The 71,918-nt window shown below is 41.4% G+C and overlaps 2 protein-coding genes across 5 annotated transcripts; both read right to left on the bottom strand.

The window, feature by feature from the left end:
• Positions 1-488: 488 nt before the first annotated feature.
• Positions 489-28,457, bottom strand: LOC118573795 (protein UXT). Of its 4 annotated transcripts, none has more exons than XM_036174192.1 (10): positions 28,393-28,453; positions 28,111-28,217; positions 26,334-26,415; positions 26,125-26,192; positions 25,742-25,849; positions 8,806-9,049; positions 3,759-4,205; positions 2,768-3,199; positions 1,966-2,067; positions 489-1,879 (listed from the first exon to the last, which is right to left on the bottom strand). In XM_036174192.1, the coding sequence occupies exons 2-10, from the start codon at positions 28,206-28,208 to the stop codon at positions 1,781-1,783; spliced, it is 1,680 nt and encodes a 559-aa protein (XP_036030085.1). In that variant the 5' UTR covers positions 28,209-28,217; positions 28,393-28,453; the 3' UTR covers positions 489-1,780. The 4 variants fall into 4 exon arrangements, with proteins under 4 accessions (XP_036030085.1, XP_036030083.1, XP_036030084.1 ...); XM_036174190.1 differs by having other exon boundaries at positions 28,153-28,217; positions 28,393-28,433; XM_036174193.1 differs by lacking the exons at positions 489-1,879; positions 1,966-2,067; positions 2,768-3,199; positions 3,759-4,205; positions 8,806-9,049 and adding exons at positions 17,955-18,414; positions 18,604-18,667 and having other exon boundaries at positions 28,393-28,457.
• Positions 28,458-40,594: 12,137 nt separating this feature from the next.
• LOC118573997 (zinc finger protein 120-like) lies at positions 40,595-40,996 on the bottom strand. Its single transcript, XM_036174600.1, has one exon. The coding sequence runs from the start codon at positions 40,994-40,996 to the stop codon at positions 40,595-40,597; it is 402 nt and encodes a 133-aa protein (XP_036030493.1).
• Positions 40,997-71,918: the final 30,922 nt, after the last annotated feature.

Consider the following 71,918-nt stretch of genomic DNA (forward strand, 5'->3'; position numbering starts at 1 on the left):
TTTACATGCATGAGAATATGCATTTGGCTCCCAGAATGCAGGTAAAAATTCCAGGGATAGAGAAGCACATGCTTGTAGTTCCAGAATTCGGAGGTGGAGACAGGTGGATCCTTGAGGCTTGATGGCCTGCCAGTGTATCCTAACTGGTAAAGTCTAGGCCAATGTGATACTCTGTCTCAAAGGAGGGGGACAGTGTTTCAAAAGACAACACCCAAGGTTGTTGCCCAGCTGCCACATACAATACCATGCACACATATGCACAAAAATGTTTGTGGTCACACTTCTGACCTGTAACACACAAACCTACCACCTTTCAGTTTCTCTCACCACATTGGTTATCAATCAGCAGTCTGTATCAGTGTTTCTGACATATGCCATCATTCTGCTTGTTTCACAGTTAATCTCCACCTCCCCCTTATTGTTCTTCACATACATTCATGACTGTTGCAGCTCATTCTGCTGACACCAGGAGAAAAAATACCAACAGCTTTCAGTAACACCTTTAAAAATATATATTTACAGGAACAATTCCCCATTCTCTGGGACTCTTAGAAAAAAAGGTCCATTTTGGGGAAGTAAAACAAACAGTGGAGACGAGTGTAGCACCGTCCCCCAAATCACCAACCCCCAGGTCTTCAGGCCTGGTCTGGGTCAGTGCTGACAGGAGGTGAGCCTAGGAGTTTTTTGAATCCAACCCCTCCAGCCTAGAATTGATACAAGACAGGCTTCATGTCCCCCATTCCTCCCTCCCAACTCCAGGGACACTTAAAAGGGTCCTTTGTACCCGCCCGCAGGAAATTGGGGGGCTGGGAGGGAGGGAGCTGAAAATACACGTTTGGTATCAAAAATAAACACTTGGGGTTGGCAGGAAGACTGCCTCCAAATCCCTTACTTCCCACCCACCCGCCTACCCACCCATCAGATATAGGAAGAGATGCTTCCCTCTCCCTTATTGAAAAGCCCCATTTAAAAATAGATTATACTATCAAAATGGAAGAGGATGGGAGACAGAGCCCTGGAGAACTGGCTGGAGGGGCCCCCCAGACGGGGACCACCACCCCAAAAAACCCTCCATTGGGAGGTAATAGGCAGGCCCCCAGGGATTTGGAGACAAAGGAATGGCTTCTCAGGGGGAAGAACAATAAAAGGAATATTCCTCCCTGGCCAAAAGGTTACTTGAGAAAAGAACAAGCTGACTGAGAGGGTTGGGGAGGTAGCAATTCCTATTTTAACAATGTGATTCTTCCCTCGCTACAACTCCCAAACCATTAAATCATACAAGTGTTCCCTGGACTCAGACATGGCCGGGAATAATAAAACAAAACAAACTAGCTCTTCAACCCATGTTCCAAAATGAAGACAGGGAACCCTTGACTTCCCAAGGGCAGGCTGAGAAATAAATAAAGGTCCTTATCAAGCCATACCCTGATTGTCTTGTTTTAGGGAAAAAATGGGGAGGAAATGGGGGAGATGTCTTACCCACTCTCCTAAAAGGGTTAGGCCAGAATCTTCCCAGTGGCCTTCAAAAAATAAATAAATAAACCGTCCCTACCATTGAAGTAGGAGACGTGTAAAGGCGGCCATTGGGAGGCTGGCAAAAAAGAAAGAAGTTGTCTGTTTTGGGTGGAAGTTAGTGAAAGATCCTCTTTCCCAGGAATATCCACCCCATCACAACCAGAGCATGAGTCTGTCAGTTGAATTATGTTTCTCCTTGAGATGGCTAGCTGGAGAGTTCAGGAGCATGAATGGAGAGATTCCAGAAAGGGGGTATTGGTGTAAGTCATGGCTTCTGGGGCCCTGGGGAGAGCACCACGGGGGTTGAGAGGCCATCCACACTGATGGAAGGGATGTGCACCTGTGCGCTGCCACTGGACGGAAACTGGGGGAAGAAACAAGGAGAGGTCATGGATGAGAACCATGCTAGTGACTCTCACCCTTTTCAACATAGGGAGGAGAGAATCCTACCTGGAAGGAGAGCTTGGCTGGACTACGGGGTGCAATTGGACTCAGAGTGCTCCAGAAATGAATGCTGGGGGGCAGCGAGCTGGGTGTCAGCAGCACCGGGGTCTATGGAGATGGAGTGGCAGGAACTCAATGACAAGTATGGCAAGATGGAAGGAACCTACTTTCAGCTCCTCTACACATATCCCCCTCAGACTTCCATGGTCACTCCTCAAAAGTTCACAGACCTAGAGTGTAAGTACTAAGACCATACCAATGACATCTCTCAACCTTTACAAAGACCACTCCTGCTAACCCCTAGGAGCCCACCTCCTGTTACTGACACTTCAATGGGCAAGACTATCCACCAGATTTTATCTGTGCACTGCTCTCAAACCTCGTAAGTGACCATCAGAAGAGCTCAACTTACCACTTTTAGATTCCATTCATATAACTCACTAGGAAACCCAATACGCAAACTTTAGGCCAAATAATCAGGCAGTTCTTCAGCTGTACCCTCTAAAAGCAAATCCAATGGAAAGGCCTAGGGAGTCAGGCCGACACAAAGTCTTTTTGAGACAGGGTTTCTCTGTGAAGCTCTGGCTGTCCTGGAACCCGTTCTGTGGACCAGGTTGACCTTGAACTCACACTGAGATCCACCTGCCTCTGCCTCTGCCTCCCTAGTGCTGAGATTAAAGGCATGAGCCACCAGTCTGGCTGCCCTGCCCTGTTTAATTAGCTCCACAGAGCAGCTAATTACACTTGTCACCTGTGCCAGTGTCACCCAGTCAGGCTGCCAGCCCTTGTTCCTTTGCAAGGCACTCACCAAGGTATGTGTGGGTAGCAGGGATGGCGTCAGTGCTGGCCCTGGTGCCTGCAGACCAGAGCTCGTTCCTGATCCTGGAGTTCGTTCGGGTCCTGGGCCACCCAGCAGGCTTGGGCTAAGTGGAAGTTCCAGGTCCCGGGGCTTCCGGCCTTTTTGGGGTTGGGCGATCTCATTGGCAGAGGCAGAGAGGCCACACACCTGTGCTGTATTCTCCATTAGGATGGCTGGGAGCCGAGCCAGCAGGCCTTCGGAGGGCGATACTTCTGGTTCAGCTTTGACAGTTTCTGAACCAAAGCCTGCAGCTCCTACAGCTTCCAATTCTTCCCTAGGCCCCTCCACTTTCACTTCTGGGGGCAGTGGATGCCCAAAACCTGGCTCCAGACTTAACTCTTCTGATTTCTGGTTTGGGACCTCGGGTGGGGTCAGGATAACCTGGGAGAGGAGTGGGCACAAAGGGAACACATAGGCTCTTGGTGTGTAGAATGTTTTCCTGTGAGTCATCCAAGGATATCTCTAGGAAGACATTGGATATTGGGGGCAAGGCTGTATATACAGCATGTACTCTAACTGGCCATGGGACTTAATGGAAGTAGAGATCCTCTGAGGCAGTGGCCCTGGGGTGAGACAACTTGACAGGGATGAGACTCTAGACTAGAGGTACCACTGTCATTCATTCTCATACCCTCATTAATCAGAAACTCTGGAAATGGGTCCAAACAATCTGTGCCTTAAGGCCATCCTGGTGATTCTGATGAGTGCTCAAGCATGGCAACCAGGTGCATTGGATGTGACCATGTAAGAGACTAATTGTACAAGAAATGCATAACTGTCCTCCCCATCCTTTTCTTGGTGGGAACTTGTATCCCCACTTCCACCATTACATCCTTTAGCAGGACACCTGTATCTATTCTACCAGTTCTGTACTTCATTTCAGAATTATGCATCCTTCCTCTCCAAGACCTTTACTAAATTTCCAAATTCTAGTACTCACCTGCAGGGGCAGACCAGCCTCTTCGGCTTCCAAACAGGCTTCTAAGGGGTTTGGACTGGTGCTCCTGCTCCCTGAGGGGGGTGCTGGTACTCCTGCAGGGGTAGTGTTGGGGAGCACTGAGGCAGGCCGAGGATGAAGGGGTGGCTGTGGCTGTGGCTGCAGAGACTGGATTGTGAAGGTAGAATAGAGGCCCGAGCGCATGTATTCATTCCGGCTGCTTCGTGCTAAACCACTTTGGCCTGTCATTCCTGTAACCTTGGGTGTTCCTGGCTTTCCAGTGGCAGTGTCCCCTGGGGCTGCATGGATAGCAGCTGGGGCCATTGCTACAGTTGAGGCTACAGATACCTCAGGCTGAGGTGGGCAGTCTTCAGTGGAGCACCCTGCAACCTCTGGGTAGGACACAAACTTGTAGACAAACTTCTGGCCGCTCACCTTTCGGATGATATTCTGAGAAGTGAAGAACAAGGTGGATGGAGGGTCTTGAGGGCTGTTTCTCTTCTCCTGATGTCTTTCTTCCCACTTGCTCCCATTTCACTCATCTCTTTTAGGCTTGTGGATTCTTCCTCTCTGTCTATACTTTCTTTTTTTCCCTCTCTGTGTCTCTCCCCAGTTTCAACTCCTTCTCTGGGCCCCCTCAACAATTCTTTAGTGTCTCTTCCCATCCATCTCCCTTCAAGTCTTCGTCTGTCACTCATCTTCATTCATCTAACTCACCTTCCCACTGGCTACATTTCACAAGGGACCAATTTAGGGGAGCAGGTGAGAACTATGGACCTGGGTTTAAGAGTCAGGAATTTAACAGGACTATTTTGGAAATTAACTACTTCAATAGGAAAATGAAATAACTGACATACATGTTGGAAGAGACTAAATTATTATAGATGAATAGGGAGATAAAAATGACTGCTATAGAGGGTTTTCATAACAATTTATTGATTGCATGTGGGAGGGAAAAGTGTGACTGACTCATGTGGTGGCATGAATATGCCATAGTACATGTAAAGGTCAGTGGACAACTTGCAGAAGATGATCTCTCCTTCCAGTATATAGCTCCTAGGGAATGAATTCAGGTTCTCAGGCTTGGCAACAAGAGCTAAGCCACCTCACTGGCCAGATATAGTGGATTTTTTAAAGCTAGTGATGCTGATATGGAGTAGGGAAAGTCTGTTGGCTATTTGTTTTTGTTAACTCTAGCTTAGAGTCATCTGGGAAGAGGGAACCTCAACTGAGAAAAAAAAATGCCTCTATCAGATTGTCTTTAGGCACTTTCTTGCTGTGGGTGGTGCCATCTCTACACAGGTTGTCCTGGGCTGCATTAAAGAGGTAGCTAAACAAGCTATGAAAGGCAAACCAGTAAGTAGTGTTCCTCCATGGACTTGGCTTCATTTCCTGCCTCCAGTTTTCTATCTTGACTTCCTTCATGAAGTCCCCAAGTAGTTCTTTGTCAGGGTATTTATCAAAGCAAGAGAAGGCATACCAAGATGCCTGTTGTGGTGGTGCATGCCTTTAGTCTCAGCACTTGGGAGGCAGAGGCAGGGGATCTCTGTGAATTTGAGGTCAGCCTGGTCTACAGAGTGAGTTCCAGGACAGCTGGGGCCACATAGAGAAACCCTGTTTCAAAAAACAAACAAAACCCCCTACAAACAAACAAACAAAGCATACAAGACAGAAATTGGTACCATAGAGGGCTATTGCTGTGATAGACCTGACCATGTTATTTGGAAAGGAGTACAGTAGCACCTGGAACTTTGGGCTGGAAGAGCTTACTGTTCAGAGCTTCAAATGAGCTATAGAGGGAACTTGGAAGGTAATACTGAGAGCAGTGCAGATGATGGAGGTCTGGGTTGTGAACTTTCAGAGGGAAGTTTGAGAGTCCCTTAAAGTCTCTATAGGGTCCACTTACATGATATTCTGTGGTTTCTGGTAAGCTGGAAGTGAAGAATTAGTTGTGATTAACAAGAGACCAGCACAACTGCAGTGAAACCTTTGCTTTAGTGGAACAAATTGATGCTGATTAACAGAGGCTGGAAAAATCAGCTGTGAATAAGAAGAGATCAGGAAGACCGAGGTGAAATATTTCAAGAAGTGTTTTCTTAGGGTCAGTGCACAGAAGCTGTGGTCCATAGTGGGCCAAGGATACATATTATGCTGGTAGCTGAACTTGGCAATGTGTAAGTCTTCCACATGGTATCTGGTTTAGTGGCATGAAAGCTGCGTTACTGAAGGGGTTATGGAGAGCAGCAGAGGCTTGGTACTGTGAGAGGCCAGGGGAGGTCATTGGTGAAGGCGCAGTTGCAGTTGCAATAGATGTTCCAGGATTGAAAAGATCATGGAGAGAAGCTGGGGCTTGGCACCATATAATAGGGTTTGAGTCCCCACAGAGAGGCTAAGAGGCTCGTGATGAAGGTGCATCCTCAGTTGCAGTGGAGACCCGAGCCTACTGGAGAAGCAAAGACTGTGGAACTACCAGTAAGGATGGTGACAAGTGTGATGTGGAGCTAGCCTCTGCCTAGGAGACAAGCTGTATATGATACAGCTGGTGCAGCTGGAGAAGTAGAGCTGCCCAAAAGAGCCTAAAAGATTATGAGTGAGTCCCAGATGCCAGATGTTGAGCTACAGGATTTAATTTAGACTGCTGGATTTTGGTCTTGTTTTGATTTGATTGTAACCAGTTCTCTTTTGGAGTAAAAGTAAGAAAATATTTAACTTGCTTTTTATTTTATAGGATCTCACAGTTGAGAAACATTGGATATTTTAAAACGATACTGAACCTTTAAAGTGTTTAAAAGACTCTGGGGCTTTTAAAGTTATATTATGTTTTATATTGTGATTTGATATTAACATGACATCTTGAGGATAAATAAGAAGTTAAAGATTATACTTTAATAGTGATGTGTTGGTGTGTCAAGTTGAAAAAAAAAAGGGTCAAATGTCCTGGTCAGTTTTTTGTCAACTTGATACAAACTAGAGTCATCTAGGAAGGACCCTCAATTGAGAAAGTACCTCCATCAGATTGCCCATAGGCAAGTCTGTGGGGGCATTTTCCTGATTAATGATTTGATGTAGTAGGGCCTAGCATACTCAGGGTGTTACCACCCCTGGGCAGGTGGTCATAGGTTGTATAAAAAAAGCATGCTAAGTGATCCATTGAGGAGCAAGCCAGTAAGCAGCCTTCCTCTATGGCCTCTGCTTTAGTTCCTGCCTCCAGGTTCTTGCCTTGAGTTCTTTTCCTGGCTTCCTACAATAATGGACTGTGACATGGAACTGTAAGGAAAACAAACCCTTTCCTCTCCAAGTTGCTTTAGGTCATTGTGTTTATCCTAACAAGAAAATAAACTAGGATAGAAATATCACTAAAGAGGATAGGAAATATCTCATTTTTAGTACCATTCTGGATATTTAAGCTAAAGCACTAAGAAAATGAAGTAACTGGCAGTATTTAGAGAAGAGCATGAGAAGCTGGTGTAATCATGAGGAGGAGGGTAGCAAGGTTTGCTTGGCTGGGTCAGAGAGCATGCTTTGTGGTATCTCAGGACACTGTGCAGGGTAGTTTTGTGTGTCAACTTGACACAAACTAGAGTCATCAGAGAAGAAGGAGCCTCAGTTAAGGGAATGCCTCCATGTAAGGAATGCCAGCTGTAAGGCATTTATTTTCTCATTTAGTGATCAATGGAGTAGAGTCCAGCTGTGGGCTGCTGATCCTGGGTTCTATAAGGTGGGTTTATCAAGCCAGGGGAAGCAAGCCAGCAAGCAGCTAGCCTCCATCGCCTCTGCATCAGCTCCTGCCTCCAGGATTCTGCCCTATTTGAGTTCCTGTCCTGACTTCCTTCAGGGATGAACAGCAATGCTGAACTGTAAGCCTAATAATAATAAACCCTTTCCTCCCCAACTTGCTCTTTGGTCATGAGGTTTTGTCACAGCAATAGAAACCCTAACTATGGTTTGGAGGATTCCAGGGATGTCCTGGTGGTCTCAGAAGACCAGAATAAGGAAGAGTAATTAATATTGCTTTAGAGGTTTGAGCTGAAAGAGTACTGTATGAAATTGGAATATATACCATAAACTATCAAGACACAAATCACAGGTGAGAATTATCTTTGGGGATAAAATGAGGAATCTGAGGACACTAGGTATTTTGGTGGAAGTCTTAATGCTGGTCAAGTATTTCACAGGGTATCCTTGTGTTTTTCAGAAGAGGAATGAAAATGGAAAATTATTAACATTATTTTGAAGATTTACACTGAGGGAATATGAAATAATTAAATATTGGGGGAAGGAAATATAATGCAGATCTGGGAGTCTGAGTGTAAGATGAGAAAATCTAAAAATTGAGCTGCAATATAGATATAGATATAGACACTGAGGTGCTTGCTGCTCTAGGAACCTAAGAGTAGTGGGCATGGAACTGGCACTACACATGTTGTTCTGGAGCATTTAGTTAAAGGCAAAGGCTTGTAATCCCAGCACTCAGGAGACTAAGACAAGAGAAATGGAAGTTTGAGGCCATCCTCAGAAATACCAAGAGACCTGCCTCAAAAATAAAAACAAAACAAAGAAAAAGGAGAAAACAAAACAATTGATAAAGATATTGGGGGTTCTAGAAAATGAAGTAAGGAACCTTAGTATTATAATGTCAGGATGATTTTGAGTCTAGGAATAAGAATATGGATTGTTTTATTGTGAGAGAAGATTATATATAAAGTAACCAAGGGAACACAACATTAGTCTGAGGGTTCCAGAAAACACATTATCTTAAAGCCAGCAGGGAACTAAAGGCTGAGTCAAAAACTGGTGAATTTTAATATGGTTTTTAAAGTTAGAGCTATAGTAATTGAGACAACAAAATGAAATTTCTAGGCCAGAAGTGTAATTCCAGGAATTAGGGAGTAGGAGACAGGACAGTAAATTTGAGGACAGTTTAGGCTACATAGTAAGTTTCAGACAAATTCAGACTACATTGTGAGACCCTGCCTCAAAAGGAAAAAACAGAGAGGAGTTTTCTGGTAGTAATTTCAAGGGTTTCCAGTCCTGGTCTCTGAGGCCATACCTTGTCATAGTAGTACCGCAAGGCCCGGCTGAGCTTGTCATAATTCATGTTGGTCTTGTTCTTGCGCAGCCCCCATAGACGGGCCACCTCCTCTGCATCCACCAACTTGAACTCACCACCATCCCGTGAGGTCCAAGAGATGATGTGGCCATTACCTTGTTCTCTCAAAAGCTGCAGCAGAAACTGCCACAGCGTCACAGATGGGTCCATCACTAGTGAAGTGCTCACGCCATTCCAGGGGTACCTGGAGGACAGCAAAAGTGATTTCTTTGTTACCTTGTCTACACCTCTGCTCCCAAATCCCACTACTATTCCTTAAACAGTCTCCTAAACTCCCTCATATAGCTTTGGATGTCCTTCGTACTTCACACATGGGACAAAAGTGGAATTAAAAGATATTTATGTATGTCTGTGTGTATGTGAACACGTGTGTGCCAAGGGAGACAAGAGGGCAATGGATCCCCTGTAACTAGAGTTATAGGCACTTATGAGCTGTCCAACATGGGTTTTGGGAACTGAACTTGGGTTCTCTGTAAGAGCAGCAAGCACTCTTTATCATTGAGCCATCAGTCCAACCCTGACAAATGTGTATCATTATGGGCTAGAGGGAAGACAGGATAATACAACCTGAGCCCCAAAGAGTTCCATATCCTAGTTGGAGTCTATGTTATGCTACATAGCAAAAAGGAATTCTGAGATGAAATTAAGATTACTGACCTTAAGATACAGCATTCACTCAAGCTTTGATTTCAACTGCACTCTTTAAAAATCAGACAAATAAGGCTGAAACAGAGATTACAGGCAGAACGACAGGATAGGCAGTAGATTCCAAACATCAGAGGGATTTTCCCTGCCATTCCTGACTCTGGAGAAGGATCTAAGACAAGAAGTTGGGCAGCTTCACAAACCTGGAATGACCCTCAGCCTACAGCCAGTAAGGAAACATCAGTATTACAACTCAAAGGGCAACCTGAATGAACAGGAAACAATTCTCCTCTAAAAAAGGACTAAAGTCCTGCCAAGACATTAATGTTAGCCTCGTGAGAACAATGTTGGATTTTTGAGCTACAGAACTATCAGATGATAAATGTTTAAGTTTTTTAAAAGACAGAGTCTTACTATGTAGCCTAGGCTGGTCTTGAACTCTCCTGTCTCAGCTTCATGAGTACCAGGATTACAGGTGTGCACCTATACAAATGTGTAGTTTTAAGGAGATTAAGTTATTTATATAGCAGTACTAGAAAACTAGTGAAATGTCTTTGACTTGACTCTTATAATCAGTATCTTCTACCCCATTAACTTTTCCAGAATGTGCCTTTAGCTAGCCCCTTGTAAACACTGTTCACTGAATATGGAGCTCACTCAAAGGTCCTTTGTTTTATGAAGCCTTCCAAATCTGAATACCTACACTTTCCTGTCCCTCAATCCCCCATTTTTCTAACCTGTGATTGTCCCTGTATGGTTTAGGCTTTTAAGAAATGTTTCCTTGATGAGCACAAATTATACATTATAATGGGATTCATTATAACATTTCCATTATAACAATTTTGATTATTCACCTCAATTACCCTATCCTGCTCCCCTCCCTTCCCACCAATCGCCTTCCTCTTCCCAACTAGGCCTCTTTGTATTTTGACTTTTTTTGGTGATCCAATGAGTTTCAGTAGAGTTGCTCACAGGGGCACGGGTGAGGGTTTGTTTCAGGAGCACAGACACCTTATCAGTGGCAATACCACTGAAGAAAATGTCTCTTGCTCTTCTAGTAAACATCAAAGGCCTAAAGACCCTCAGGAAATGGTGGGGCCATATGAGTCCTTCTAGTTTTTTCCCCCTTTTTTGTTTGCCATTGTTGCTGTTTTGTGACAGGGTCTTATGTAGTTCAAGCTGTCTTTAAATTCTTGATGCTATTGCCTCCATCTCCTGAGTGCTGAGATTATACCTATCCCACATAGCCCAGCATACACGGCAGCTGCTTCTTCCTGCGGTGCTGGAGATCAACTTCAGGGCCTTAGGCATGTGAATCACAGGTTTTTATCACAGAGCTTCACCACAAACCTATGTCTTTCTTTAAACAAACATGTAAACTATTATGTTAGGCACTGCTCTAAGCAGAAAGGCTGGCCTACTGGACAATCAACCTCGGTCTAATGCTAGACTTCTATGGTTTGAATCCTGGGTCTGCAAGTTATTAGCTGTGTGATCCTGGCCACATTCATTAACTTCTTTGTACCTGAAATTTTCTCATTTGTGAAATAGGGATAATGATACATCCATCTACAAAATAGGGACTATGTATCATTATTATTGTGTGAATTAAATATAACATGCTTGGGGTATAAGCTTTAAGTATTTTCATAAATCCTTTGCTATCTCCAAATCCAAAAAGCTCTAAGAATAAAAGGGTTTTTTTTTGTAATTCTTTTGGCAACAAAACATGATTTGAAAGAAAGCAAGCTCATTCTGGTTTTTATTGATCTTTGCTTAGTGTGAATGTTCATACATTCTGCTGCAGAGATCTGAAAGCAGCTGGTGACAGAGCTGGCTGAGGGTATTATGTAACATATCATATGTGCACCCTGCTACCTTTTTGAACTGAAAAATTCGAAATTCTTAAATACATCTGGTCTCTGGGGGTTTGGATAAAGGCATGGGCTGTTATTTTTATAGGCACTGACTCACTTATCTCTCATCCCAACTCTGGAAAGTAGGAACTTTTTTCCTTTTGGAAAGGAGATATTATTATAATATTACTAATTTATACACAAGGCAGCTAATTTATACATTGAGGCAAAAGATGTCCAACTGACTTTACTATGCTACATTGCTGTAAGTGACAGTTCCAGGGATCTAAGTGGTTCTGTTGTTCATTTTTAGAGACAGGGTCTTATATAGCCTAGGCTAGCCTAAAACTTGCCACACAGAGGATGATCTTGAACTCCTGATTTTCATGTCTCTACCTCCCTAGTACTGAAATTATAGGCATGGGTCACCATGACCAGCTTCAGGGGTCTGAGCATTTAACCACCTGCAGGAGTCTGTATCAGGTCCTTTGAGTATATATTACAGCATCCAGTTTAGTGTTTTTCTGGGATTCCTTAGTGTTTAAATGAATGGGTCCCTGTTTTTTGGGTCTTCTCTTGGGCTATTTTCTGATTGTTCTGTCCAGTTGCAATGTGTTAGTTTTTGTTTTATTTTATTATAATTTATTATTATCCTTTAGAAGCCTGTTTCTTCTCTTTTCTTCCCTTCCTCCCTTCCTCCCTCTCTCCCTTCCTTTCTTTTTTCAGACAGGGTTTCTCTGTGTAACATCCATGGCTGGAATTCGCTTTGTAGACCAGGCTGGCCTCCAACTCACAGACACCCTCCTGCCTCTGTCTCCAGAGTGCTGGGATTAAAGATGTGCACTACCATGCTCTGCCTGTTTGTTTTCTTATGAGAGACAGAAAGGGAGTGGATCTGGATGAGAGAGGAGGTGGGAAGGTCTGGGGTAAGAGGGAGGGGAAACCATAAGCAAAATATCTATTATGTGAGGGGAAAAAAATCTATTTTAAATAAAGGAAGTACAAAACAAAACAAAATATCACCTCAACTAATGACTCCCTTTAGGCCTGCCTTTTAGAGGAAGGGTGTTCCCTGTCATCCCATCACTGCCCTTTCCAATCTTCTAGTCCCTGTGAAGATGGGACTCCATCAACCAGCTGTCTACCAGGCTGGGAATGCCAGATTAAGAATAAACCTTCTAAGGTTTGGAAGAATTTGTGATTTATATTTATAGCCTTATTCTTTAATCTGCATGAAATTACAGTATGATCCTCATATGTCTGAGCTAGTTCAAGGTTCATTTAGGATAGTGTTACACAGCTGTCCAAATTACAGTGCCAAGAAACAGTGGATCAGAGTCCCCTCCTCAGAGCTCTAACAGACTAAATATACCCAAGACTGACTTCTTTCAGAGGCCCTAAGTCCAGTGTGACTCCTAGTGGTGAAGATAGGCAATTTCACTAACTCCTCTGAGTTATGCCAAAATCTAGCAGCTAAGTGAAATCTGCCCAATTAGGGTCCAGCCTATCAGACAGGGGGCTGAATTTGATTACTGCTTCTCTCACACAACTCCTAAACAAGAATCCTAGTCACCTGCCCTTTCCAGAAGGCTTTCCTTTCACTCCTCACCTCATGCACTGGGTGCCTCAAAACAGCTTGGACCACAACAGACAGGAGCCCCTGAATGCTAGTATAATTCACACATTTGTGGGGCAGTAAGAAATGTTTCAAAAAAGAAAAAAAAAACACAACACACAACACAACACAACCACCTTCCAAAAGGTGGATTGGATTATTGCCTACATTTTACAGACAAGTCAGTGAGGTGTGGAGAAAGTAGTTAAGTAACTTGCCTAAGATCTCACCATTGGACGAGATGCTGGATGATGGATGAATTCTGACTCAGAATTCCTAGCTATTCAAGAAATATGAAGAAAACATAGATGGGCAAGATCCCAGAGTGACAAGAATGTGAGTAGGACAGGCTTCCCTGAGGAAGTGACATTTGATGGAGGGGAGGTAGTAAGTCATACTGATGTCCATGGGAAGGATAATTTGGTAAAGGGAATAGCATATACAAAAGCTCAAAAGTGGCTATCTGAGGTATCATGGTTCCTAGGAATAATGCCCACTTTCTGAGGCACACGATGTTCTCTGCCAGGAGTGTCATTTCCTCCTAGGAATAATTCTATCATATCATCAAGTTTTAGCCCCTAGCAGGAAGAATTAGCTTTTTCTCTGCACAATCCAATGCATGGAATAACCTGTTTGTCCTTGCAAATTTGTTCTGTCCTGGTCTTCACAGTCTCACACTCTGCCCTGTTATGTCTGTGTGGCTTTGAGCAAGTTGCTCAACCTCTTTATGCCTGGTTAAATATCTGTAAAATAGGGTATTTTACTCTCAAACCAAAAAAGAATTAAAAAAATTATGCCTTCCCTCAAAGGCTTTTTATAAGGATTCAACATGCCAATATATGTAAGACTTAGAAAAGTGTCTCTAGCACATGGTAAACACTCAATAAATGTTAGCCCCTAGGCTGTGTGTCATCCTTCTCCCTCCCCCTCAACCTCTGTAGGACTCTACCATCTGGCTCTCATCATGTCTATGACCTTGTCTTCTACCCCTCCCCCTCAACTCTTTTCCATCCACACTGGCTTTTGAACATGGTAGGCACAATCTGACTGCAGGGTCTTTGTACTGAGTGTTCTTTCTGGTACACTCTTCCCTAATGCATTATGAGGTCTTCCTCTGTTTCCTTCAGGCCTTAATTCATGAGTCATACTTCCAAGTGTAGCCTGCCGTGTCACTAAGATTTCAAATACCTTGATACTCTAGTCCTATTTGCCCCACTTCATGTTTGTCCCTTAGCATTTGCATAATACACTGTCTAATTTTACCTATTTACATAGTCTGTCTCCCTCACTTTTAGTAATACCTGCTTCCTATGTGCAGGGATTTTTGCCTGTTTTGCTTCTCCATATATCATTAGCATCTAGAATGAATGCCTGGTACTCACTAGGTGCTTAGAAAATATCTGTTAACATTTAAACCGTCCCAACTAAAATCTTAATTTGCTTTTCTTCTTCTTTTTTTTTCTGCCCCATCCCCATACTGATATATGGGATACAATTTTCACATTAAGTTTTGTGATAGCATCTCATTCTGTAATCCAGGTTGATCTGAAACTCACTATGTAGCCCAGGCTAGCTTTTACTTCCTGAAAACACTCTCTTGGTCTTCCATGCTGGAAATATATAGTTGTAAGCCATCATGCACAGCCTAGATAACATCTCCCCCTCATTTATTTGTGAAACCAATTTTTCCAAGCATCTACTGTATAGAAGGTACATTTTTTTACATGAAGACAGAACACTGAATAAGCAGATAAAGCATATAAGTCCCCATAGGACCTCCATTCTGAGGAGAGACAGACAACATATGAACTGTATAGCATTTTTAACAGTGACAGAGTAGAAAGAGACCTGAACCCTGTTGGGTGTGCAAAATCAGATGGTCAAGGGGAGAGGTGGGTGTTGACTACTTTGTTTTCACACAAGAAGTATCCTTTGAAACATTTTTACACATGTGCCTTTATATAGTATATTCCAAGCACCAGTGTGACAAATACATGTTTTACTGAAAGAACACCACCCAGATGCAAAGAAATGAAAGCATTCTCTGAAACATCTTTTCTATTTGTGCCTTTTCATATCACCAACATCACATTTCTGTTAACAAATCCTTCTACACTCACCTTATTCACAAATCAAACGGCATTCTTAGAAACAATTTTAGTGTGTTCCCTGCACAGTGTGGTGAAAAAATTATTTTTACCATGCAGAAATGTGGGCGTAATGTTAAAGGAGAAAGAAGAGCTAATGCAAAGGCCCTGAGGCTGGCCTGTACCTGCTGTTTTCGAGAAGCAGTGAAGAGGAGGCTGTACCATGGGTCTGAAATGGGGAGGTGAAGGAGGTAAGGTCGGAGAGGTGACTTGTTTAACTAAACTCACATATTTTTTTCTTTGCACTGGAAAAGATTATAGTTCTCGACTCTTCTTTTTCAGCCCAGTACAGGGAGAAAGTAGTTAAGCTATTCATGTAAAGTCACAGCACTGGTGGGACTGGGAATTAATGGGTCTTGAGACCAGTGTGGAATGGGGATAGCTCTATTGGAAGAAGGAACAGCAGAAACAAAAGCCTGGTACTTGGAACTAATTTGGAATGTGCCCTCATGTAGGATGCAATGAGGTGAGAGAGGGGCACTTCAAAAATGTTCCTTGCTCTAAGTAATTATTTGACCATTTCTGAGTAAGGGTTTTAATCTCCATATGCTCTAGTTTTCTCAGTCGCTGGCTGTGATGAGGACTAAGCTGGAGACTCTGCCTGGTACATAGCAAGTGTAAAGTGTAAAGGTTAGCTCTGACTGTCATTAACATCAGTACCACTACTGTACGTGAGAACTATATCAAGGCAAAATGTCTAAGTGGTTAAGAGTGTCTATGTAAAGTATACAGGAAAAGTCCCTGGGTTTCACAAGTACACAGGATCGCCTAAGAGATGGGGGCAGGGAAGATTGATCCAACACATGGAGAGGAGGAGGGAAATAAAGTACAAGGCCTATTTTCCTTGGGGAAGGATTGCAAGCACTGGACTCAGAAGGATATGAGAGAATGCAAACACTGAGGTGGCAGGAGGCTACTGAACAGACAGATCCACTACAAAAGGAGGGAGATAAGGTTTAAGCTGACTCCTATACAACAGCAGCGAAGAGCCATCACATAAAGATTAAAATGAGGGACAGAACAAGGCCATAGACTGGGCTGTCAAAAATGAAAAAAAAAAAAAAAAAAAAGCACCAAACTGACCCATTGTTAAAAGGAAGCAGGTTAAAGGCTGGAATCTACAAATAAGGGAGAAAAGTTAGGGCAGTGATAACTAGAGGGATGTGAATGCAAGACTAATGCATGTAGACTAATCCACAATAAGATGGGGGCAGTGGAAGGAGGTGAGTAAAGTCATGGGTTTATGCACTGGGGATTCAAGGGAATGGAAACATAAACTCAGGTGGACTCACTGTTAAACAAACATGGGGTCTGGGGTGGGGAGTACAGCGCCAAGGGTTGATTCACTACAAAACATGAGGGGTTCAATAAACAAGGCCACAGAGGAGCCCCTTAAAGTTGAAGCTAGAAGAAATGCAAACACTTTAGAAGCATCTACTACCAAAGGAAGACTATACAATGCAACAGACTGGTTCCCAGTAAGTGGGGGTTGGGGAGGGCAAGACCACGGACGAGTCCATTAAGTTGGGGTGAAGAAAAACATAAGCTCGCAGACCGATCCATTATATAGAGACAGCAGGAGGTTAGGCCAAGCTCAGATCCACTATAAGGGGCAAAAGGAGCTGGCAATACACACATAGGGGAAATCAGTTGGTGGCAGTAGAGCCGAATACCGGCAGGCTGGGCCAAGCCACATCCCCTGCGCGGGGGCGAGGATACATGGGGTCATAGACTGGGCCCTTCACCTTGTGGGCTTGGGGCTCACCTGCGTGTGGCGCGGTGGTGGCAGCAGCAGCTCCGGGGGGCGGGGGCTCCATATGAGGCCCCACCGCCCCCCAGGCCTGAGTTCCAAGGCAAGGGCGGCGGTGGCGGCGGGAGCAGCAGTGGCGGCAGCACCCAGAAGCCGCCCCTGCGTTTCCCCACCGCTCACGTGGGCCATCAGGGGAGGAGCTGAGCGTCCTGCTGCTCGCTGATTGGCCAAAAAGCCAAGAATGTAGGCTCAGCTTTGCCTGGTGGTTGAATCCTAACAGAGCTGTGACACGATTGGCTTGAAGGATATTGATGGACTGCGGATGGCCAACTAGAGGCATTGGGCGGCACTGGTGCTTCACCCTGATTGGATCAAAGAGGACTGGTAGCCAAGTGGGCAAGTGCCAAGGTTGGGGCGGGGGGAGGTGGGGAGGGGAGGGCTCCTGGTTTACACCGATTGGCCTAAGTGAGATTGATGGCAGACAGACAGCCCCAGAGGATGGAGGGGGCAGTGGATGAGCTCTGTTTTCAGCTGATTGGTGGAGAGACTGAGACAGCTGCCAAAACACCAAAGTAGGTGGTGCTGCACACCATGTGGTTCAGCGGAAATAGGACTTATTTAGAATGGGGAATAGCGGCAGGGTAGGGCTTGACTCTATGTAGGAGGGTAGGGTAACGTTATGGTAATTAGCTAGGCAAGACAAATTTAGAATCCAGCAGAGGTAGGAGGACTGAATGGCTGCCAGATATACAGGGGAGTAGAGGGTGGAAATTAACTGTCTACAAGGGCAGGGTCAAGCTGCAGCCAGAGTGTGGAACTTGGTTCTTAGTTATCTAAGTCTGGACACTAGGTTACAGGGCCTGTAGCAGGAAGGGCAGGATCTGTGCCTATTGGTAGAAACTAGATCTATTTAGAACTATTGGAACCATTTAGGGAACAAATCAAGGTTGTGAAAGAGAGATAATAAACCTTAATATCTGAAGTAAAAGGCTAATGGCCACAGAAACAAATCACTTTGAATTAGCACTTTTAAAATTTGTTTCAGGGTCTCATGTAGCCCAGGATGACCTTGAACTTCTGATCTTCCTTTCTACTCCTGATCCAACTCAGGTAGACCTCCTATGAATTTAGGGCTTCATGTGTGATAGGCAAGCACTCTACCAACTGAACTTCATCCCCTGCCCATGAATTAGTCCATTCTTTATGGTAATACAAAGGGCACTGATACAAATATCTAGGAAAAGGAATTAAAGTGTGAGGAGGTGGGTCAAAGTTCACAAGGTGACAAAAAAGGGCAAAGCATAAAGTCAGGTGGAAAATACAAATTGGAGGCAAAACCTCTAGAGTGTTCTACAAAGTGGATGAGTCTTCTAGTAACTTTGGTCTCCAGGGCAGTTAGTCAATCAGTGAGAGTTAGGGGGAAAAGAAGGGCTTTGTGATTCCAAGACATTCAGATCTTTAATAATAGATGGAAAGAAGCAGTCAATGGGGAGATGGCTCTGGGAAATTCTGCAGGCCTTGTAGTTCTCTAAGTCCCTGTAAAAGAGGACAAAATAGACTGAACAGAGGCTGGGTCCAAGTCCTGTCCCAGGTTTGCTTTGTTTTTCACTCCCTTGGCTTCAGTTTAGAAGGAAAGATGACCCCTCCCTTCTTTGGCTTTCTCCTTCCCTTCAGGTTGTCACCCTAAAAATACTTGAAGGGTAGAGTGGAGTGAGCTGTTCTCACCTCTAGCATCATGTGGATATGGGCCTTGATATTCATGGAGTCCTTGGTGAGGCTGTCGCTGAGCCTAGAAAAAAGGAACAAGAAAGGGCAAAGTGGGCCCTACTTAGGCTTATGAGGATGACTCTTCCTTATCACTTCAAGAAATGCTTGCATCCTGGATGACTTCCACCTGTCCTGCTCCTATGCAGAGATATCTGGTTACTACTCAGAATCTCCCCATTTGAAAATTGAGGGGAACAGGGCCAGTGAGATGGCTCAGCAGGTAAAAGTGATTACTGCTAAGCTTGATAACTCGAGTTCAATCCCCAGGACCCACATAGTGGAGGAGAGAATTGACTTCCAAAAGGTGACCTCTTACCTTCACCTGTACTCACAAAAAATGTAGTAACAATTTTTTTAAGATTAAGGAGAAGAGGGAAGGGAGAATATGGGGTCTCTAAATATGATCAAACTATACCTGAAACAAACTATCTTTATGAAATCCATCACAATGACTATATGATAACAAAAAGTAAAGATTACTGAATGTTTTCTGTATGCTAGGTAGCTTTAAATATTGGGGAAATAGCAGCAGAAACAGCAATAAATGAAACAAAATTCTTGGTCTCCTGGAGCTCCTTAAAAAAACTTAGTTTTTAATTATCTGTCTATTGTATGTGGGGGAAATGTATCCCTGAATGTAAGTGCTCACAGAAGTCAGAAGAAGACATCAGATCCCCTGAAGCTGTTGTTACAGGTGGTTGTGAGCTGCCTGACATGGGTGCTGGGCACTGAACTTAGTACTCTGGAGAGCAGTATGTGCACTTAACCACCAAGCCATCTCTCTAGCTCTTCAAATACTAAGAGACAAAAATAAACCAAGCAACTATGATGTATTAGATCTAAGTATAAGGAAATAAATAACGATGAAGAAGAGGTAGGAAGTGGAGGCTTCAATTTTAAAAAGTGCTCAGGTTTGGGTTCACTGGGAGCTTTCCTTTTGAGACTATATAGCCTAGGCTGGCTTCCAATTCAAGATCCTCCTGCTGATATGCTAAGATTACAGATCAACCACACTCTACGACTGACCTAAAATGAAGAAATCCATATAGTGTGGGTGATATGAAAGATAAGTGTTCCAACCAAAGGAGTAGCCAATGCAAAGGTGCTAGCAGTGTGCTTGGTATGGTTCAGGCACAGCCAAGAAGCTACTGTGGCTGGAGAATATGTGAAGGAGGATTCTAAGAGGTGAAATCGAGAGATAAGGAAGGAGGCAGAGGGTGTAAAGTCTACAGGAGCATGGTAAAGACCTTAGCTTTTGTATTACATAAGGTGGGAAAAAGGGGATGGTTGAGAGTGGAGGACAGATGGAAAATGATCGGACAAATAAACTCAATAGGGTTTAAAAGAATCCACCTGGCTATAGGGCAGAGCACTTGACAGGACAAGAAACCCAAATGTGAAGTCAGTAAGTCCAGTGAGGAGGGTAATGCAATAGTCAAGGTAAAGAATGGAGGCTCAGACTACAGGGAGCAGTATAGCTGAAGTAAAAAGAAACAACTCAGTTTGGGATGTATTTTGAAGACAGGGCCAAAGGGTTGCAGTCAGGTGTGAGAGAAAGGACTCCAGGAAAAGGCCAAGGCACAAAAATACCTGAGCAAATGGATATGCCTAAAACTACCCTAGGCCTGGACTGTTGAGTTACATAAATCAGTCAACTCCTTCTGTCTATGTCTGCTTGAATCAGGTCTCATCTAAAAAGAATCCTCATGTATATAATGGGTCAAAAATGAATGCAGTGGGCCGTGGAGGAATTTTCTGAAGAATAAAGAAGCAGCACTGAAAATGGAGTAAGAGTTAAGCAGTAGGAAGGTCTTTTTCACAGAAGGACTAAGAGGCACAAAAGAGCTTTGTGAAAAGCAGTCAGTGTTAGTAATTAAGTGAATAGTTATAAGGGAGATGGTATAAGATAGTGTGGAAGTAGCAGAAGGAGCTAGATAGTGCAGGACCTTGATAGCATGATAGGAAATCTAGTTTAATTGTGCTGAGCTGGGTAAATGAAACTAAATACTTTGCAAAAAACAAAGCAATGTCATCTATATACTAGTATCTCCCAAGTTTATATGGCCAACTATCTTCAAAATCCCACTTCGGTGTCTAAGTCCTACACTGAGCCCCAGCTCTTCCCTCCTGGTCTGCTCTTCTATCTCAGATAGAAATCATGCCATCTTTCTGGTTGCTTAGCAAAAACCCAGATTCTCCTCTTTTTTTTGTTTTTTGTTTTTTTGAGACAGGGTTTCTCTGTAGCTTTGGAGCCTGTCCTGGACTAGCTCTGTAGACCAGGCTGGCCTTGAACTCACAGAGATCCACCTGCCTCTGCCTCCCGAGTGCTGGGATTACAGGCAGGCACCATCACCGACCGGCCTTCTCCTCTTTATGTGGGACTAGCATTGAATTCTGGGCCTCACACATCCCAGTTATGTACTCTATTACTGACAGACATGTACCCCAGCTTCATAAACAGTCAGCCATTCAACACAACTGCTTCATCCCAAGCAACACTTCCCATCTTCATTATGTACTGTCTGTACCACTATCAACATCTATTATACTACATCATGGCCTTATTTACTTATTGTCTCCTTTGATCAAAATGACAGCTGTGAGGGCAGACTGTGGTCTGTTTTGTTGCTTGCTGTATAACAAGGACCAGAAGAGTATGTGGCACAGAGTGGGGACCCAATGGACGTTGAATGAATTAAGACTGCGCTATTCAAAGGAACTCAAAATCCTTAGAAAAAAATACTTAAGTCTATGATTAGGACATGGTATAAAGCTTGGCATTACTGCTGGAGAGCAAGAATACCTTTTCTCAGCCATGTTCATAGCTGCTCTGTTCACTCACAATAGCTAGGAAATGGAAACAACCTAAATGTCTTCCACTAGATGAATGCATAATGAAGATGCGGTACATACACACAACAGAATTCTGTTCAGCTACAAAGAAAAGTGAAATCAAGAAATTTACAGGTAAATAGATGGAACTAGAGCATACTATACTAAGTGAGGTAACCCAGACCCAGAAAGACAAGCACCATGAGTTTTCTCTTATTTGTGGATACAGCTCCAAATCTTTAGATGTGAATATATAAGCTGAAGTAACCACAGAAACCAGGAAAGTAAAAAGGGACCAGCGGGGAGAAGGAACTGTAGAGAATGGGATAATAGGTCACAGGTGCTATGATGGAGAAATGGGAAAAGTTGAGGCAGCTTTAGATGGGGAGGGGAGAAGGAGAGAAGTATTGAGGAAGAGGGACAGAGGAGGAATAAAAAACACAAGGATGATTGAAAAGGCCACAGGGAAACACTATTTTATATTTATATGTATGTATGTATGTATGTATTTTAAAGTATATATATATATACACACATACACACACACACACACACACACACACACACACACATATATATCCACATTACATATGTATATATGTATAAACTATCTAGCAAAAACCCCAGTGACAGACTTAGCCCAGGTGGCCAATTTGAGATCTTCCTGCTTGGACTGATATAGAGTTAACCATCAGCTGTCTCACTGGAATTAAAGCCTGCTCAAAAGGAAGGAATTCAGACCTGGTGCTGTAAACCTAGCTAACTATTCATGGCTGGAGTGGTCATAGACCCAATAGCCTAAACTAATATAATGTCGTTTTTCTAAAAACATATTCTTTTACCCCCACATAAGTGTGTAGCTGTCACCCCTCATTAAAAAAGCTTCTTTTTGCAACAGATGGAGACTATCACAGAGATCCACCTTTGGCCAAACTACAGAGAATAAGAGTCTGTGAGGTGCCCAAACCCAACTGATATATTTGTATTGTAACCCCTACACCTAAGGCTCATGGAAAATCATAGAGAAGGGGCAGGGAGATTATAAGAGTCAGAAGCCCAGAATGTCTGTTGTTAGATATTCCCTAGACATGTTTGGAAAACTATACCCATGAACTCCCAACAATATGAATAAGGCCAGCATAATGTCAACACCAGTTGACATGTCAACGTGGAAAGGGGAAATTACACACTAGCATACTTCTAGATGAAGAACTACAAGTGGTTAAAGCCTGCTGAAAGAGGGAGAATTAGTCTCCTTAGGGATAAACTGCCGCATAGGTTGCCCAGTCCCAAGTAGTCAGCCCTGGACACATGTACATATAAACAAAGCTAAATGGACTCAGTAGATTTTATATACATGTGTGATACATACACACACATACATATGTAACAATAATAATAACCAAAGATATATTAAAAACAATTAAGTACTAGCAGGCAGTTTTAGATACATAAAGCAACCAGAAAATATGTTAGTTTGAAGTGTATCCCAAGTAATCAAGTCCCTCCACAACCCACTAGCGCTCTACCACTGAGATAAATTCCCAACCCCAAGTAATCAAGTTTTAAAGAGAAAGTTCAACTACATAGACTCAAATCCTAATCTAGAATGATGAAACTTTGAGATAGCTCTATTAGTTATAACAGAGCAATATGTCAAGCACATATTTCATCACACTGGTAGAAAGCACATCAACAGATAAGAAAGACCAGGCAAGGAGTCTTCCTGATAGGCACTGATAACTCTGAATACCTCATTTTGAGGCAAATCACCAATTCTCAAGAAGAAAAAAAATTAAAGACCCCAAAACCCTGGTGACATAGGAGGAAAAATTGCTATAAAAACTGAACTTGTTCTAAATGGCCACCAGTTCAGAATTACACTGTCCTTGATTAAACTATTTGGCAATTTGTGTGATCACCAAAATTTAGAAATCTCAGAAGGTCTCAGGTCTACTAAAACTAAAAACTCCGGAAAGCTTAATAGAATAACTACTGAAACCATAAAGGAGGCAACTCCAGACAAAATGAATGCAAGGATAAACATGACCAAGGAGAAATTTTACAATGGACGTGTTCATGCTTGTGAGTACATATTTATCTAAGTGGACTGTTTACTGACCCCCTCATATTCATTCTAAGCTATGCCACATGTGACAGTTTCTCTAGTATGTCAGGCACATTGTCCCCTTTGCCAAGAATATTTTCCCCCAGATAGCCCATGGCTTGTTCATCCAATATGATTTAAATGTCATTCCTATGGGAGTGGGAGTTGAGGGTAGGCCTTCTAGAAGGCCTTCACTATCTATATTTTATATATATGGATGTTTTGCCTGCATGCATGTCTGTATACTACTTGTGTGCCTGGTGCTCAGAGGCCAGAAGAAGGCATCAGATCCACTGGCACTAGTTACAGAAGGTTATGAACCATTATGTGGGCTCTCGAAATAGAACCTGGGTCCTCTGCAAGAGCAGCAAGTGGTCTTTACCACTGAACCATTTCTCCAGCTACTACCTATATTTCAAACTCTTCACTCAAACTAGTTCTTCAATACACAAAATCAGAACTCATCTGGAACCCACACTTTCTCTCCCCACCACTACCCACATAGATAAGCTTTGATCAACCCTTCAATTTGCTTCTAGCATAATTCATTCAACAGAAATTTTGTGCTTTACACTATTTTAGTCATCTACAGCATAAACTTCCCCCTTTATAATGCCAGGTTATAAACCTAGGCTGGGAACATAGTTCAGTAACAGAGCTCTTGCTTAGCATACAAGAGACCTTGGCCTCAAGTCCCTCCCAGCCCTGTAAAATATGTAAATGATGCTTATTGCCTATTTATAAAAGACAATAAACACGAGAAAGAAAGAAACTCACAGTAAATATTAAGAGATAATAAGATTCTGGAAAAATAGAAAAACTAGAAGATGGCTGGTGAGAAGGTTCAGTGGGTAAAGGTGCTTGCCACACAAGCCTGGGAATCTGAGTTCCATTCAGGGACTCCCTAGAAGGAGAGCACCAACTCCACAAAGCTGTTCTCTGATCTCCACATGCATGCTATAGCACATATACCTAAAGATGTTCATATGAGTACACATGTGCATGCACACATGTGCATACATACACTAATACTAATTTTTTAAAGTGTGGGGGGCAATTCAAGAATGCTAGGGGTTGAAATTTTGAAGTTAGGTCACAGAAGAACTTGTTGTGGGAGCATTATTTATGAAGGAAAACTGAGTAAGGAGAAAAGAAACTACATGGGGGAGTGGTTGCGGACAAACATCAGCAACTACTGAATGTTCCCAAAGGTGGGAAATGCTTAAAAAGCATGTGTTAAGGCTGGGGACATGGCTCAGTGGACAAGAACATTTGCTGTACAAGCATAAGGACCTGAGTTTGGATCCCATTACCAATGTAAAAAGTCACACATCTCTAACCACAGCACTGGAGCTTGCTGAAGCCAAAAAACCAGCAAGCTCTAGGTTGGGTGGAGATCCTGTCACAAGAGAATAAGGCAGATAATATCAAGAGGGTATTATCTCTGTATGTGTGGATACAGGAATGTGAAGTTTAGAGTGGCGAGAGCCCAGTGAATAAGGAGAAATATTAGCAGATAGTTAAATGAGAAGTAGCTTCTTTGACTGTTACTGAATCATGGGTTGAAATCTCATGGATGAGGTCACAGATGTATGTATGTACAACAGCATAGTCCTAGAATATAAGACTCTTCTGTTTTGTTTACTGTTGTATTCCCAACACCAACCACACAACCTGGTATACACAAGATGCTCAATAAATGTGTGTGAAGGAATGATACAAAAACCATTTATTGAGTGTTTAGTATGTGCTACACCCTGGTTGAACTTTCCTTCCTCACATTTCTTAGCCCTAGCCCTAAAAAGGAAGGTAGTATGGTTTTCCAAGTACCATTCCAGGTAGTCATGGGGAAAAAGGGTAGAGTGTTAAAATTTGTGTCTATTTATTCATTTTTTAAAAAAAATAGACAGGGCCTTGTTTTATGACTCTGACTGGCCTCAAACTCAGGATCCTCCTGTTTCATCCTCCAGAGTCATAGGATTATAGGTGGGTACCACCATATATGGCTTTTATGTATTTTGTGTTTCTGTCTGTGTATGGTGTGTGATAGGGATAGAACCCAGAGCTTTACACATTCTAGGCAAATGCTGTACCATTGCCCTGCATCCTGAGCCAATGTAGGTGATTTTAGACACTATCCTCATGGAATGAACTCACTCTGTGAGGAGAGAACTCTTTCGGTCAATGAACTTGAGAGCTTCAGCCAGTGTCAACTCCAGGAAAAAACCATATCCCAGGGCCACATAGATGCGTGAAGTATCTGGGCTGAGAAAAGAAGTCAGAGGAAGTAGAGGAAATCTTTATTACCATTTGGCATATTGTACAGTTTAAGGTGTTTCCTATTCCCTCCAATTCCCCAAAGTGAAGGCTCCATAAGGGCAGGTATTTTGTGTTCATTCACCGTCACACCCACAGCATGTAGCTTATATCCTAATGCAATATAAAAGCTACCAAAGTCTGGTATATAGAAAATATTAGAAAATACTTGTTGAATGAAAGAAGGGAGAAACACGGGGGTGGGGGGAGAGGAATACACTCACACCACTGTGTCAACGAAGAAGTTACAGCCCAAATCCACCTGCATATATAAGTCCGAGTGATTAGTTTCCTGTAGGTCCAGGAGAAGAAAAGAAGTAGGTGTCAGTGGCCAATTTTTAAGGCAGGTAAAAGGTTTTGTTCTGGGGTTTCTCTTCCCATTTTCCTTCTTTGTATATACATACAAACTGATACTCAATATAAAAGCCTTTACCTGGAGTCGCTCAATGACATTTCTCAGTTGAAGGTATACAGACAGCTGCTCATATACCTTGTCTCGATGATCCAGCACCTTTCTGATATGTAGAAATACAACAGTGAATATTAGAAAGCCCTATTTCTCTTGAGATACCTCACATCATGACTTAACAGGCATTTTAAGCCAGGTGTGGCAGTTCAGAATGCAATCCCAGTAACTGAAAGACTGAGGCAGGAGGATTATGAATTCAAGGCCAGTCTGGGCTATATAGTGAGACCCTTTGTTAAATACACACACACACACACACACACACACACACACACACACACACACACACGCTGGAGTATAGACAGAGAAAGACACACCAAGTATTTCAATAAATACAAGTCAGACTGTATTTCATCCTGAGCTCTACTTCTTACTAGCAATGTGTCCTTGGCAAGTAGGAAACCTGTTTGGGATTTAGTTTCCCCACATATAAAATAGAGATGACAGTATTACCTCATAGGACTCATTATAATCAAGTGTTTACTGCCAAGTGTTTTAAATTCCAGCCAAATGATAAGCACTATCTATTACTATTACAAATATTGCATTTTACTCAGTGCCTTATGCCAATTAAAATGTCCCATCTTCACCCTAAATATATCCCCCATCTCCTTTAGGATGCTCACACAGCTCTAGTTCTGAATATCTAACTTTCTGTTCAGATAAACAATGACAGCAACAGTAATCATCTAGTTATTGAGTCTTTAGTGTGTTTCAGGCACTGGAGCTAAATTCCTTTTTCAAAACAGCTTATCCAGGTTATTTGTTTTATTTTCTGAGACAAGAGCTGAGTTTCCCAGGCTAGCATTGAATATGTAAGTACACCAGACAATCCTTTCTTCTCAGCCTTAATATAATAATAGCTGGGTTTATGTTAATTTTTTTTTAAAAAGTATTCTTACTTAATATATTTTTCTCTTCCACTATGTGGATCCCAGAGAGCTAGCTCAGGACATGGGTTTGGGGACAAGGCAAGTCATCTTGCTGGCTTTTTTTTTTCTTTTTTCGAGACACAGTCTCAAGGCCTAGGTTGTAATCAACTTTGAAATATAGCTGAGGACGATCTTGAGCTCTGGATCCTCCTGCTTCACCCATCCTCATACAGGGATTACAGGCCTGTGTCACCATACTGGGCGTTTTTACTTTTTTTTTTTTTAATAGAATCATGTTCTATTGCCAAGGTTGGCTTGAACATCCTGGCTAAAGAAATGAATTTTCCCACCTCTCCACTAGATAGGGCTCCTGGCACACACCAGAGAGCTGGAGCCTGGTTTCATTCTAATTATTTTCTTTTGAGACAATCAGTGTATTGCCCAGGGTAGTCTCCAGCTTTCGAAGATCCTCCTGCTTCTGCCGCCCTGTGCTGGAATTACAGTCCTGTGTTATCGCGCTTGGCTTTGGGTTACATTCTTTACCGGGGCTGACACATTTAAAACTCAAACCCACCACATTAAGAAGGCCCCATAAACTTTCCCATATTACAGATGAGAAAAGGCTATAAAGCATAGAGAGGAAAGGTGAGGCACAACTTGTTCATAAGTAATGGTTAAATGGCCCAGTCAGAAACACCGTGGATTCGTAATGACTATTTTAATCCGACAAACAACGTCAGAAACTCTGCTACAAGGGCCAAGTTCCAACCAAACTCTCTTCCCCGCCAATCCGAAAGTTTGGCCGGGATTCTGTCCCACCCACCACGTGGAATTTCTCAAACGTCACGCCTAGAATCTGCGTGGTCACTCACTGCAAGTCTCGCTGCAGTACGTCACTGATAAAGGCCTCATACCGCAGCACTTTCTCTCCTACGGTATCCAAAGCCCGCCGTTTGGGGGGTGTCGCCATGATGGGTTCCTGGGGAGTGAGGAGGGAAAACCACGCTGAGCGCTCCTGTTTAACTTCAAAAAGTTCTCTCCAACCTCTCAATGTTGGGGATGACTTCTTTCGGCTCGTGCTACAGGGTTGCCGCCTTGTGCCCAAACCGACTCTAAGACTCATTCACTCACCGGTACCCAAGCTCGGTGCTTACCTTAGGTCCACAGGCAATAACTGTATGAACCGCGGCTTCCGGGTGGCGCGTATGGATGACGTATTTCCAGCATGGGAGCCAACCAAATTGGTGGGAAGGAGCGGTCCAGATTGAGAGAGAAGACCCACTTAGGGGGAAGTGCTGTAGGCGGGTTAATGAACCCTTGGAGATAGCTGAATCTTACTCAGAGAGCGGGCCAGCTGTCTGCTAGAAGGCCTATGGTCGTGAGCCGGCAGGTTGTTGGTTCAGGTGAAGTTAATGATATTTGGCGGGTTCTGAGGGAAGCTGGACTCAGGAAGGTAGGAACAGGGAGTTAATCGTTTACAATTTATGTATTTGCGCGCTCTCTCTCTGTCTCTGTCTCTCTGTCTCTGTCTCTCTGTCTCTCTCTCTCGTGTGTGTGTGTGTGTGTGTGTGTGTGTGTGTGTGTGTGTGTGTGTGTGTGTGTGAGTGTGTGTGCGCGTGTGCGCGCGCGCGCCAGCGGTACTAGAGTTATATGCAGTTGTGAGCTAGTTGTGGGGGCTAGTAAAGAAGTTTACGTCCTCTGCAAGAGCCTTTTGTGCCCTTAATTGCTGAGCCATTTCTGTAGCTCCCTCCCCACTCTTAAGAAATTTTCTTATTTAATCTGTTTTGTCTGCATGTTGGTGCACTATGTGCGTGCCATGCCTGTGGAGGCCAAAAGAGGATGTCTGATCCCCAGAGCTGGAGCTACTCACCATTTGTGAGCTCTGGGCCTCTACAAGAATAGCCAGAGCTCTTAACCACTGATCTGTTTATGTAGAGCCCCGTTTTTTTCTTTTTAAAATCATTTCTATTCTTTGAGAATTTCATACATGTATGCAATGTATTTTCATCATATCCATTCCCTACCCTCTCCCTTCAACTGCTCCCAGACCCCTCCTACCACGTTTTCCTCCCACCTTCATGTCCTTTTTAACAAAAGCAAACCAAACCCCAAACAAAAAAACGGAGTTCACTTAATCATCTAATAATTTAAAAAGCACAAGAGTGCCTGTAGATGAGCAAGGATTATAGTTCTAATCAATAAAGAGGGCAGTATATCCTGTGGCAACCTGTCAGTTTGAATATTGATTATATATATATATATACACACACACATATGGTTTAGGTTTCACCTTCTGTAAAAGGAATGAGCAAGAGCACATAAAAATGTTTAAACAGAGACGAATTTTAAGAAATTAATCTTTAATGACTCTTGCTTGGTGGCTTGCATTCCATGACCCAGACTAAAGTAGAGACTGGCAAGATACTGTGCTTAATCACCCCACCTCATAGTTATATTGTCCATCATTGGAGTCCTCTACTGAAGATGGGTTAACTTGTAGTTAAGACTAAATAGTTCCCTCTATTTTTATTTAAATGTGTAGATTTTCTATTAATTTATTTTCAGATAAAAATTTTCTTTGTTGTCGGGCAGTGGTGGCTCAAGCCTTTAATCCCAGCACTCGGAAGGCAGAGCCAGGAGGATCTTTGTGAGTTCGAGGCCAGCCTCTGCTACAGTGCTAGATCCAAGACAGGCACCAAAACTACATGGAGAAACCCTGTCTTGAAAAAAAAACCCCACAAATTTCTTTGTTTTCCTTTTTTTTTTTTTTTTTTTTTTTGGTCCCAGCAACCACATGGTGGATCTCTTTGTTTTCCTTTTAAACAGTAGCATTTAGCTTAGCAAGTGAAGGGCTGAGCCTGGAGGATAACCTAGACACTAGAATCCCCTAAATGCTGTTCCCTTTTGAAGGTCCTAGAACACAACCGTATCAAGAAAGCTTTTCCAGATTATTCTTGCATTCAGTATATAAAACAATTTTCTTCAGATGCTGAAAACCTAAGCAAATCAAGTATCTCTGTGTCCATAAAACACAATGGTTGTAAAGGAAATACTGAAATTTAAAAAATGCATGGCTGGGCGGTGGTGGTACATGCCTTTAATCCCAGCACTCAAGAGGCAGAGGTGTATCTCTGAGTTCAAAGCTAGCCTGGTCTACAGAGTGAGTTCCAGGACAACCAGGGCTACACAAAAAACCTTGTTTTGAAAAAAAAATCCCATTTTACAGGTGTTTAAAATTAAATTTAATGTGCTTAAAATAGATATTAGGGAGTTAGAAAATATTTAGTTAATCTTTATTTGGTAAGGAAAACAGTTCAGATGGACTAGAGTTGGGTCTATGTAAGTCTATTAACTATATTTCATGCAGATTTTTCTTTTTTAACTTGAAAGATTCTTTGGACTAGCAAAATGGCTCAGTGGGTAAAAGGTACTTGCTAACAAGTCTGAAAGCCTGAGTTCTTCAGTCCATAGGATGGATTGTAGATTACTGCTGTTGACTGACATAGAGAAAGAACACTTCTTTTTACAGTGGGAGGTGGTTAGTATGGAAGATTCATAACTGGTTGAACTGCAAGGAATATTTTTGTTGCTGTATTCTACATTATTTGCTGTGGTATAGCTAGCTGCCCAAGGTGGAAGGAAGTAATCGTACACCTATATCATTCTACATCTTGGGGAACACTGCAGAAGAAGGCATGGAAAGAATGTGAGTTGGAGAAAGGTAGAGTTGTGTTGGGCATAGCCATTACTATCTTGAATCAGAGCAGATGTGATCACTTGAATGAGACTTTTTGAGACCTGGCCTATTAACATTCCCACATGGAAGGAGAAGGGATGAGGCTTCTGAGTCTCAGTGAGCTTTCAAGATCCTCATGAGGCCTTCATGAGATTGTCACAGAATCTGGCCTATTAATACTCTTTGTTGAGAGAGTAGAGAGGTTCATGAGGTCATGGGGTAAAGATCCTCACAAAGATCCTCCTCTCTCAATATTATATATAAGTAGTAAGCCAATGGGCTGGGTGGAAATCTTTGGAAGCATAGCTGCCTGTACATTTCCTGGGCAACTGAAGTAGCATAGCTTCTCATGAACCATTCATGCTGAGTTCCTCATGCTGCAGATGGGAATAGTCAATGAGATAGCTGCCCATGAATTGTTCTGAATTTCTCAGTTTTGTAGCTGCCTCTGAGTCATTCATGTTCCAATAATTCATCCCAATATTTATTCACCAAACTTGACTTGGACAGGGTCCTGTTGGCTTGCTGATACCCTCTCATTTGCAGTGAACAGACATTTCTTTACATCTTCTGGTAAAAATTATGAGATATTTTGTTCTTTTTTTGGTAGCTGGTGTAAATAATATTGATTTCATGATGTATGTCCCAGTAAACTAATTATTGGTGTATAGAAAATCAATATTTGAATGTTGATTTTGTTTTCTGCTACTTTGCTGATTTAAAAAAATCAGTTCTAGTAGTCATTTGGTGGAGTCAGTAGAGTCTTCATCTGTTTCTGCTTATAAATCCTTTTTTTTCAACCTTGATAATAGATATTTCCTCTTCTTGGGTCTTTTGTGTGGAGATTTTTATCTAATAAAGAATCCATCTGTGTTTGCTATTTTTTGTTGTTATAGTTATACCCATTGAAGTTTTCCTATTTGTATCTTGTCTTTGCCTTCTCACTTGGCTTTGGATTCTCCCTTTGTTCCTATTTTCAAACAAAGTCTCTCTTCTCATCTTCCCAGTCATGTGTCAGTTTGTTTTGCTTGTTAGTGAGGTGCTCAAGCTTGGTATGAGAAAGATCTTTGCTATTCTGATTAAGTGCCATCTTTAATAGGCATTGTGGATCTGTGTTTAGGATAGATAAAAAGTAGAGCTTGATTGTCCCCACTTTTACTTTCACCTACCTGAAAGTAAAACCCTACCAGTGTTTACAGGGTGTAGACTTTGGTTAATTTCCTCCTGGAGACTAAACCTTTCTGTGAGAAGTGAATCTGGATGGATTTCACAGTAGTTTCCTTAGCCAGCACACTGAAAAAGGAAGAGTTGCTTTTGACCCTTCTACTGTAAGAGTTTGCAAACCCTTTGAAATGTCCTGTCTGCAGTTCCCAAGAATTTCACACTGTCACACTAACCTACATTTGACACTTAGAAGTTCACTAAAAGTTCTAGTTTAGCTCCCTAGTAGATTATATGTCATTCAGTTGATATCTACCCCCAAGTAATCAGATGCTCAGTTCTTGCTTTCTCCCCAGACTCACCTGTTTTTCTTCATATTTTATAGTAGTGTTTGCTGGGTGACCTCAGTTTTCTTTTCTTTCTTTCTTTTCTTCTTTTTAGCTTTTTTTTGAGACAGGGTTTCTCTGTAACAGCCCTGGTTTTCCTAGGAATCACTTTGTAGACTAGGCTGGCCTCAAACTCACAGAGATCTGCCTGGGATTACAGGTAATCTCAGTTTTCTAATGGGCACAAGAAAAGTTGCTAATTTCCAACTTGTCTTTTCTTGTTGAAAGGAGAGGAAAAATACCTTTTCCATGCCTGTTTGACCTCAGTTTGAAATTGGAAGTCTTCTAAAATATTCAGAAATTATTGCCTCACAACACTTCACTTCACATCACATACCTCAGGTCATTTCAGTGGTCTTTGAGCACCAAACCTTTCAAAATTTAGAGATCCTCCTTGGCAGTATCACTCATTTCTGTGCTAAAAAGTAGTATTTGGGTCCCATCCCCTAGAATCCTCTTCCATGGCTATGGTTTTGCACAAGCATGGGAGTACCATAGATGGCATAGCAAAAACTGCATAGCTGAGTTGTGTGTTGTAATGTTTTCAGACAGGGAATATTGTAGAACTTTTGGGGAGATTACTTGTAGGGACCACCATCTTGGAAAGGTACCCTTCACATATAAATAATGATGTCACCTTGCTTATTTCACTAAAGGGGTTAGGGGGTAAAGATGTGCCAATCTGGACTAGAGTGTTTGGATCTGAGCTGGAGGATCTTTATTTATTATAGAAGCTGAAGTGGCCCTCTATGTATGACATGAGAGCAAGTAAGAACTTATCTCCTAAGAGTTGTAAGTCTAGGAAAGGGATGGAAATTCAGGATGGGCCCATTCTCTTCTGAATGATAGCACTGGAAGAAATGGGTTAAGTCAGGTAGGTACAATGATTCTCTAGAAAATACTATTGAGGAAGAAGAGAGAGATCAGGGTACTTCCCTTCTGGTAAGGAATTCTAGAGGTTATGAGGGAGTTCAGGGTGGGAAAGTCACCTTGTGAGACTGGGGAAGAGACAGGAGACATTGCAGTGGCAAAGTTTTGCCCATAAGTGCTACCACAGGGAGAAGTCAAGGAGAGGGGAACAAACTACCTGTAGGACTCTTAGGGCTATATCTGCTATTTATCAAACATTTACCCATTCCATACATAGTTATAAGCATTTTACATATATCAACTCATTTTTTCCCTCTGAGATGTCTGACTTTGTGGCATAGCTACAAGTGCTTTCCCCCAATCCAGACTAGAAAGGAATATACCCAGGGCTTCTAGTACTTGTATATTGCTTTATTTTCACATTTCAATCTTGGTCCATTTACAGTTTGTATATATGGTATAAGGTATGGATCCAATTTAACATTTATTTTTTATTTTTTATTTTTTTTAAGATTTAGCTATCATGTATACAGTGTTCTGCCCGCAGGCCAGAAGAGGGCACCAGATCTCATTACAGATGGCTGTGAGCCACCATGTGGTTGCTGGGAACCGAACTCAGGACCTCTGGAAGATCAGATAGTGTGCCCCCAACCGCTGAGCCATCTCTCCAGCCCCCAATGTAACATTTATTTACAGCTTTTTTTTTGAGGGAGGGTCTTGGCATATAGGTAGGATGGTATTGAATTCACTGTGTAGTCCAGGCTGGCCTTGAATTTAAAATTTTCTTGTCCCAGCCTTTCAACTTCTGGCTTTGCAGATGTAAGGCACCAAGTCCAGCTTAATCTGTTTGCGAATGTCTGTGTTTAATGGATAGAATAATGTCTACCAAAAATAAATAGACACAGAATCTGTGATTTTGACCTTAGTTTGAAAAAAATTGCGTATTTAATTAAGGATCTTGAGGTAGGGCCATCCTAGAATAAACAAATGGGCCCTAATCCAATGAAAAATATCCTTATATGACAAAGAAGTGAAAGACATAGGAGGTGGTATGAAAACTGGCAGACAGTAGAGTCAATGTTATGGTTTATGTATGAAATGTCTCCTGTAAAGGCTCATGTGCCGTATACTTGATCTGTAGCAGGTGATGCTATTGAGAAGTGATTAGATCATGATAATTTCTTTAATGGATTAATTCATTGATGAGTTTATAGTGGCTCATAGGAAATGGAGTCTAGTTGGATGAAGTAAATCACTGAGGGCATGCCTTTAAAGGGTAGATGTTGTCCCTATACCCTTCTTTTCTCTTTCTGCCCCCTGTTTTGGTTTTTACAAACAGGGTTTCTGTGGGTAGTCCTGGATGTCCTAGAACTTGCTTGTTAAAGAGATCTGCCTGCCTTTGCTTCCTGAGTCTCTCTTTGCCTTTTGACTGCCATTTGATAAGTGGCTTTCCTCCATGATATCCTTCTGCCATGACTTTCTGCCTTGCTAACAGGTCTAAAAGGAAAAGAACAAGCTGATCATGGAATGCAATGTCTGAAACTGTGTGAGCCTAAAAAAGAACTTCTCGCCAGGCTGTGGTGGTGCACAGCTGTAATCCCAGCACTCGGTAGGCAGAGGCAGGTAGATCTCTGTGAGTTCGAGGTCAGCCTGGTCTACAGAGCTAGTCCAGGACAGGCTCCAAAGCTACAGAGAAACCCTGTCTTGAAAAACCAAAAAAAAAAAACAAAACAAAACAAACAAAAAAAACAAAACAAAACTTCCCTCATTTTTTTTTCAGGTCTAGTCACAGTAATGAAAATGATACTAAAACATAGTGATATGTTTATAAATTAAGTGATTAAGGTAGTAGCTTAGTGGTAGAATGCTTACTTAGCATGCATGAGGCCCTGGATTTCTAGCTTGATTTCTGGAACTACAAAAATACAAACCAAGGCATATCAACAATTTCTGATGCCCCTAAAAGCTAGAGGAGAGCCATCAAATAGATTTAGAATAGAAACAGAATAGAATAGATTTTCTTCAAAAAGATTCTGCACTAATCTCATGATTTTGGACTTCTAGCCTCCAGAACTGTGACAGAATAAATTCTGTTGGTCTAAACCAGCCAGTTTCTGATAACTTGTTACTATTTTTTAAAATTATTTAAATGAATATACTATTTATTTAAAAATTTACCTTTTCCTCTTATGATTTGAGATAGTATTTTAGTTATATACATAGTTCTTTATAGACATTTTACACTGTTTCACTGGCTTGTATATTCAAGTGTTATGATTACATGGTCTTATTTATTTGATTGGTTTGGTCAGGTATGGTTTTTGAGATATGATACTGCTATTTAGTTTAGGATGGTTTTGAACTTATTCTGTAGTTTAGGTTTTGAGATAGCAACCCTTCTTCCTTCTGGTGGGATTCCAAGCATGTATCACCATATCTAGTTCCCACACTTTTAATTATAGAAGCTTTATAGAATGTTCATATATCTCATGAAGTTAATCTCTGTCATTGGTCTCCATTTTTTAGGGGTTTATAGTTATCCTTTCATGTTTAACTTTTCTTATGCATTTTAGGTAAATTTCTTTCCAAATTGATTCACTTAATTATTATGCTATACTGTTTGAAATATTTATTAGAAAAACATCAGAAAGAGGTGAATAATCATCCATTGGACTGAGAGATTGGTCCCAAATTTTTACCTTTTTCTGTAGCTACCCTTTTTGCCCTTGATGTTTTTGCTTGCTTGGGTGATTTGCTTTGTTTAGTGGTACATGAGAAGAGAAAATATGGCATTTCTGAGGATAGGCATTTGTGGTTGTTTGAATAGGTATGGCCCCACAGAGTCATGTTTTTGAATGCTTGGTCCATAGGGAGTGGCACTATTAGGAGGCATGGCCTTTTTGGAGTAGGTGTGGCCTTGTTGGAGGAAGTGTGTCATTGTAGGGGTGGGCTTTGAGGTTAAGCTATGCCCAGGGTTGGACACGGTTTCCTTCTGCTGCCTGTGGATCAAGATGTAGAATTCTCAGCTCCTTCTCCAGCACCATATCTGCTTACACACCATCATGCTTCTTGCCATGATGATAATGGACTAAACCTCTGAAACTGTAAGCCGCCTCAATTAAATGTTTTCCTTTGTCAGAGTTGCTGTGGTCATGGTGTCTCTTTACAGCAGTAAAAACGCTAAGACATCCTTGGATTTGTTGTCTGGCTTGCTCATCCTCTTTGTATCACTAGAAGAAGACATGTGTCACAGATGTGTACCACCATGCCTGGTTTGAAGTATTTTCTATTGAATTAAAGTGTATGTCTGAGGGGACCCTGCAGGTGTCAATATAGTTTGTGATCCACAAAGAGATGAGAATGAAAACTCGATTCAGATTGACCTCATGTATCTGGATCAGACTTTGGGAAGTCTCATGCCAGGGGGTTCATTGTCAACATATTTAAAACAGTACAACTTGGGAAAAGGTGTCCAGGCAACAATCATTGCAGTCTAGGTGCACAGGAAAGCTTCAGGTGTGACTACATAGAAACTCCTTTGCAAAGTACATGTTACCTTAAGGGTGGATTCTATAGCTAAAAGGCCTAGAATCTAATGTGGTCTCCTACCAAGATAGCATAGAGGTTAGCAGGTCACAAAATACATGTGACATCATCCCCACTAAGGGTAGGTTCTGTTAACTAGGAGCTAGGGAGAAAAGTCTGGGATAAACATTTTGGGGGATTTGGGTGAGGCCTGTCACCACAGATAGCAAAAAGGTCACCAGATCATTAACAATATCCACTTCCAGTGTTCTGGGCAGGAAAACATGTGTTTTACCTCCATTGAGAAGAGGACCCCATATATTTAACATTACTGGTTTGTTTAGTGATTTGTGGGAGCAAGGACCTTTGTTCCCCCAACATCTCATCCCTTCTAATTTTTAAAAAAGTAGTAGCTGTAATAGAGGCCATGGCAGAATGCATTGCCTCCATGGCTAGTCTAATTAGTATAGGCAAGCATCAGAGAATTATAAGAAGAGCTAACAGAGGACCAAGGAAAGGGGAAAGCCATCCTCAATTTACCTATCTCTCTCTCTCTCTCTCTCTCTCTCTCTCTCTCTCTCTCTCTCTTTTTTAGCTGAGGATCGAACCTAGGGCCTTACGCTTGCTAGGCAAGTGCTCTACCACTGAGCTAAATCCCCAACCCTCACCTATCTCTTAAAAATTTCTGCTAATATTTTTGCTATGAGCAAAATGGATGTAACATGGCCTATTCCACATAAACCTTTATAAACCTTAGCATGGCAAAACAATATCATGTCTTTTATCACAGGTGTGTCTTTTATCTCCACTGACAAAAGGCATTTGGATTATGCATTGACAAGAATTAACATGTAACTACTGTTATATTTAACAATAGCATCATTTTTGGGTTAGTCCTTGTTATTTCCCCAAAGTCTCAGCTTGATGAGTCAGAGTCTTGATGTCTCCCCAAGTTATCAGCTTACTTTACCATCTTGGGACATCTCCTTTTGATGGATTTGTTGTCTGCCTTCAGATGTTTTATTCATCTGGTGGGCTTTGGATGTCTTGGTCAGATGCATCAGATCAGGAGCCATCTGGGCCTTCCTTCCTTTATTTTTCTGAAAAGACACAAACATAACCTTACCTGATGTTAACATTGGGTCTTTTCTCTGTGATTAGTTTTTAGATCTGTTCATTTAACATATACTTTAGAGCAAAATACTTTTGGGCAGCAGAAAAAGCATGATCCTTTAGTATGTGAGGATTTAGGTGGGTGTATGTAATATCCCCTTTTTATTTATTAGAATTTGCCAGTTAAGTATTTGATGGTGTTATTCCACAATAGCTTGACCCTGTGGATAAGAAGGGATTTCAGTAACATGACCAATATTAAAAATTTTCAAATAGTTTGCTAGCATAAGCAGGACCATTATTATTGTTCAGTTGTAATGATTTCTAGAAAGGTCATGCATAAAGGGCAAAGTTAAGTTCCATATAGGATACAATGGTATTTGTCTGGAGCTTCCAGGGCTCCATGTCATGCCTGGGGCTGTGCTCTTTAGCTGATTGGTTAAGGAGAGGCATTGTGCATATCATGTCTGTAGTGTACTTTGAGCATAGATCTTTACATACCTGACAGCAGAAAATGTCCAAGACACAGACCATATTTTCAAATGTCAAACTGATGTTCATTCACTACTAATTATGCATTAGGAATTTGGAATACTGTATAAAATTTATCAGACCAAAGGAAAGCATAAAACTAAAAAAGAAACAAAATTCATTTAATAACAATGGTCCTTAACTTTCCAAGACTTAAATTTAAGACTTTCTTAATTTAAGGTTTGGGAATCGTGAAAATTTAGGACAATTTTAATTATGAGCTTAAGAAGACTTGTTTTTTATTAGGTAACAGGCTACTCAGAAGTACCTGAGAAATAATCATAGAAAATCCTGAAGTAGAAAACAACTGGATTTTCCCATGTAAGCATGAAAATTTATATCTAGCTGATATTGTATATGTAATAAAATTGTGAACAGTATCAAAGCATAGCAATTTCATGGAGGAAGAACTTGCTGGAAGGCTCTAGTTTTTTACTATATTTTGTAGGCAGTTTGATGTAACAAATTCTCAAGCTGTACCAAGAAGAATTTTAGGTAAAAATCTTCAAAATAATCTAGTTCTTACTGATTGCATTTTTTTTTTGAGACAGGGTTTCTCTATGTATCTTTGGCTATTCTAAACTCACTCTGTAGACCAGGCTGGCCTCGAACTCACAGAGATCTACCTGCCTCTGCCTTCCAAGTGCTGGGATTAAAGGTGTGCACCACCACACTTGGCTCTTACTGATTGAATTTTTGGTTTTAACTCTTTTTGGCCTTCAAGGAAATCTGAGAAACATGTAATTATGTTTGCATTTTTGGCCACTGTATTATCTAGAAGTAATAATTTTAAAAACTTTCTTGATTCCAATTTACTCCTATTTTCCTTTTGAAGTCCATCCCAAGACTGTTACATTGTTATTTTTTTAATTTTTTGCTATGTTGTATAAAAATATAAATTTAAAAAATGAATTTTTAGTAATCACAAATATAAAGGAATTTGGGTGGTTTGGGTTTTCAGCATCTAAAAGGCCTGAAATGAGAAAATAAATCTCCAGTTTTTGATGTGAAGAACATTATAAAATTTTTGTTTTGCTAATACTGTGAGCATATCATTGTGTAATTTGATGTGTAATTTGACCTGGCAACCATCAATTAAGTATACCTGATTTTAAACAAACTTTGCTTTTTTAAAAAATTAAAAAAAAATTTTCTTTGTTTAACTTTTTATTGACAATTAATGGATTAACATCTTGTAAACAACCATCAAAAATAATGACAATATCCATAACTCTTTAATCGATCAAAAAACCACCCACCCATCTCTTGGAAATGTGGGTGTTGTGTTCTTAAAATTACTTCCTGCTGTCTATGGGTGAAGATATCTTTATGGATTCCCGAAAGGAAAGTCTGTGGGTTAACTGTCAAGTCCTGTGTCATTTGTCCAGTCTCTGCAAAATGGGAATTTGAGTAGTCTGTGAAGCTGAATTATCTCAGCTGGCCATCTCAAAATTGTCCTGAGCAGTTTGTAGTCTAAGCATATCCTTAGGTGGTGTTAATCAGCTTATTGGCTTTATCATATTCCATGTGTAATCATCATTGTGGGATTCTGTCATCCTTTTGAAAATTTCAAAGTTGCTTTTAGGCATGGTCATGGTTCCCTGCAGAATTTTTTTTTTGCCTCCTCTGTGGTTTGGAGCAATCATAGTCTGATAAATGTCTGTCTCATAGACATCATAGTAATCTTTATGTCTCAGAACCACAAATGTTTTTCCTTAGAAGAGAATATCTTCACAGTAATTTCTCCCCTTGACTTGCCTCACCAAACTTCTCCAAACTGACCTGTGTTAATGCTTCCTTGTAACAAGATGGTTGTGGCAATTGTTCTCTGAACAAGCAGCAGTAAACTCTTTGTCTCCAGTAGCAGTGTTGCCATCACCACCAACATGATGAGAAGCAGCTGGCAACTTGAAGCAGAAGCCACCACCTCCATGGTCCTGCCAGTACCATTTGTAGCCTGGCCCAGCAACAGCTTCTCCTCAAAAAGCCTCCTTGGCTGGCCTTGAACTTCAGATCTTCCTGCTTCTGCCTCTGTCAGCAAATCCTACCAGCATGCACTACCACAACCAGCCCCATGCAGCTCAGGCTCTCACTGGGGCCTTCATAGGGTTTCTCTCCAGTATGTGATCTTTTATGCCTTTGACACTGACTATCATATGCAGAGTCTTTACTATATTGAGTATATACAGAAAATTTCTCTCCAGTTTGGCTCCTTTCATGCCTTTCATGTCTTCTAGAACTTTGACAAAGTTCTTCAATATTATGGTCTTTCCAACTGTATCCTATAATAGTGAGGTTCCTGTAGGTCTCCAACATTACATCTTTGTAGAGATTCTTCTGGGCAGGATCCAGCAAAGTCCACTCTTCCCAAGTGAAGCCAACATGGACATCATCATAGGTCACTGCATTCAAGTCATGGGTTCCCAGCTCGGCCATGCTCTCTGCTCAGCTCCCTGTAGCAGGACTCATAGCACACCACCTTTTTTTTTTTTTAATTTTTTTTTTTTTTTAGTTACTTGCTTTAGGCTTAACTCTTAAAAGTTTGTTTGTTTGTTTGTTTGTTTATTTATTTATTTAGCATTCTGGCTGCAGTTTCCCCTCCCTCCTCTCCTCCCAGTTTCTCTCCACCCCTCCTCTGTTCCCACCTCCCCAATCAACTCCTCCTCCATTTCTGTTTAAGAAAGGGCAGGTCTCCCATCAGTATCAATAAAACATGGCATATCAAGTTGCAGTTAAGACTAAGTACCTCCCCATGTATTAAGGCTGGGCAAGGTAACCCAGTATGAGGAGTAGGGTCCCAAGAACCTGTAAAAGAGTCAGAGGTAGCCTCTGCTCCCACTGTTAGGAGTCCCACAAGAGGACCAAGCTACACAACTGTAACATATATGCAGAGTGTCTAGGTCAGTCCCATGTAGGTTCCCTGGTTGCCAGTTTAATCTCTGTGAGCCCCTATGAGTTCAGGTTAGTTGATTTTGTGAGTTTTCTTGTGGTGTCCTTAAGCTCCCTGGCTCCTACAATCCTTTCTCCCCCTCTTCTACAGGACTCCCCGAACTCTACCTAATGTTTGGCTGTGGGTCTGCATCTGTTTTTATCAGTTGCTGGATAAAGCTTCTCTGATGACAGTTGGGCTAGGCACCAATCTGGTCACAGGAGATGGCCAGTTCAGACTACGTGTCTTCTATTGCTAGGAGTCTTAGGTGGGATCATCCTTATAGATTTGTAGGAGATTCCCTTGTGCCAGGTTTTTACCTGACCCTGAAATGCCCCCCTCCTTTCCAGTCTTTTTCAGTATACCCCCCCACCCCCAACTTGATGGTTCATGTTCCCATCCTTACCCAACCTCAGTCCAGTCATGAAATCTCTTCTATTTCCTCTTCCCAGGGAGATCTGGATGTCCCTCCATGAGCCCTCCTTGTTACTTAGTCTCTCTGGGTCTGTGGATTATAGCATAGTTATCCTTTATCTTACAGCTAATATCCACTTATGAGTGAGTACATACCATGTTTTTCTTTCTTGGTCTGGGTTACCTCACTCAGGATGATATTTTTTCTAGTTCTATCTGTTTGCTTTTAATTTTTCTGATGTCCTTGTTTTTAACAGCTGTGTAATACTCCATTGTGTAAATTACCAAATTTTCTTTATCCATTCTTTGGTTGAGAGACATCTAGGTTGTTTCCAGGTTCTGACTACTACAAATAAAGCTGCTATGAATATAACTGAGCAAGTGTCCTTGTGGTATGATTGAGCATTCGTTGGGTATATGCCCAAGAGTAGTATAGCTGGATCTTGTGGTAGATTGATTCCCAGTTTTCTGAGAAACCACCACACTGACTTCCAAAGTGGCTGTACAAGTTGGCACTCCTACCAGGATTGGAGGAACTGTTCCCTTTGCTCCATACCTCTCCAGCATGTGCTATCACTTCTGTTTTTTATTTTAACCATTCTGGCAGGTGTAAGATGGAATCTTAGACTTGTTTTGATTTACATTTCCCTGATAGCTAAAGATGTTGAACACTCCTTAAGTGTTTCTCAGCCATTTGAGATTTTTCTATTGAGAATTCGGTTTAGATCTGTACCCCATTTTTTAATTGGTTTAGTTGGTTTGCTGATATCTAGTTTCTTGAGTTCTTTATATATTTTGGAAATCAGCCCTCTGTCAGATGTGGGGTTGGTGAGGAATGTCTAAACTCCTTTTAAGATAGAGTTTATTATAAATTTGTATTTTTTTTTATAAATTTTCAAAAGCATGACATAGTTCATGTCTTTAATTCCAGCACTTGGGAGGCCAAGGCAGGCAGACCCTTGAGTTACAGGCTAGCCTGGTCTACAGAGTGAGTTTCAGGACAGTCAACACTACGTAGAGAAACCTTTGTGGTGATTTGAATAAGAATGGCTCCCATAGGCTCATACATTTGAATGCTTAGTTACCAGGGAGTGGAACTCTGATAGGATTAGAAGTATTAGGTAGTCTGGCCTTGTTGGCAAATGTGTGGTGTAGATGTAACTGTCTTGTTAAATAAGAAACACAGAGCCAGTTGCAGAGTTAAAAACCAAGAGGTCAGAGCAATAGCTGAGAGCCTTACCCTTCACTGCTTCCGCTGTCTTTTCTCTCTGCAAGAAAGACACGCACTACTGTGTGTCCTGTCTTTTATATTGACTTTCTGTTCTGCTTTCTCATTGGTTGTAAACCCAGCCACATGACCTCCTCGTCACTGCCTGTCTGTACAGACCTCCAGGTCATCTATGGTTGGTATTGAGATTAAAGGGTGTGTCGCCATGCTGGCTGTGTCCTTGAACATACAGAGATCCTCCTAGCTCTGCTTCCCAAGTGCTGGTATTAAAGGTGTGCACCACCACCACCGCCCAGCTTCTGCTATGGCTTGCTCTGACCCCAAGGCAACTTTATTAATATACAAATAAAATCACATTTTACAAATATAGTATCACCACAGTGTGGCCTTGGGTGGGTAGGCTTTAAGGGTTCAAAAACCCATTGCAGGCCCAGGTTCTCCAACTTCGGATTAGGATGTAAACAGCTCAGGTACTACTCCAGTGCTTGTCTGAGTACTGCCATGCTCCCCACCATAAAGATCATGGACTAACCCTCTGAAACTTTAAGCAAGCCTCCAATTAAATGTTTTCCTTTATAAGAGTTGCCTTTGTCATAGTGTCTCTCTACAACAATAGAAACCGTAACTCAGAAGTTGGTACCAGGTGAAAAGTTTCTGTACCCTGATACTGGGTTTCTCCGCCGATGCAATGACTCAGATCAGGACAAATTAATAAGTCCAGGTTTAATCTGAGCAAGACATTCTAGGGCAGCCTCAGAAAGGAGGAGAAGCCACGAGGGGGAACCATAAGGGGAAGACCTTAAGGTCTGTGGGCCAGACCTAAGTACCCTCTGGGGATGGAGCCGCTGCTTGGCAGGCTTTCTCAGGGGTGGAGTCTGGATATGGAAGATCCAGGAAAGATCCACAGCACTAGGGGCTAGGGTGTTTCTGTGACAGGCCTATTTGTTGGAGGAGAATTTTACCTAAGACACTACCACGATTTCACAGAATCCAACTGTGTATGTATATATGTGTGTGTATTGTTATGCCCAGATCACAGGGGCCCCATAAGTACTTAGGTGAAAATCTATAAGTTAGCTTTTGTTAACCTGAATAGAACTTTATAACCTTTAGATGGTTGCCAGCCACGCCTGTGAAGTCACCAGCCAAGATGGAGGAAAGCTGCCGCGGACTGGATCTCAGCTGGACCACCAGACCGAGGGAGAATGGGGTGAAGGTACTCAGGATAAGTGGGATTCGGTGAGTGACAGACAGACACAGACACGAGAGTATGCTGTGAAGCTGCTCTAATTTTACTCAGACCAAGCAGTGAATTTTATACAGTTATTTGAGGAAACATGGCAATCGGCCAGTAGGGTGACAGACATAGAATCAACACAATTTTCTCAGAATGACTAACAGATCTCATGAGTATAGCCTTTATTTCCCCTTTTGTGGTTTCTCATCCAGACAGAGAACATTACGGCCCTAGCTGTAGCTTTCCTTCTACATAATTATTAAACATTTGTTCTGTATCAAAATTAAACCTATCCCACCATAGTTCTAACCATGGTCTTATATGTGTGAAAATATTTAACCTTTGCCTGTGGGTGAGAAGGCACCAGGGGGGTCGGTACCTAGCTAATCTTTCCCTGAACTGTAACTTATGCCATTCTGTTTTCATACCATTATGATTCATCCATCAGTTCCCATGTTTATCATAAGCTCCCGTGAAAGGTAATGGCTCTAAATAGTTATTATGTCTAGGAATAAAGTTAGGGGGTTGCCACCATCACCCCTTGATGAGAAACTCTATTTGTCTCTGGATAATTCTTGTAGGAATGGCTAATTCCTGTAACTGCTTCCTCGCAGCTGCTGTCGGCTGTGCATGTGGATTGCCTATGAGTGCCTGAACCTTTACTTTCATTCTCTCTTTGCTAGAGTCTTCTGAATCATAAGTTCTTTTTGTTCTAAATCATTCATGAATTTCCCTAAACTTTTGGGACCCTCTTGAACTGTTTGTCTAAGAGCTTAAGTCATAGGTGGGAGTATTGAAGCCACTTTTGAGGAATCATTACTCTCTTTATGGGGCACATCAGGAACATTAAGAGTTAACTTCTTGGAATTAATACACAAGGAAACAGCAATAACCACAGCTGCAAAGAGAAGAAGGCAGAGTGCCAGCCAGCCTCTGCAAGCAGATCTGCGTGGTTCCGTGTAGCCTGGCACCATGAGTCGGGCAGATTGATGAGGGGTCGCCGGGGGCATAGACCCGAGGGCCGCGAGCCCCCCTTTCCCACGTAACTACCTCATCCAAGGCATTTGTCACGCGGGCAACACCGTCGTGGGCGTGGCAGAAAGCCAAGTGGTTGCTGTTTAAAACATGTTTTTCTAAACAATATCTACTTGCACACATATACTCAGTTGAATCCAAGTTACACACACATACATACAGCTAAAACTAGCTTACATTTACACAGTTAAATCCAAGTCACATATGCGTTCACATACACCCCCCATATATATAATTTTTTTTAACATAAACAGTTTGCCATGAAGAATCATTAGCTATTTTCAAAATGAAAACCAACCAGCATTAACTTTTAAATTCAGTATTTGCATGTATAAGAAACCACAATAAACATAGTTCACATCCCCTCTGACCTTCTACAACCTTTAGTATAAGAAACCATAACATAGTTCACATCCCCTCTGACCTTTAAAAACCTTAATTCCTTAGACATTTACTTTAGACAAATTTCCCTCTTCCTTTTTTTAAGAATTATTTTAGTCTCCTGCTCTTATTTTTTAAACACAGAAACTCTTAAAAAGTCTTTTTTTGTGATTTCCCTCAGTAGTCTAGAATATATTGTAAAGTTACAATATTTTAAACGAGAACAGAAATACATGCGTATACCATAACAAGAATAACTCTAAATTTGCATCAACGCTGTACTGATGTGTAGCATCTATTGGATCTGAATGATCAAGGCAGCCCTGGCTACAGCTTATAACATAGCTGCCAGTGGGGCAGTGGTGGCATATGCCTTTAATCCCAGCACTCAGGAGGCAGAGCCAGGCGGATCTCTGTGAGTTCGAGGCCAGCCTGGACTACCAATTGAGTTCCAGGAAAGGTGCAAAGCTACACAGAGAAACCCTGTCTCAAAAAAAAAAAAAAAAAGCTGCCTCAGCCACCATAGGCAGTGATATTCCACTCCGCCCTTGGAGCTAAACCTTGGTCAGAGCAGATCTTGGGAGCCCCACCCATCAGCATGGGAGATGGAGAACAGCATGGGGATAGCTCCAGATTCTCAAATGCATGAGAAGGGTAGCCTGGAAGGTACTCCATTGCCCCTGCCGGGCCCTTCCGGGAGAGGGCCCCTGTAGGCCACTCCTTGACTGTGACCCCAGAGGGGCAGTTCTCCACCAGGCCACAATGTGCCTAGGTCAGTTGTTCTCTGAGCTATAGGAGCCCTTGCCGGCTCCTTCTGTCCCTCAAAGTCTCCACCCTGCAGCCCATGTCCTGCTATAGTGCCCAGCCATGCCTAGTTCCCCCCGGCAGCCTATGGGCTTCCCTGGCTGCCACCTGTACAGTGCTGCAAAATCTTTACTTCACAGCTCCCAGTGCGGGGGGCCACCTCCAACCTTTTTTGTCCGATGCTCATGGCCTGCCCTAGCTCCCAGGCTTCTCTGCAGTGCCCTGGGTTCCTTCAGTAGCCCCTGGGCTGCCCCAGTTGTGCCCACCACTGATTTGCTGCACCACAACAGTGCGCTCCCCCACCGCAGCAGAGCAAGAAAGCAATGGAAGGGGGGTTCTCTTAGTCTGTCCTAGTTCAACCAAAGGGGCTCTCTGTCCCTTTTGCTGGCCATCCAGCCCCAAAGGCTGTCCACAGGAGTCACAATGCATACACAAGCCTGGGCATAAAACACACATGCCTGTGGCCACATTTCTCACACATTGACACATTCATATAGGCAGGACATTCCAACATAAAGGCAAACAATTTTCCCAGGGATGCAGTGTCAACTGACCACAAAGAGATGTGGGGCTCTCTGACATCTCCCAACCCTTTGTGATCACGGTGCTCTGGCTCATCCACCCTTAACTGATTCTGATCACAATCACTGACTTAGGCTAGCTACAGAAATGAAACTGAATACAGACAGACAGATGCTTAGGCCTGCAAGCTCTATGGGCGGTTGTCCGGGTGGGCTTGGGGGATCCTGGATGATCTCCCAAATGTTATGCCCAGATCGTGGGGACCCCCAAAAGACCACTACAGAGACCAAATCCCATATGTAGAAGCAAAGAGCCTTTCTTTTCTTTTCCTTTTAGATTTATTTATTATATGTACAGTGTTCTGTCTGCATGTATGTTTCCATGCCAGTAGAGGGCACCAGATCTCATTACAGATGGTTGTGAGCCACCATTGGGTGCTGGGAATTGAACTCAGGACCTCTGGAAGAGCAGTCAGTGCTCTTAACTGTTGAACCATCTCTCCAGCCAAGAGCCTTTATTTTCAAGCTCTGTTTCAAGCTTTATTTTCAAGCTTGGACTCTGTCCGAGGCAGTGGTGAGAGCAGAGAGCCCAAAGCCCAGGCAGGGTGGGGTTTTTAATCATAGCAGAGGGGATTTCCAGGGCTCAGGACCCTGATTGGCTGACATTTGTCTAGGGGTATAGGAAATGTTTGGAATGTTAGATATTTCCTCTTAGATGCAGGCCCTCCCTTGGGTGGGGTTAGGTTATGGGTCAAGCTGTCTCCCCCCTCCACATATGTATATATACATCTATCTATCTATCTATCTATCTGTCTGTCTGTCTGTCTGTCTATCCATTTATCCATTCTGTTCTGTTACTCTAGAGAACCCTGACTTATACAATATATGACACCATTGATATTCAATGAAAAGAATTGTTAAATACAGAATAATTCATTGTGTAAATAGAGGTGACATTTCATTATTGAGGGGAGTAGTTAGGAATGGAGAAATGACATGAAAATGTACAGAAGGTGTCCCGGCCAGTGGGATCTTCAGCAGAGACCCTAGAAGGAGGAATGACAAATGAAAGGGACAAGAGACACAAATAATTGACAGAAAGACAGTATTACGATCAAGCTGCAAAAGTTTATTTTTCTCAGGTGGGTTTTATAGTAAGCAGACCAGGAAACTTTCTTTGAGAAAAGATCAGGGGACTGTTGAGTTGCCAAACAACCCAACCAAGCAACCTAACCACAAAACATTGTTACTAATGGTCACTTTAGCAGAAAGATAAGGAAATGTTAAGTTATTTTCTAATAACTCAGGACTTGTCTAGGCATGTCAAAAGTTTCTGGTTAGTAGCTCAATATTGGACAACAGAAACTTAACTCAGGCAGGCAATATGGCATGGCTCTTAAATTTGTCCTCAGCATCTCCTCCCTTTATTTTATTTTATGAGGGAGTGTACCCACCTGAATGGTGGTGGACCTTAACCAGCTGGGGGAGACATTGGCCTGACTCCTAGAGCCACTGCGGGCTTGAGAAAAAGGGCACCTTTTGGGGAGGAGAGGGCTTAAGCATTTTGGTGCCTCTAGATACCAACCTCTATGCAAGTCAGGTTTGTCTCTCAGGGAATCTGAACCAAGGGCTATTAAATCAGCCTTCCCTTGCAGTGCTTGGCCTTGCACCCAGCGGTGTCCATACTGGCTGATGCCAATAAGCATAGGTTCAGACTTTATGCTGCTCCTAAAGGAGAAGAGGACTGAAATATCATAGGGATCACATCCTCAATCCAGCATTTCGAGCTGACGGTAATGAAGCTGTATAGGTTTTGATTACCAGGGAGTCTATTTGTTTTTTGATGAATCGAATTAGCCTGCCAATTATAAAGGGACCCAAAGTTACAAATAACAAAAGGCTCACTAATGGACCTGCAAGAGGCATTAAAAAGGAAAACATGGATGATCTCCACCAGTCATTTGCTGCAGCAGAGAATTGCTGCTTATTTAGCTCTAGACTAAGTTTATGTAGCTTATTTATCTGGGTTTCTACCATTCCAGACTCATTGATATAATAACAACAACCAAAAGAAAAATCCAGGGGTGGGGCAAAAGGATGATTGGGTAATACCGTCTGGTTGCAAAAAGGAAGGGAAACACGGGAAAAGCAAAAATCAAACTTGGAGCAGCCTGGGTCAAGAAACAAGGGTACTTCAGGGATAGGGTGGAAGCCATAGGAATTACCAGTGGTGGTGCAATTAAAGACCTGAGGCAGGGGTACTGCTATCAGAGGAGGATGTCCCAAGGCTGCACACAGGAAGCACGATGAGAGATTCCCAGTGCCAGTAACCTTGGCAAACATAAGGCCTTCTTGGAGAAGGGGAAGCCAAGAAAATGGAGAGGAGGGGGATGATAGTTGTGTCATTAAATTTTTTTCTTGTATAAGGATATTATGATGGACCATAGATTGTACTTGTACATAAGAGTACCAAATGTAAAGTCTGGAGCTAGGCCATGTGGCTGTTTGGGCCGTATACATGGCTCCTTTTACTGGACTAGTCCATTGTGAGTCCCATGGGTCCCAAACCACTAGGGAATATCCTATACATGTCTTATAAAATGTAGGGCCATTCCATTCTTTTCCAATTACCTGTCCCTTAGCAGGAGGAATGGCATGAATTTTGAAGTAAGAATAGAGGCATCCTACGCTTTTCTCCTTCAAAGAAGTTTTGCAATTGTGAACAGTTTGATCATACAAAAAACAGATAGCAGGAGCCACCTTGCCGGGGGAGTTATGGAAATCTGTAAAGTTGAGTAAAATGGGATTCTGACATCCTTGCAAGGGTCAATCAGCAGTAGCCAACAGGTGGCCAAAGGTCTGTGTTTTAGCATAATTAGTATAATTTTTAGTCAAATAAAAGCGCCATGCAAAGGGGGACGTGTCAACTGGTCCTGATAAGAAGGTACAGGCATCAGCAAGATCCAGAATATCCAGGGAAATTCTCCCAGTTCTTTCTACATCAGCCTCTGTAAAGAAGGAGAAGGAAAGGGAAACAACCTTAGGGGCTATCCTTTTCCCTGGGTGATGGGTTAGAGTTGACTTGTATAACTAATCTCTCGGGAAGCCAACGAGGGCCTCCCTCTGTTTGGTCATAGATGCATGCTGACCCTCGACCCCAGATCAGGACTGGGTCAGGGCCTTTCCACTGAGAGGTTAAGGGGTCTCGCCACATGACCAATACTTGGTGGCTTTGAGTTTGTGGATGCCAAAAGCGATCCACTGCAGACCTTTCATTCTTGTCCAAGGTAAGGAAATTAAGGACAAAAAGGGCATGGTGGAAAAGATTTCGGGGGTTGCCTTGAGGATCATACAGACTTCTCCTCTTTAGTTTATGAAGCATGGATTTTAGAGTCTGATGAGCGCGTTCAACAATGCCCTGGCCCTGGGGGTTGTAAGGAATGCCAGTGACATGCCCAATCTGAAATTGTTGGCAAAAATATTGAAAAATTTTTCCAGTATATCTTGGGCCATTATCAGTTTTTATAACTTTGGGCTTTTCTAGGATAGAAAAGCATTGTAAAATATGGGAAATAGCGCCAGGTGGTGGTGGCACAGGCCTTTAATCCCAGCACTCGGGAGGCAGAGGCAGGTGGATCTTTGTGAGTTCGAGGCCATCCTGGTCTCCAAAGCGAGTTCTAGGAAAGGCGCAAAGCTACACAGAGAAACCCTGTCTCGAAAAACATATATATATATGGGAAATAACATTTTTGGAGGCCTCTCCTGCCTGGAGAGTGGCAAATATAAAACCACTAAAGGTATCAACTGTAACATGTATGTATTTAAGTTTGCCAAATTCAATTAAATGAGTAACATCCATTTGCCAAATTTCATTGGGAACCAAGCCCTGGGGGTTAACTCCCAGATGTTGAACCGGGAGGGAGATGGCACAGTCAGTGCAGTTTTAACAATTTCTCAGGCCTGTTCTCAGGTAAGCTTAAACAACGAAGGGAATGAGCACTTAAATGGTGAAGAGAGTGTGCTTGGGAAACCTCGGAAAGGGATCCTGCAAGAACAGGAAAAACTAATTGTGTGGCTGCATCAGCCAAGGCATTTCCCTCAGATAGAGGACCAGGCAATTTTAAATGGGTTCATAGATGGCCAATAAAAGAGGGGCACTGTGTAGCTATAATCAAGGAGCGCAGCTGAAGGAAAAGTGGAGCTGCATTGGTAGAGGGTTTAATAAAGGGAACAGTTTCTAATAAGGGAACAGAATGAGCAACATAAGCACTATCAGTATACAAATTAAAGGATTGATGTAGTTAGAGTTTTCCTGCCTGGCCCACAGTCAGGACAAATCTCTCTCACCCGCCAGTCCCGCAGTCACTCAGACCCAACCAAGAAAGCACACAGAGACTTATATTACTTATAAACTGTATGGCCATGGCAGGCTTCTTGTTATCTACTTCTTTTATCTTAAATTAACTCATTTCTATTAATCTATACTTTACCACATGGCTTGAGGCTTACCAGTACCTTATCTCTTTCTTGTCATGGCGGCGGCTGGCGGTATCTCTCTGCCTTCGCCTTCTACTTCCCAGCATTCTCCTCTCTCCTTGTCCCGCCTATACTTCCTGCCTGGCTACTGGCCAATCAGCACTATATTTATACAGAGCATTATCCACAGCAGGTTGAGAATGAAATAATTGAAAAACTTGAATGACTGCATAAAGTTCAACAAGCTGTGCTGAGGAATACAGGGAGAGGCAGGAGGTAGCCTTTCCATCCACTACATAGGTGGCAAGCCCATTGGCTGAGCCATCTGTAAATATCTGGGGAGCCTCCCTTATAGGTTGTGAGGCAGTTAATTTGGGGAAAACAAGAGGATGAATTCTGGCAAACTGTAACAAGGGGTCACTAGGAAAATGGTTATTGATAGTACCAAGGAAGGAGGAGTAGGCAATGGGCCATTCATCATTTGTTTGAAGCAGCCAATCTAATTGTTCTCATGTATAGGGGATGACTATGGAGTCAGGATCTTTTCCAAAGTATTGGCCACTTGTTTCCCTGCCCTTAATAATTAGCTTGGCCATTAAAGATGAATAAGTGGCCAGCACCTTTGAGGGAGAGGTGCGTAGATGGACCCAGAGTAGGGGATTCCCTATTTTTCTTCTCTGATGGTTATTTGTTGCTAGAAGACTCCTATGGGGACATGGGATGTTGCAAAAGCAATGTATAACAGGGGGTCAGAATAGGATATCTGGCAAAAATTTTTGTTTTTAATAGCTTTATTGACTAGAGCCAGAGAGGCCTGGGCCTCAGGCTTAAGCTTTCTGGCAGATGAAGGTTTTGAGTCTCCTTTTAGACTCTCATTAAGGGGGACCATCAGTGGTAAGTTTTAAGTAAGGTCTGAGCCATGGAATATCACCTAATAATTTTGGAAATCAATTAGGTTTTGAAGATGGGAAGTTCATAATTGAATCTTTGGGGTGAAGACTTGTTGATAAAACTGAAAACCTAGGTAAAAATAGAAATCTGCTAATTGGACTTTGTCAGGGGCAATTTGAAGTCTCCTTTTTGAAAGGCTATAGGTTAGCTCCTGATAGTACTGGAAGAGTGGGTCTTGATGTTGGCCTGCCAAAAGAATATCATCCATATAATGGAGAATATAGATGGAAGGCCACTTTACTCTGATGGGATCTATTGCTTGAGCCACAAATTTTTGACATAGAGTGGGACTATTTGCCATTCCTTGGGGTAGGACCCTCCATTGGAAACATGGCATCGGTCCCTGGAAATTAATTTGGGGAACACTAAAAGCAAAATGTGATTTATCCTCAGGGTGTAGGGGAATAGTAAAAAAAAAAAAACCAAAAAAAACAAAAAATCATTGTTGAGATTAATAACAATTTTATGGTACCCAGAAGGAATTGCCACCAGAGAGAGCAAGCCAGGTTGCAAGGCACCCATAGGAGCCATGACCTTATTTATGACCCTAAGATCTTGTAATAATCTCCATTATTCTGATTTCTTTTTAATAACAAAAATAGGTGTATTCCATGGGGAGTTTGTTGGTTCGATATGACCTGCGGCAAGTTGTTCCTGCACTAACTCTATAGCAGCCACAGCCTTTTCTTTTGTTAAAGGCCATTGATCAACCCAAACAGGATCATTTGTATTTTAGGTAGTTTTATCTGCATGGGGTACAGGAATGTCAATGGCCATTAGGATAAATTTTGGGAAGACCCTAATCCAGCCCTATCATTTTTTTTAATGTGGAGCTGAGGATCGAACCTAGGGCCTTGTGCTTGCCAGGCAAGCACTCTACCACTGCTAAATTCCCCAACCCCCAGCCCTATCATTTTTAACAGATATTGGGATAGGTGTTTTTTTGTTGTTGTTGTATTTTTTTTTTTTTGGTTTTGGTTTTTTTTTGTAAGTAAATCATTTATTCAAGAAAAAAAGAGCTGCAAGATAAGATATTGCCTAGAACTGGTGGTTATAACAGTTCACCTTATATCTACAATTGAGTTGGATAAAGACATTGCCTAGAAGTAATAGTTATAAAAGTACACCATATACCTACAATACAGTTAGATACTGAGTAGCTAAATAAACTGTATAAAGAAGACATTTTGGTTCTTTTGTCTGAAAGACTAAATGCAAGACCTCAGGATATATATTGCTTCTAAAGATTTTTTTTGGTGCTTGTAGTAGTAAAAATCATGATAAAAATCTTGGCCTGAAAAATATTAAGAGTTCTACTGCCCTAGCAGAAGACATGGGTCAGTGATCAGTACTCACATGGTGGCTCACAACTATCTGTGAATTCAGTTCCAGGATTTCCAATAGTGTTCTCTACTGACACATGAATAATTATATTAAATGTAAATAATATAAATGCATGAATAAAATCAGTAGCCCTCCTATATACAATTGACAAACAGGCTGAGAAGGAAATCAGAGATACATCACCCTTTACAATAGCCACAAATGATAAAAAATACCTTGGGGTTACTCAAACTAAGCATGTGAAGGACCTATATGACAAGAACTTTAAGTCCCTGAAAAAAGAAATTGAAGAAGATTTGAGAAAATGGAAAGATCTCCCATGCTCATGGATAGGCAGGATTAGCATAGTAAAAATGGCAATCTTACCAAAAGCAATCTACAGATTCAACACAATAGCAATCAAATTACCATCACAATTCTTCATAGACCTGGAAAGAATAATACTCAACTTCATATGGAAAAACAAAAAAACCCGGGATAGCCAAAAGAATCCTGTACAATAAAACAACCTCTGGAGGCATCACGATCTCCGACCTCAAGCTCTGCTATAGAGCTACAGTAATAAAAACAGCTTGGTACTGGCATAAAAACCGGCATGTGGACCAATGGAATCAAATTGAAGACCCTAACATTAACCCGCACACCTATGAACATATAATTTTTGACAAAGAAGCCAAAACTGTACAATGGATAAAAGAAAGCATCTTCAACAAATGGTGCTGGCATAACTGGATGTCAATATGTAGAAGGCTGCAAATAGATCCATATCTGTCACTGTGCACAAAACTTAAGTCCAAGTGGATCAAAGACCTCAACCTAAATCCAGTTACTCTGAACCTGATAGAAGAGAAAGTAGGAAGTAGTCTTGAACTCATTGGCACCAGAGATCACTTTCTAAATATAACACCAGTAGCACAGACACTGAGAAAAACAATCAATCAATGGGACCTGTTGAAACTGAGAAGCTTTTGTAGAGCAAAGGACATGGTCAACAAGACAAAGTGACCACCTACAGAATGGGAAAAGGTCTTCACCAACCCCACATCTGACAGAGGGCTGATATCCAGAATATATAAAGAACTCAAGAAATTAGACATCAAAATGCCCAATAGTCCAATTAAGAAATGGAATATAGAACTAAACAGAGAATTCTCAACAGAGGAAGCTCAAATGGCTAAAAGACATTTAAGGAATTGCTCAACATCCCTAATTATCTGGGAAATGAAAAATCAAAACGACTCTGAGACCTGTCAGAATGGCTAAGATCAAAAACACAAAAGACAGCTTATGCTGGAGAGGATGTGGAGCAAGGGGAACTCTCCTCCACTGCTGGTAGGAATGCAAGCAAGCTTGTACAGCCGCTTTGGAAATCAATATGGTGCTTCCTTAGAAAATTGGAAATCCATCTCCCCCAAGACCCAGCTGTAGTACTCTTGGGCATATACCCAAGGAATGCTCATTCATACCACAAGGGCATTTGCTCAGCTATGTTCATATCAGCATTGCTTGTAATAGCCAGAACCTGGAAACAACCTAGATGCCCTTCAACTGAAGAATGGATAAAGAAAATATGGTACATATACACAATGGAGTACTACTCAGCAGAGAAAAACAATGACATCATGAGGTTTGCAGGCAAATGGATGGATCTAGAAAAAATCATCCTGAATGTGGTAACCCATACTCAGAAAGACAAACATGGTATGTACTCACTCATAGTAGGATACTAGATGTAATACAAAGATGACTAGACTGCTATACAACTCCAGGGAGGCTACCTAGAAAACGGGACCCTAGGAAAGACACAGGGATCGTCCAATGACAGAGAAATGGATGAGATCTTTGGGATAGGTGTTTTAATGCCCTGAGAATTTTTTCCTGAGCCCTTGCCAGGAAGGAAACCTTGTTTAAGCATCTGATTGGTGACAATTTCATTGGGACTGCACATGATGACATTTATTTGGGTAAGAATATCTTGACCCCAGAGATTAACAGGTAGGCCAGGGACAACAAAATGTGTAACAGTACCAGAATTGCCTTCTTCATCAGTCCATCTAAGGACCTGTGAACTCAGTTGAGGGTTTGAAGTCTGGCCAATGCCTTAAAGATGGGTGTGGGGTGTGGTAAGAGGCCACGGAGTGGGCCAATCTCTATGGGTTATAATAGTGGTATCAGCTCCTGTGCCCCAAATTCCTTGGAAGATTTTGCCATTAAGCTTGAGAGTTAAGAGGGGGCAGGATTGGGAAATTTGTTGAAACCAATAAACATCAGAGGAACCGGGACCATACTTAAGGTTTGAATGTCAGAGAGGAAGCAATAGGAGCTGGGCAATGCAGGTGCCTGGGTGGATAGTAATCATGCCTGTACTTGTAGAGGCAAGAATCTTAAGTTCTCAAGTATAGTCATTATCAATAACCCCTGGGAAAATTTGAATCCCTTGAAGGGTGGTGCTAGCTCTTCCAATGATTAGGTCAAAGGTATCGGGAGGTAAGGGGCCATAGACACCGGTATTTAGGAGCTGAGGTCCCCTTTTAGTGGTCAATATTGACTGGGTTGTGGAACAGAGGTCCAGTCCTGGGCTCTCTGTGGTTGCTCTCCAGAGATCTGAAATGGATTGGTGGGGTTGGGGAGTGGCTAAGTTTGGACAGTGGTGACAAACCTGATAGCCCCTGAGGTTGTCCTCTGGGTGGGGTCCAGGGGCTGGCCCCTCTGGAAGTTTCCCTGCTGTTTAGGAGGTAATGGTTGACCCTGTGCATTTGTTTTGGATCTGCATTCTGAAGCCCAGTGTTTGCCCCTGCTGCAGTGCTGGCAGAGAGAAGTGGCAGGGAGAGTGCTCATTGGGAGCTGCACAAGGCACAGTGCATTCTCGGGAAAAATGCCCAGGTTGTTTGCATTTAATGCAAGTTTTAGGGTCTTTGTTGGCTGCATGGAGGGCAGCGCTGATGGTGAGCCTCATGGCATGGCTGGAGGCAATTCCTGAACATAGCCTGACATAATCAGAAAGTTCAGACTTAGCGGGATGGGGGCAAATGGCACAGCCTGACAGGCAGGTTTGGCGGTTTCAAATGCTAGATGTTTTATGAAAGCACTTTCATTTTCGTCATTGCCAAGAAGCAGCTCAGCAGCATCATTTAGGCAGCTGACAAAGTCACTATAAGGCTCATCAGGCCCCTGCTGAATCTTTGCCAGGGAGGTGGTACCCGACCCTTTGGGGGGCAAATGTTTCCAGGCTTTTAGACCTGCATTTTGAATTTGTATTAATAAGCCTGTAGCAAAGCAGGCTTGAGTTTCATTTTTCTCATAGGGGCTGTTACCCAGGAGCTTTTTAAGAGTCCATCTTTTGGAGGATTTTTTTTTTGTATTGCGTTATAGTGATATTTTATTTGTACTGAAATGTGATTTTATTTGTATATTAATAAAGTTGCCTTGGGCTCAGAGCAAGCCATAGCAAAAGCTGGGTGGTGGTAGTGCACGCCTTTAATCCCAGCACTTGGGAGGCAGAGCTTTCAAGCAACACAACTTCACTAAGACCCAATTTCAGTACTCCAGGAGTTGCTATGGTCTTCACAAGCTGGGCCTGAGTCAAAGGGACTTTTTTTCCCTAAGAGAGGCTACTATGTTGAAAATGCTATCATCACCCTCCTTTAAGGTTCTAAACTTCAGAAATTTGTTTTAGATAGTTTTGGAGTCTTAGGTACAAAATTTTCTTCTCCCATTATTTCAGATGCTGTTATAAACTGCTTTCTTTGCTTGGCTTTTCTCTGGGAGAAATGCCCTTCTGTCTCCATTTCCACACTTTGAACTTTGTTTTTTTATGGATCTTGTTTCCTTGGATATTTTCTTCTATCACATTTTAATGCTTCGTTACTTAAACCACACCTCAGAATCTTAGATAAGAATCTAAGGACATTGCTTTGTTTGAAAATCAGTAGGGTTGGCTTTCTTCTATTCTTAGAATTTGTTTACTTTCATCTTTTCATTTTATCTTCTCACTTTAAGGTGATAAACTGTCATCTACAACTGTCCCTGCTCCCTATTCTGTTTTTAAGTATCACCTTCAAATTGTTCATTCTTTTTCACATGACACATTCCTCTGTTTGATCTTCTAGCTATATGGTCATTGCTCTCTTCTAGAATTAATTTTATCAAAGTATAATTTATGCAGAATGAAATATATCCATTTTAAGCATACAGTATGCAATAATATTTTGCATACTGTACAATATGCAATAATATTACAAAGGTATGCAATAATATTTTGATCACCAATCATAGGTAATGCTCCATTTGAGAAAATCTTTCCATGTGCCCCTTAGAATCAGTATCTACTACCCTTTCAGCCCTGGGTAATCACTGTCATACTTTTCATCACTATAGATTAGATTTGTCTTTATTAAGGGTTCATTTAAGGGAATCCTGCCATATGTATTCTTTGAGGACTGGCTTCATTCATTCATTATAATTAGTTTGCAATTTTTACCTGTTGTACATATTACTGGTTCAGTCATTTTGATGTTGAATAACATTCCATGTTATGAAGATATATGTTGAATATCCTAAAATGGCCGTAAAATTTGAAAACTTTTGAGCATCAAATTAATACTAAAAAAAATTCACCCTTTAGACTGTTCAATTTTTGAATTAGGGGTACTAAGCTAGCAAACTCTATGCAGACATTGAAAGATCTGATTTTTTTTCTGGATTAAATAGTGTAGTGAGGGATATTCATAACTTATTAATCTTACGTGTCTTGATGGATGGGTAGTTAATATTTGATAATCATGAATGGAGGTACAATGAAAAAAAATGCATCTTTGTGTGAATATATGTTTACATTTCCCTTGGGTAAATGCCCAAGTTTGGAATTACTACATCTTATGTTAAGTGTGTGCCTATCTATATAAAAATTGCCGGAATGTCTTCAAAATGTACCAGTTTGCATTCCCAAGAGAAATACTTAATTCCTATTGTTCTGCATCATTGTTAATGTATACTATCACCAGTCCCTTTACTTTTTAAAAAATTCATTTCTGATATTTTGATTAGCATTCATAATACTAGTTTTCATCACATCATTTTCAAATAAAATTTACTTTTGTTGATTCTCCTCTGTCTTCCTATTCCTGACACCCCCCTTTAAAAACATCTTATACTTTTGAGATTATAATTGTATCACTTCTCCATTATTATACTGTATATACTGTATGTGTGATTATAACTCACTATGATTATAAATTGAATTACTTTGATGAGAGTAAGGATGCTAAGCATCTTTTCATGTGTACAAATTCACTATTTACAGGCTTTTGTGAAAAAAATCTGTCCCTAGCTTTCTCACCTTTTTCAGGGAGGTGGGTATTCATCCTCTTCAGAAGTATTTTCTTTTTCTAGACAAGATATCACTTTGTAGTACACACTAGCTTAACAGTTTCAGTCCTCTTTTCTCAACCTTCTGAATGTTGGGATTATAGGTATACATATCACCATGCCAAACAGATTTTTTCATATTCTTTCAATTGAAAATTGATTCTTTTCTCACACAATATATCTTGATTATAATTTCCCTTCCCTGCACTCCTCCCAGTTCCTCCCTGCATTCCCTATCCTTCAGATCTATTCCCTTTCTGTCTCTCATTAGAAAAGAACAGGCTTCTAGAGTTAACAACCAAACATGACAAAATAATATATAAGAAAATGAAAAAAAAAAACTATCATACTGAAGTTGGACACAGCAACGCAAGATGAGAAATAGAGTCCCAAGAGCAGGCACAAGAGTCAGAGACCCATTTGTTTTCACAGTCAAGAGTCCCATAAAAATACCAAGCTAGTAGCTATAATATATATGCAGAGGGCCTTGTGTAGACCCATGTTGGGCCTGTGCTTGCTGCTTCAGTCTCTGTGAGGTCATGTGCATCTTGCTTAGTTGATTCAGCAGAGGACCTTATACTCCTGGTGTCCTCCATCCCCTCTGACTTACAGTCTTTCCACCTCCTCCTTTGCAGGATTCCCAGAGCACTGAGGGGAAGGATTTGATAGAGACCTCCCATGTAGACTCTCTCCATATAATGTCTGGCTGTGGGTCTCTGCATCTGTTCCCTTCTGGTGCTGGAGAATACCTCTCTGCTGATGACTGGATAAGGCTCTGATCTATGAGTATAGCAGAATATCATTAGGAATCATTTTATTGATTGTTTTTAGATCAGTTGTGTCTGATTTTACCCTAGGTCTTTGGGCTATCCAGTGTCTCGTTCTTGGTTACCCAAGCAGTGTCGGTATGAGTTCCTTCTCCTGGAGTGGGCCTTAAGTCAAATCAGACCTTGGTTGGCTACTCCCACAACTTCTGTGCCAAATATTTCCCTAGCATATTTTTTTTCATTTTGTTTTGTTTTGTTTTGAGACAGGATTTCTCTGTACAACAGCCCTAGCTGTCCTGGAACTAGCTCCGTAGACCAGGCTGGCCTTGAACTCACAGAGATCTGCCTGCATCTGCCTCCCAGGTGCTGGGATTAAAGGCATGCGCCACTACTGCCTGGTGACATAGCATATTTTTTAGGAAAACTTTCAGCCACGCCCCTCCTCTTTACCTAACCTCTCTGAGTCTTGGTTATCATTAACTTACTGGCTAATATTCCCTTATAAGTGAGTACATACCATATTTATCTTTCTGAGTCTGTGTTACCTCACTCAGGATGATTTTTTTCTACTTCCATCTGTTTGCCTGCAAATTTCCTGATGTCATTGTTTTTAACATCTGAGTAATGGTCCAGTGTAAATGTACCACATTTTCTTCATTTATTCCTTGGTTAAGGGATATCTAGGTGGTTTCCAGTTTCTAGATATTAGGAATAAAGCCGCTATGAGCATACTTGAGCAAGTGTCTTTGTGATAGAATAAAGTGTCCTTTGGGTATATGCTGGGTCTTGAGGTACATTGATTCCCAATTTCCCAATACCACCATATTGATTTTCACAGTGGCTGTACAATTTGCCACTTCCACCAGCAATGGAGGAAAGTTCCCCTTATTCCACATCCTCTCCAGCATAAGCTGTCACTTGCGTTATTCATCTTAGCCATTCTGACAGGTATAAGAAGGAATCTCAAAGTAGTTTTGATTTGCATTTCCCTGATGGCTAAGGGTATTGAAAATTCTTTAAGTGTTTCTTAGCAAATTGAGATTCCTCTATTGAGAATTGTTTGTTTATATCTGTACACCATTTTTAAAATTAGATTATTTGTTTTTGTGATGGCTGGTTTCTAGAGTTCTTTATATATTTTGGATATTAGTCTCTATCAGATGTGGAGGTGGTAAAAATCTTTTCCCATTTTGTAGGCAGCTGCTTTGTCTGTTTGATGGTGTCCTTTGCGTTAGAGAAGCTTTTCAGTCTCGTGAGGTCCTATTTATTAATTGTTGATTTTAGTGCCTGCACTATTGTTGTTCTCTTCAGAAAGTTTTCTGTACCAATGTGTTCAAGGCTATTTCCCACTTTCTCTTCTATCAGGTTTAGTGTATCTGTTTTATTTTGAGATACCTATGGAGAAAATTATCCATTTTTTTTTTACATTTCCCAAATTGGTGGAGTACAGCTTTTAAAAGTATGTCTTTATGATTCTCCGTATTTCCTTGTTGTTTCTTGTTATCTCCTCCTTTCCATTTCCCATTTTGTTAATTTGTATATTCTCTCTTCATCTATTACTTAGTTAAAATAAGGGTTTGTCTATCTTGCTGATTTTCTTAAAGAACCAACTCTTTGTTTCACTGATTCTTTGTGTTGTTCTCCTTGCTTCTGTTTTATTGATTTCAGACCTGGGTTAATTATTTCTTGCTGTTTGCTCCTCTTGGGTGTGCTTGCTTCTTTTTGTTCTAGAACTTTCAGGTGTGAGGTTAAGTTGCTAGTATGAGATCTCTCCAATTTTTTATGTAGGCACTTAGGGCTATGAACTTTCTTGGCATCACTTTCATTGTGTCCCATAAGTTTGGGTATGTTGTGTATTCATTTTCATTGAATTATAGAAAGTCTTTAATTCCTTTCTTATTTCTATCCTGACCCATTTTTCATTCAGTAGAAAGCTGTTCAGTTTCCATGAGTTTGTAAGCATTCTGTTGTTTCTGTTGTTGATGGTATTTGTGGCTGCCCGATAGGATGACAGGGGGTTATTTTCAGGTTATCACTTTTCTTGTATCTGTTGAGACTTGATTTTTGTCCAAGTATGTGGTCAGTGTTGGATAATGTTCTGTGAGGTGCTGAGAAGAAGGTATATTCTTTTGTGTTTGAGCAAAATGTTCTGTAAATATCTGTTAGATCCATTTGGTTTATAACTTCTGTTAGCTCCAGTATTTCTGTTTAGTTTTTGTCTGGATGATCTGTCCATTGGTGAGAGTGGGGTATTGAATTCTCCCACTATTACTGTGTGAGGGTGGATGTGTGATGTAAGGTGTAGTAATGTTTCTTTTACAAGTGTGGATGCCCTTGTGTTTGAAGCATAGATGTTAAAATTGGAAGTGTCACCTGGGAGGCAAAGGCAAGCAAATCTCTGAGTTCAAGGCCAGCCTGTTCTACAGGCTGTGTCTTTTTATTGGGGTATTGAGGCCATTGATATTGAGAGATATCAATGACCAATGATTGTTAATTCCTGTTATTTTGTTAATGTTGTTGTTGTTGTGTGTGCGTGTGTGGTGTGAGTGAGAGTGTGTGTGTACTTCCCTTTTTTGTGTTTTGTTCATGTGGTATTATTTATTTCTTGTGTTTTCATGGATGTAGTTAACTTTCTTTGGTTGGAGTTCTCCTAGCCCTTTTTTATAGGGCTGGGTTTGTAGATAGGCATTGTTTAAATTTGATTTTATCATGGAATATCTTACTTTTTCCATCTATTGAGTCTGAAAGTTTTGCTTGATATAATAGTTTGGGCTGGTATCTATGGTATCTGAGTCTGAAGCCCATTTGTCCAGCCCTTTTGGCTTGTAGTGTCCCCATTGAGAAGTGAGGTGTGATTTTTTTATTTCGTTTTGTTTTGTTTTGTTTTTCAAGACAGAGTTTGTGTAGTTTGGGTGCCTGTCTTGGATCTCTCTCGGTAGACTAGGCTGGCCTTGAACTCACAGAGATCCACCTGGCTCTGCCTCCCAAGTGCTGGGATTAAAGGTATGTGCCACCACTGCCCGGCATGAGGTGTAATTCTAATAGTTCTGGTCTAATACATTACTTGGTCTTTTCCCCTTACAGCTTTTAATGCTCTTTGTTTTGTATGTTTTCTTTTCTGGTCTAATCTATTTGGTGTTCTATATGCATCTTGCACCTTTATAGTCATCTCCTTTTGGTTAGGATATTTTCTTCCATGATTTTGTTGAAAATATTTTCTGGGTCTTTGAACTGAGATTCTTCTTCTTCCTCTATTCCTATTATTCTTAGCTTTGGTCTTTTCATAGTGTCCCTGATTTCCTGGATATTTTGTGTCAGAAATTTTTTAGATTTAACATTTTCTTTGATTAATATATCCATGTTTTCTTTCGTATCTTCAATGCCTGAGATTCTCTTCCATCTTTTATATCTCTGCAATTCCTGTTTGAATTCTTAAATTTTTCATTTCCAGAATTCCTTCAGTTTGCATTTTCTTTAATGCTTCTGTTTCCCTTTTTAGATCTTGAACAATTTTATTCATTTCCTTTAAGTTTTTATTTGTATTTTCTTGGATTTCTTTAAAAGATTTTTTAAAAATAAATTTTGTTTTTATTAAGAGATTTTCTGTTCATTTTACATGCCAACTACAGATTCCCCTGTCCTCCCTCCTCCCACTCCCCAGCCTCCCCCCAACCCACCCACCATTCCCACCTCCTCCAAGGCAAGGTCTCCCATGGGGAGTCAGCAGAGCCTGGTACATTCAGTTGAGGCAGGTCTAAGGCCCTCCTTCCTGCACCAAGACTGCACAAAGTGTTTCACCATAGGTATTAGGTTCCAAAAAGCCAGCTAATGCACTAGGGACAGGTTCTGATCCCACTGCCAGGGGAGCCCTCTATACAATTCAAGCCAAATAACTGTCTTGCCTATCCAGAGGGCCCAGTCCAGTACCATGGGGGCTCCTCAGCTATTGGTCCACATTTCATGTGTTTCTACTAGTTTGGCTAGTTGTATCTGTACTTTTTCCAGTCATGGTATCAATACCTCTTGCTCACAGAATCCCTCCTCTCCCCTGTCGACTGGACTTCTGGAGCTCTACCTGGGATCCGGCTGTGTATCTCTGCATCTGTCTCCATCAGTCACTAGATGAGGGTTCTAGGATGACAGTCAGGGTATTCAGTCATCTGATCACCAGAGTATGCCAGCTCAGACACCCTCTCGACTATTGCCAGTAGTATATGGTGGAGTCATCCTTGTGGATTCCTGGGAACTGCCCCCAGCACTCTGTTTCTACCTATTCCCATGGTGTCTTCATTTATCATGGTATCTCTTTCCTTGTTCTCCCACTCTGTTCCCGCTCCCCTAAGCTCTCATCCCCAGTTCTTTGCCCTCCATTACCCTCCCCTCACCCCAAGTTTGCTCATGTAGATCTCATCCATTTCTCTATAACTGGGCAATCCATGCATCTTTCTTAGGGTCCACCTTACTAGCTATCCTCCCTGGAGCTATGGGTTGCAGTTTGGTTAACCTTTGCTTTATATCTAGTATCCACTTATGAGTGAGTACATACCATATTTGTCCTTCTGAGTCTGGGTTACCTCACTCAGGATGATATTTCCATCCATTTGCCTACAAACCTCATGATGTCATTTTTTTTCTCTGCTGAGTAGTACTCTATGTGTACCACATTTTCTTTGTCCATTCTTCAATTGAGGGGCATCTAGGTTGTTTCCAGGTTCTGGCTATTACAAATAATGCTGATATGTACATAGTTGAGCATGTATCCTTATGGTATGATTGAGCATTCTTTGGGTATATGACCACGAGTGGTATAGCTGGGTCTTGAGAAAGATTGACTCCAAATTTTCTGGGAAACCACCATACTAATTTCCAAAGTGGCTGTACTACACGTTTGCATTCCCACCAACAGTATAGGAGTATTCCCCTTGCTCCACATCCTCTCCAACATGAGCTATCTTCAGTGTTTTTGATCTTAGCCATTCTGACAGGTGTAAGATGGTATCTCCAAGTCATTTTGATTTGCATTTCCCTGATGAATACGGATATTTAGCCATTTCTTCCATTGAGAATTCTGTTTAGCTCTATAGCCCATTTTTTAAAATTTTTTATTTTTATTTTATAATTTAGTTTCAGCCATGGGTTCCCCTGTCCCCCCCCGCCTTCCCCCCAGCCTACCCCCTATTCCCATCTCCTCCAGGGCAGAGACACCCCTGGGGATTCAGCTCAACCTGGTAGATTCAGTCCAGGCAGGTCCAGTCCCCTCCTCCCAGGCTGAGCAAAGTGTCCCTGCATAAGCCCCACATTCCAAACAGCCAGCTCATGAACTAAGGACAGGTCTGGGTCCCACTGCCTGGGTGGCTCCCAAACAGTTAAAACTAATCAACTGTCTCACGTATTCAGAGGGCCTGATCAAGTTGGGGGCTCCTCAGCTATTGGTTCAAAGTTCATGTGTTTCCATTAGTTTGGCTATAGCCCATTTTCTAATTGGACTGTTAGATATTTTGATGTCTAGCTTCTTGAGTTCTTTATATATTCTGGAGATGAGCCCTCTGTCAGATGTGGGGTTGGTGAAGATTTTTCCCATTCTGTAGACTGTTATTTTGTCTTATTGACAGTGCCCTTTGCCCTCCAAAAGCTTCTCAGTTTCAACAGGTCCTATTTATTACTTGTTCTCAGTGTCTGTGCTACTGGTATTATATTTAAGAAGTGATCTCGTGTGCCAATGCATTCAAGACTGCCTCCTACTTTCTCTTCTATCAGGTTCAGTGTAACTGGATTTATGCTGAGGTCTTTGATCCACTTTGACTTAAGTTTTGTGCACGGTGACAGATATGGATCTATTTGCAATCTTCTACATGTTGACATGCAGTTATGCCAGCACCATTTATTGAAGATGCTTTCTTTTTTCCATTGTACAGTTTTGGCTTCTTTGTCAAAAATTATATGTTCATAGGTGTGTGGATTAATGTCAGGGTCTTCAATTCGATTCCATTGGTCCACATGTTGGTTTTTATGCCAGTACCAAGCTGTTTTTATTACTGTAGCTCTATAGTAGAGCTTGAAATCAGGGATTGTGGATGCCTCCAGAGGTTGTTTTAGTGTACAAGATTCTTTTAGCTATTCTGGGTTCTTTGTTTTTCCTTATGAAGTTGAGTATTGTTCTTTCCAGGTCTGTGAAGAATTGTGTTGGAATTTTGATGGGGATTGCATTGAATCTGTAGATTGCTTTTGGTAAGATTACCATTTTTACTATGTTAATCCTGCCTATCCATCACCATGGGGAATCTTTCCATTATCTTCTTCAATTTCTTTCTTCAGAGACTTAAAGTTTTTGTCATACAGGTTCTTCACTTGCTTATTTTATATTATTTGTGGCTATTGTAAAGGGTGATGTTTCTCTGATTTCTTTCTCAGCCCTTTTATCATTTGTATATAGGAGGGCTACTGATGTTTTTTTAGTTAGTCTTGTATCCTACCACCTTACTGAAGGAGTTTATCAGCTGTAGGTATTTCCTGGTAGAATTTTTGGGGCCACTTATGTACACTATCATATCATTTGCAAATAGTGAAGGTTTGACTTCTTCCTTTCCAATTTCTATCCCTTTGATCTCCCTTTGTTGTCTTATTGCTCTAGCTAGCACTTCAAGTACTATATTGAATAAATATGGGAAGAGTGGACAGCCTTGCCTTGTTCCTGATTTTAGTGGAATCGCTTTGAGTTTCTCTCCATTTAATTTGATGTTGACTGTTGGCTTGCTGTAAATTGCCTTTATTATGTTTAGGTATGTTCCTTGTATTCCTGATCTCTCTAGGACCTTTATCATGAAGGCATATTAGATTTTGTCAAAGGCTTTTTCAGCATCTAATGAGATGATTGTGTTTTCTTTCTTTATGTTTATTTATATGATGTATTACATTGACAGATTTTCCTATGTTGAACTGTCCTTGCATCCCTGGGATGAAGTCTACTTGATCATGGTGGATAATTTTTTGGATGTGTTCTTGGATTCGGTTTGCCAAGATTTTATTCAGTATTTTTGCATCAATGTTCATGAGGGAGATTGGTCTGTAATTCTCTTTCTTTGTTGCATCTTTGTGTGGTTTGGGTATTAGGGTAACTGTAGCCTCAGAAAAAGATTTTGATAATGTTCCTTCTGTTTCCATTGTGTGGAATGATTTGAAGAGAATTGGAATTATTAGCTCTTCTTTGAAATTCTGGTAGAATTCTGTTCTGAAACCATCTGGTCCTGGGCTTTTCTTTTTGGTTGGGGGACTTTTAATGACTGTTTTTATTTCTTAGGGGTTATTGGCCTATTTAAATAGTTTATCTGGTCTTGATTTAACAGGTATGTGGTACCTATCCAGAAAATTGTCCATTTCTTTCAGATTTTCCAATTTTGTGGTTTCTGAAGTATGACCTGATGATTCTCTGGATTTCCTCATTGTCTGTTGTTATGTCTCCCTTTTCATTTCTTATGGTGATATTTTATTTGTACTGAAATGTGATTTTATTTGTATGTTAATAAAGTTGCCTTGGGGTCAGAGCAAGCCATAGCAGAAGCTGGGCAGTGGTGGTTGCATGCCTTTAATCCCAGCACTTTGGAGGCAGAGCTAGGCAGATCTTTGTGTGTTCAAGGATACAGCCAGCCTGGCCACACATGCCTTTAATCTCAATACCAACCATAGAAGACCTGGAGGTCTGTACGGACAGGCAGTGATGAGGTAGTCATGTGGTTGGGTTTACAACCAATGAGAAGGCAGAACAGAAAGTCTATAAAAAAGACAGGACACAGGAAGTAGGTCTCTTGTGGAGAGGAAAGACAAAGCAGCAGTGAAGGGTAAGGTTTTCAGCTCTCAGCAATTGCTCTGACCTCTTGGCTTTTTTGTATTGTTCTCTTGGTTTCTATTTCGTTGATTTCAGCCCTCAATTTGATTATTTCCTGGCGTCTATTTCTCCTGGGTGAGTTTGTTTCTTTTTGTTCTAGCGCTTTCAGTTGTGTTGTTAATTATTATGAGATTTCTTTATCTTCTTTATGTGTGCATTCAGAGCCATGAATTTTCCTCTTAGTACTGCTTTCATAGTGTCCTATAAGTTTGGGTATGTTATACTTTCATTTTCATTGAATTCTAGGAAATCTTTAATTTCTTTATTTCTTCCTTGACCCATTGATGTTTCAGGTGAGCATTATTCAGTTTCCATGAGACTGTAGGCTTTCTATAATTTTTGTTGTTGTTGAAGTCTAACTTTAAGGCATGGTGGTCTGATAAGATACAGGGGGTTATTCCAATGTTTTTGTATCTGTTGAGATTTGTTTTGTGACCAAGCATGTGGTCAATTTTTGAGAAGGTTCCATGTGGTGCTGAGAAGAAGGTATATCCTTTGTGTTAGGATGGAATGTTCTGTAGATATCTATTAAGTCCATTTGAGTCATAACATCTTTTATTAGATTCCATTAGATCTTTTATTTCTTTGTTGAGTTTCAGTCTGGTAGATCTGTCTTTTGGTGAGAGTGGTGTGTTGAAATCTCCCACTACTAATGTGTGGGGTTTGATGTGCGTTTTAAGCTTTAGTAATGTTTCTTTTATGAATGTGGGTGCCTTTGTATTTGGGGCATAAATGTTCAGGATCAAGACTTCATCTTGGTGTATTTTTCCTGTGATAAATATGTAATGTCCATCCTGATCTCTTTTGATTGATTTTAGTTTGAAGTCTATTTTATTAGATATTAGGATAGCTACACCAGCTTGTTTCTTAGGTACATTTGCTTGGAAAGCCTTTTCCCAGCCCACTACTCTGAGGTTGTGTCTGTCTTTGAAGTTAAGGTGTGTTTCTTGTATGCAGCAGAAGGATGAATCCTGTTTTTATCTTATCCATTCTGTTAGTCTGTGTCTTTTTATAGGTGAGTTGAGACCATTGATATTGATGGATATTAATGACCAGTGGTTGTTGGTTCCTGTTATTTTTGTGGTCGTGTTGTGTTGTCCTTCTTTGGTGTTTGTTGGTGTGTGATTATCTATTGCCTGAGTTTTCATAGGTATGTTTAGCTTCTTTGGGTTGGATTTTTCCTTCTAGTGCTTTCTGTAGGGCTGGGTTTGTGGATAGGTATTGTTTAAATCTGGTTTTATCATGGAATATTTTGTTTACTTTGTCTATGGTGATTGAGAGTTTTGCTGGGTATAGTTTTGCTGGGTTGGCATCCGTGGTCTCTTAGTGTCTGCATAACATTTGTCCAGGACCATCTAGCTTTTGTAGTCTCTATTGAGAAGTCTGGTGTTATTCTGATGGGTTTGCCTTTATATGTTACTTGGTCTTTTTCCTTTGTGGCTCTTAATATTTTTTCTTTGTTCTGTATGTTTAGTGTTTTATTATGTGGTGAGAGGACTTTTTTCTGGATCCAGCTTATTTAGTGTTCTTTAAGCTTCTTGTATCTTCATAGGTATTTCTTTCTTTAGGTTAGGAAAGTTTTCTTCTATGATTTTGTTGAATATGTTTTTTGTGCCTTTGAGTTGGTATTCTTCTCCTTCTATCCTTATTATTCTTAGGTTTGGTCTTTTCATGGTGTCCCAAATTTCTTGGATGTTTTGTGTTACGGCTTTTTTGTCTTTAGTGTTTTTTTTGACTGATACATCAATTTTCTCTATTGTATCTTCATTGTCTGAGATTCTCTGTTCCATCTCTTGCATTCAGTTGGTTATGCTTGTTTCTGTAGTTCCTGTTCATTTAGTAAGGATTTCTATTTCCAGCATTTCCTCAGTTTGTGTTTTCTTTATTGTCTTAATTTCATTTTTTCAGATCTTGGATTGTTTCCTTCATCTGTTTAATTACTTTTTCTTGGCTTTCTTTGATTTCTTCCAATTTTTTGTTTGTTTTTTCTTCCATTTCTTTAAGGCATTTTTTTATTTCCTCTCTAAGGGAGTTTTTCACTTCCTCTTTAAGGGAGTTTTTTATTTCCTCTTTAAGGGAATTTTTTATTTCCTCTTTATGGAGTTTTTTATTTCCTCTTTAATGGAGTTTTTCATTTCCTCTTAAGGGAATTTTTTATTTCCTCTCAGAGGGAGTTTTTCACTTCCTCTTTAATGGAGAATTTCATTTCTTCTTTAAGGGAATTGTTTATTTCCTCTTTAAGGGAGTTTTTCATTTCCTCCTTAAGGGCCTCTATCATCTTCTTAAAGTCATTTTTAGGGTTGATTTCTTCTGATTCTTCTGCCTTTGTATGTTTAGGTCTTGTAGGTGTAGAGTCACTAGGTTGTGATGTTGTCATGTAGGTCTTCATGTTGTTGCCTGGGTTTTTGCACTGGCATCTACTCATCTCTTCCTCTGTTCGGTGCAGGCAGTGTCTGTGTCTGAAGGTGCCTCTCTTGTTCTAATTGTTAGTCTTGGTTCATTAGGATTTCTTTGTTAAATTGGTTCTGTTGGGCTCTGTTTCTACGGGATCAGTTTAGTCAAATCAGTGTTAGTGGGTTCTGTCTCTGGGAGCAGTTGTTCCCGGTTGGTATAGGGTATGCTTATGGTTTCAGTGGTTGTTAGATTTGTAGGGGTTAGTTTTTTTGTTTTTTGTTTCTGTTTTTTTTGGGGGGGAGGGAGTAGGGAAAGGTAGCTGTCTGGTCGCTGGGACTACAATGGGTAGGGCCTAGGAGTTAGAGACCTAATCTGTCAGTCTGGAGATGGGAGCTTGTTCTCAGTCTGTGAAGTGTCTACTTATGATTTTGGTGATCTGGTTCCGTGGCTGGGTGTTGTCTTCTTTAGTGTTCTCAGGTCACGTTTTGCTCATTCTTCAACTTCTCAGCTGTTCTTGTTTCCTCAGGCTGCAAACTGTAGGTTTCTGATTCCTCTCCCGGATGAATTTCAGCTGAGTAGGGTAGTCTCACCAACACCTCCAAGTTGTTGGGTTTCGCAGGATTGGCAGCTGGTCCCTGGGTTGGCCTCAGACATTGTGAATATCTGTTCTGGTCTAGTCCCACTGAGATGGCCCCTTCCCTGGGTACTGGGATTAAAGGCATCCCTGTTCCAAACTCTTGATTAGGAGCTTGTTTTCATTAACTCCTCAGCAGGTGGTAGCTCAGTTTCTGGTTTTTATTACAATTGTGTCTAGGCCGCCGCCCCTGCCGCTGGGCCTGCCTGCCTCTGCCGGTCCGGCCTGCTCTGCCTGCCTGCTGCTGTGGCCCCGGCCTGCTCTGCCTCTAGTAATTTTTTTTTTTTTTTTTTTTACATATGTGGGTGCCCTTGTGTTTGGGGCATAAATGTTCATAATTGAAACTTCATCTTGGTGGATCCTTCCAGTGATGAGTATGTAATGCCCTTGATCTCTTTTGACTGATTTTAGTTTGAAGTCTATTTTGCTGGATATTAGGATGGCTACTCCAGCTTGCTTCTTAAGACCATTTGATTGGAAAGTCTTTTCCCAGCGTTTTTCTCTGAGCTAGTGTCTCTTTAAGGCATTGTTCATTTTCTCCAGTTGTGTTTTCCTGGATTTTTATTTTCAGTTAATTTTTTTATTATTTAATTTTTATTGATTCTATGGGGATTTTACATGATGTATTTCGATTCCACTCATCCATCTCCTTGTTCCCTCACATCAGTCCTCTGCCCTTGTAATCCCCCTCAAACCAAATTGCAAATATAAACAAAAAAACCAAACAAATCCAAACAAAATGAAACAAGTAATGACAACAACAACAACAAACCCAAAATTAAGAACAAAAAAGGGAAAGAATCTTGATGTGGAAGCTGTAGTGTGACCCATTGAGACACAGTTTACCCTTTTGTTCATTCACCTTTACTTGGAGGTAATTGCCAGGAGTCATTGGTCTGGTTTGAGGCCACTGGCTTCTGCTACACTACTGATTATAGGCTATCACTGGAACTCCTCTTGGATGTCCTGTTGTTTTCCTGTGTCATGGAGATCC

This window comes from Onychomys torridus, chromosome X, assembly GCF_903995425.1.
Source record: "Onychomys torridus chromosome X, mOncTor1.1, whole genome shotgun sequence".
NCBI classification, from domain to species: domain Eukaryota; kingdom Metazoa; phylum Chordata; class Mammalia; order Rodentia; family Cricetidae; genus Onychomys; species Onychomys torridus.

What these genes read in the sequence shown, in the direction of transcription:
- LOC118573795 (XM_036174192.1), bottom strand. Translation starts at nt 28,208, where the DNA reads ATGGCGACACCCCCCAAACGGCGGGCTTTGGATACCGTAGGAGAGAAA. An exon ending in GTACTGCAGCGAGACTTGCA is followed by an intron (nt 26,416 to 28,110) that starts GTGAGTGACCAC and finishes TCTACATATCAG; the next exon opens with AAAGGTGCTGGATCATCGAG. An exon ending in ATGTCATTGAGCGACTCCAG is followed by an intron (nt 26,193 to 26,333) that starts GTAAAGGCTTTT and finishes CTGGACCTACAG; the next exon opens with GAAACTAATCACTCGGACTT.
- LOC118573997 (XM_036174600.1), bottom strand. Translation starts at nt 40,996, where the DNA reads ATGGCCGAGCTGGGAACCCATGACTTGAATGCAGTGACCTATGATGAT.